General features: G+C 41.7%; 1 protein-coding gene and 1 long non-coding RNA gene across 4 annotated transcripts; one reads left to right on the top strand and one right to left on the bottom strand.

Moving 5' to 3' along the window:
- Positions 1-21623: 21623 nt before the first annotated feature.
- LOC110487375 (zinc finger protein 239) lies at positions 21624-69272 on the top strand. Of its 3 annotated transcripts, none has more exons than XM_036942369.1 (2): positions 21624-22107; positions 67991-69272. In XM_036942369.1, exons 1-2 carry the CDS (start codon positions 21801-21803, stop codon positions 68722-68724), a joined length of 1041 nt encoding a protein of 346 aa, XP_036798264.1. In that variant the 5' UTR covers positions 21624-21800; the 3' UTR covers positions 68725-69272. The 3 variants fall into 3 exon arrangements, with proteins under 3 accessions (XP_036798264.1, XP_036798262.1, XP_036798263.1); XM_036942367.1 differs by lacking the exon at positions 67991-69272 and adding an exon at positions 34517-36125 and having other exon boundaries at positions 21640-22107; XM_036942368.1 differs by lacking the exon at positions 21624-22107 and adding an exon at positions 61377-61861.
- On the bottom strand, positions 55497-59419 carry LOC110487413. The gene is made up of 2 exons (XR_005035727.1): positions 58890-59419; positions 55497-56335 (listed from the first exon to the last, which is right to left on the bottom strand). It is a non-coding gene; the product is annotated as an uncharacterized LOC110487413 (long non-coding RNA).
- Positions 69273-72089: the final 2817 nt, after the last annotated feature.

Raw genomic sequence — 72089 nt, 5'->3', positions numbered from 1 at the left:
CTAAGTCTTTAACCACACTGTATTGTTACACTGGTGAGTAAAAATTCATGCTTCCTACACTTTAACTTGTTATCTGAAGATAAAATATACATTTTACTCAACTGCGTTACCCACTCCAGTCAGCAGAGGGCGGTCTGGGAATTTAAGGTTATGCTGTTGGTGTGACGTATAATCTAGTGGACGGAACGCTTCTTTCAACAGCAGCAACAGTTAGTCAGACACCTCGGTAGCTTGCTTGACAAAATAGCCGAAACAATACATTACTTTAGACGCTTTAGTGTATATTAGCCACTGTGTTTTAAACCCACTTCTATAGTCTAGTTAGTTATCTGATTTAATTTCATATTTACGGTGTTGTTATTAGTCAGCTAGCGGTCTGGTTAAGTTAGCATTAGCCTAGCTAACATCCCCGACCATGCGGTCACTAAGCTATTCCCCAGTTTTAAACCCACTTCTGTCGTCTAGTTAGTTATCCGATTTAATTTCATATTTACGGTGTTGTTATTAGTCAGCTAGCGGTCTGGTTAATTAACATCCCCGACCGTGTGGTCACCAAGCTACTCTCCTTCTAACGAAGAGAAGGATATCACAGTAAAACAAGAAGTAGAGAGTGGGGCCGTTACTGTGAAAGAAGAGGAGGACGCGTTCAGAGTGAAAGAGGAGGATGATGTTAAAGGAGAGGAAGATGCAGTTTATGGCATGAAAGAGGAGGGGGAGGAGATGACTGTTACATCGAAAAAGGAGGAGAAACCTGGATATCTGGGCCCGGTTTCCCAAACGCATCTTAAGGCATCCAATGGTTCTAACGAAGAATTTAGCCATAAGATGGTTTTGAGAAACCGTTCCCTGATTAACACTAGTAAGTACTGTCTTAACAACAGAGGCACAAACTCTGCAGTTGAACTGATGTTTGGTGTTAAGGCGGAAATCTGCAATTGCTACATGTTGTACTCGTCAACATAACCCTGACCAGAGGGAGCTGCTCGTCAACATAACCCGACCAGAGGGAACCGCTCGTCAACACAACCTGACCAGAGGGAGCCGGCCGTCAACATAACCCGACCAGAGAGAGCCCCGTCTGCTGCTGGACTTTGTAAATTCTGCCGTTCTGCTCCTGAAATGTTCAGTAATAGACTACACCAGCAGTCGGTCCCATAAACATCACAATTGGTCCTTTTGTTCTATTAATTCCCTCCATATATATCAATTTTGTCCATTTATTTGGCGCGTTTGATCCAGACAAAAACAGCTTCCAAAATGCGCAACGTCACTACAAAATATTTCGAAATTTGCCTATGAACTTTGCCAAAATATTTCAAACTACTTTTGTAATACAACTCTAGGTATTTTTAAACGTTAATAATCGATCAAATTGAAGACGGGTCTCTGTGTTCAATACAGGAAAACAACAAACCAAGCTACTTTTCACATCTTGCCCAACTCTCAACAGTGTTACGTTGTTCCTAGATGGCCTACTTCTTCATTGCACAAATGAATAACCTCTTCCAAATTCCAAAGACTGGTGACATCCAGTGGAAGCGGTAGGAACTGAAAAAGAAATGTAATTTCCCCATGGGAACCCATTGAACAGACAGAGACCTAAAAATAACAATTTCTGAACGTTTAGTCCTCTGGGTTTTGCCTGCTACATAAGTTATGTTATACTCACAGACATGATTCAAACAGTCTTAGAAACTTCAGAGTGTTTTCTATCCACATCTACTAATAATATACATATCTTATATTCTTGGCATGAGTAGCAGGAAGTTGAAATTGGGCACGCTATTTCTCCAAAGTGAAAATGTTGCCCCCTATACCTTAATCTTGGTACTACCCATCCCGGATCCGGGAGCGTTGTCATCAACGGACACTAATTAGCATAACGCAACGGACATAAATATTACTAGAAAATATTCATATTCATGAAATCACAAGTGAAATATATTGAAACACTGCTTAGCCTTTTGTTAATCACCCTGTCATCTCAGATTTTGAAAATATGCTTTACAGCCAAACCAAGACCAGCATTTGTGTAAGTTTATCGATAGCCTAGCAAAGCATTATGCCTAGCTAGCAGCAGGCAACCTGGTCACGAAAATCAGAAAAGCAATCAAATTAAATCGTTCAACAGGTTTAGAAGTTAAAGGGGGTGACACTCTAGACCCAAACTGTTACAGACGTATATCTATCCTGCCCTGCTGTTCTAAAGTCTTCAAAAGTCAAGTTAACAAACAGATCACTTACCATTTTGAATCCCACCGTACCTTCTCCGCTGTGCAATCCGGTTTCCGAGCTGGTCACGGGTCACCTCAGCCACGCTCAAGGTACTAAACGATATAACAGCCATCGATAAAAGACAGTACTGTGCAGCCGTTTATGTCAACCTGGCCAAGGCTTTCGACTTTGTCAATCACCGTATTCTTATCGTCAGACTCAACAGCCTTCGTTTCTCAAATGACTGACTCGCCTGGTTCACCAACTACTTCTCAGACAAAGTTCAGTGTGTCAAATCGGAGGGTCTGTTGTCTGGACCTCTGGCAGTCTCTATGGAGGTACCACAGGGTTCAATTCTCGGACCGACTCTTTTCTCTGTATATACCAACAATGTTGCTCTTTCTGCGGGTGATTCCTTGATCCACCTCTATGCAGACGACACCATTCTGTATACATCTGGCCCTTCTTTGGATACTGTTAACATACCTCCAAACGCGCTTCAATGCCATTCAACACTCCATCCGTGGCCTCCAACTGTTCTTAAACGCTAGCAAAACTAAATGTATGCTCTTCAACCGATTGCCGCCCGCACCCCCCCGTCCAGCATCACTACTCTGGACGGTTCTAACTTAGAATATGTGGACAACTATAAATACCTAGGTGTCTGGCTAGACTGTAAACTCTCCTTCCAGACTAATATTAAGTATTTCCAATCCAAAATTAAATCTAGAATTGGCTTCCTATTTCGCATCAAAGCTACCTTCACTCACGCTGCCAAACATACCCTCGTAAAACTGACTATCCTACCGATCCTTGACTTTGGCGATGTCATTTTCAAAATAGCCTCCAACACTTTACTCAGGCTGCATCCAGTTTGCTATCACAGTGCCATCCGTTTTGTTACCTAAGCCCCATATACCACCCACCACTGTGACCTGTATGCTCTCGTTAGCTGGCCCTCGCTACGTGTTCGTAGCAAACCAACTGGCTCCAGGTCATCTATAAGTCTTTGCTAGGCCGCCTTCACTCAGCTCACTGGTCACCATAGCAACACCCAACCATAGCACGTGCTCCAGGAGGTATATCTCACTGGTCATCCCCAAGGCCAACACCTACTTTGGCCGCATTTCCTTCCACTTCTCTGCTGCCAATGACTGGAACAAATTGCAAAAATCACTGAAGTTGGAGACTTAAATCTCCCTCACTAACTTTAAGCATCAGCTATCAGAGCAGCTTACAGATCGCTGCAGCTGTACACAGCCCATCTGTAAATAGCCCATCCAACTGCCTACCTCATCCCATGTTTTTTACTTTTTGTACTCTTTTGTCACAACAGTATTTCTACTTGCACATCATCTATCTGCACATCTATCTCTCCAGTGTTAATTTGTTAAATTGTAATTACTTCGCTACTATGGCCTATTTATTGCCGTGCCTCCTTACTCCATTTGCACACTGTATATAGATTTTTCTATTGTGCTATTGACTGTACGTTTTTTTATCCCACGTGTAACTCGGTGGTGTTGTTTTTGTCGAACTGCTTTGCTTTATCTTGGCCAAGTCACAAATGTAAATGAGAACTTGTTCTCAACTGGCCTACCTGGTTAAATAAAGGTGAAAAATCGACACTGTCATTAACGCTGTTATTCAATAATTACACACAATTCTTAATACGGTAGCTGTTTAGTTACAGTCACATGTTCAACTATCATCAGCTGATCCAGGAAATCATTTTCTGAATGCCGGTCAAATGACAAACATCACGACATGCAACAACAACCAAAGTGCTTCTTCATCCTTTACTCTGGTAAAGAGAGTTATGCCGTGCTCCACGTTGGACCCAACATCCCGAACAAATGTATGTTTATAATGTTATTGTCTGCTTGATTTACAGTAGGGTCTCGTTAGTCTGTTTTCACACAGAGATACTTAGCTCATATTGTGTAGAGAACGGTTCCTTGATAGATAGACTGTTGAACAACACACACAGCTATTTTCCTATATTTGTTCTTAGGTGAAGTTATTGGTCCTACAGTAGGTCTATGTTGTTAGTTGAAGTTATGGGTCCTACAGTAGGCCTATGTTATTGTTATGAGTCCTAGAGTACACTATGTGTGTCATGCAACAACAACCAAAGTGCCTCTTCATTCATTACATTACCAAAATCTTTGCTCACCATTTTTGCTCCTCATTAGGGGGACGAGTTTCTACCACCAAATTGCATGTGCATCGCCCTCGTGCCGCAATTTTAGCAAACACAGAAAGGTGCCTATGTTGGAGACCAAAAGTCGTCTGGCACACTTCTAAGGATTTCAACAACTTTAATAACTTATTGCTAGCCTACAATCATCGATGTTACTACTAATGTGAAAACAAGACAATATGACTATTCTTGCTCATTTTAAGACAATTGTCAAATAATCATTACCTTTTAGCATCACCTTTTACAGTGGATTTCTGCTGTTGTGGGCCTTTAACCATCTGTCTGACTTTGTTGTTCACACAGCAGAGAGACGAGACTACCGTGGGTCCTCTGGGGAGCCTCAACAACCTCATGATGCTGACAAGGCAGAGAAGAGTCTCTCCACATTAAAACACCTCAAGAAACACCTGCAGAGAACTCACTGCTGCTCTGACTGTGAGGAGAGATTCTCCTCATCAGGTATTAAAATTCATCAGAGAACACACACAGGAGAGAAATCTTATAGCTGTACTCAATGTGGGAAGAGTTTTACTCAGCTAAGCAGCCTGATATCACACCAGAGAATACACACAGGAGAGAAACCTTATAGCTGTACTCAATGTCGGAAAGGTTTTAGTCATTCATCACGCCTGATATCACACCAGAGAACACATACTGGAGAGAAATCTTATAGATGTACTCAATGTGGGAAGAGGTTTACTCAACAATGCAACCTGATATCACACCAGAGAACACACACAGGAAAGAAATCGTATGTATGTGCTCAATGTGGGAAGAGTTTTGTTCGATCTGACCAGCTGACATTACACCAGAGAACACAAACAGGAGAGAAAACTTACAGCTGTGGTCAATGTGGGAAGAGTTTTGTTACATCTAGCTGTCTGACATTACACCAGAGAACACACACAGGAGATAAATCTTATAGCTGTGATCAATGTGGGAAGAGTTTAACTTCATCGAGCAATCTTACTCCTCACCAAAGAACACACACAGGAGAGAAACCCTATAGCTGTACTCAATGTGGGAAGAGTTTTACTCAGCTAAGCAGCCTGATATCACACCAGAGAATACACACAGGAGAGAAACCTTATAGCTGTACTCAATGTCGGAAAGGTTTTAGTCATTCATCACGCCTGATATCACACCAGAGAACACATACTGGAGAGAAATCTTATAGCTGTGATCAATGTGAGAAGAGTTTTACTCAGCAATTCAACCTGATATCACACCAGAGAACACATACAGGAGAGAAACCGTATAGTTGTGACTAAACATAATCTGATAATAGATCTCTGACTAAACATCAGAAAATACAGGAAGGAGTTGTTTCATCATATCAAGTAATAGTGTCACAATGTAGAATGCTTTAACGTTGTATTAGGAGTATTTTAATGATGTCACAATGTAAAATGTTAACACATTGTAGTTGGAGTATTTTAATAGTGTCACAATGTAGAATGTTTTAACATTGTAGTAGGAGTATTATAATGATTTCACAATGTAGAAGCCTAAACGTTTTCCCCCTTATGAATTGATTTCAACATGATATGGATATTAGCCCCAGGCGAAAAATCCATGCTCTGAAATGGAAGAGTACTATTTATGTGATTTAACAAAATTGACAAACAAAAAAATATTTAAAATCAAATGTATTTATATAGCCCTTCTTACATCAGCTGATATCTCAAATTGCTGTACAGAAACCCAGCCTAAAACCCCAAACAGCAAGCAATGCAGGTGTAGAAGCACGGTGGCTTGGAAAAACTCCCTAGAAAGGCCAAAACCTAGGAAGAAACCTAGAGAGGAACCAGGCTATGAGGGGTGGCCAGTCCTCTTCTGGCTGTGCCGGGTGGAGATTGTAACAGAACATTGCCAAGATGTTCAAAAATGACCAGCATTGTCAAATAATAACAATCACAGTAGTTGTCGAGGGTGCAACAGGTCAGCACATCAGGAGTAAATGTCAGTTGTCTTTACATTCCCGATCATTAAGAGTATCTCTACCGCTCCTGCTGTCTCTAGAGAGTTGAAAACAGCAGGTCTGGGACAGGTAGCACGTCAGGTAAACAGGTCAGGGTTCCATAGCCGCAGGCAGAACAGTTGAAACTGGAGCAGCAGCACGGCCAGGTGGACTGGGAACAGCAAGGAGTCATCATGCCAGGTAGTCCTGAGGCATGGTCCTAGGGCTCAGGTCCTCCGAGAGAGAAAGAAAGAGAGAATTAGAGAGAGCATACTTAAATGCACACAGGACACCGGATAAGACAAGATAAGTACTCCAGATATATCAAACTGACCCTAGCCCCCCGACACAATCTACTGCAGCATAAATACTGGAGGCTGAGACAGGAGGGGTCAGGAGACGCTGGCCCCATCTGATGATACCCCCGGACAGGGCCAAACATGAAGGATATAACCCCACCCACTTTGCCAAAGCACAGCCCCCACACCTGTAGAGGAATATTTTCAACCACCAGCTTACCATCCTGAGACAAGCCCCCAAAGATCTCCGCCAATGCACAACCCAAGGGGGGGTGCCAACCCAGACAGGAAGATCACGTCAGTGACTCAACCCACTCAAGTGACGCACCCCTCCTAATGATGGTATGAAAGAGCACCAGTTTGCCAGTGACTCAGCCCCTGTAATAGGGTTAGAGGCAGAGAATCCCAGTGGAGAGAGGGGAACCGGCCAGGCAGAGACAGCAAGGGCGGTTCGTTGCTCCAGAGCCTTTCCGTTCACCTTCACACTTCTGGGCCAGACTACACTCAATCATATGACCTACTGAAGAGATGAGTCTTCAGTAAAGACTTGAAGGTTGAGACCGAGTCTTCTTCTCTCACATGGTTAGGCAGACCATTCCATTAAAATGGAGATCTATAGGAGAAAGCCCTGCCTCCAGCTGTTTGCTTAGAAATTCTAGGGACAATTAGGAGTTGTGTTCCACTTACCACCTTGGTGTCCCACTTGAATCAAAATGCAACACTTCAAAATGTGGCTAGCTGTTTTCTACAAATTGTCCTCTAACCAGGGATGTACACATTACTTCCAGATTCCGTGTGGTTTATGAGCTGTTAGTTTTAACAGGACGTGCAACCTCATCTCTCTCCTCTCGCACAAATGATTTTTGCATGATATTGATGAGTGATGACAAATAAGTGTTGCATTCCCTTGTTTAGCGACCCCTAAATTTAAATGCATCACTCCCAAATGTAGCTGACTCTTCTGCAGGTTGTCCTCTAACCAGTGAGGTAAAATATATCGCCCATTTCCATGTGTTTTGTCCCCCCAAATCGATATCAGTGATTTATTACTACTTGTCAAAACAACAGCGTTTTTGGTGCCTATGCAGTTTATAAGGAGCTTGTTTTAAAAAATACAAGTAATGTGATTATTGTGTCAGATGTTTGTGTATATAGCACATGTTAGGTTTTCAATTTATCCCAAACTGTTTCTGCATATTGGTTATTGAGTTGGACATGTTAAAACTGTGTTTTGAAATTGGGCTATACCACCTAGCAAAATGTCATTGAAAAGACGTTAAGGGGGATGGTAGGGGACGCCATGTGCGACTGACGTGTTTTCCGTTTGCTCCCGTGGTATTCTTAAAGTTTATGTGAATTTTGCAGCAGAACCGTATTTATTTTCAAATATTAATTTGGTGATCCCTTTCCGTAAAAACCAAGACTACTTTGCTTCCGAATGTCAGCATGTCGACCAAACATAAGGCCAAAAGCATGACTTTGAGAAAACCCAGCCTACAAGACCCGCTCTCATCACCGCCCTCTCCTGAGTCTGAGGGCCCGGGGACGCACACTTTACCCGGGGGTGCGGCTTGGCCTGGCGGCGCTGAAATTAACATTCTCGAGGCCATCAAACTACTACGCTCTGAGATAGTTGAAATGAAAACACAGGTGGTTGCTATGATTGAGGCCAGAATACAGGAGGTTTCTGATACTTTAAAAGCAGATTTAACCATCCTGCGGAACGAGACTGTGCCAGAAATCACATTACTCAAAACAACAACTGTGTCACACACTACAACGATTGCAGCACTGGAGACCTCCGCTACTAATGTCTCCGATTTAACTACAGTGCCTTGCGAAAGTATTCGGCCCCCTTAAACTTTGCGACCTTTTGCCACATTTCAGGCTTCAAACATAAAGATATAAAACTGTATTTTTTTGTGAAGAATCAACAACAAGTGGGACACAATCATGAAGTGGAACGACATTTATTGGATATTTCAAACTTTTTTAACAAATCAAACACTGAAAAATTGGGCGTGCAAAATTATTCAGCCCCCTTAAGTTAATACTTTGTAGCGCCACCTTGTGCTGCGATTACAGCTGTAAGTCGCTTGGGGTATGTCTCTATCAGTTTTGCACATCGAGAGACTGAAATTTTTTCCCATTCCTCCTTGCAAAACAGCTCGAGCTCAGTGAGGTTGGATGGAGAGCATTTGCGAACAGCAGTTTTCAGTTCTTTCCACAGATTCTCGATTGGATTCAGGTCTGGACTTTGACTTGGCCATTCTAACACCTGGATATGTTTATTTTTGAACAATTCCATTGTAGATTTTGCTTTATGTTTTGGATCATTGTCTTGTTGGAAGACAAATCTCCGTCCCAGTCTCAGGTCTTTTGCAAACTCCATCAGGTTTTCTTCCAGAATGGTCCTGTATTTGGCTCCATCCATCTTCCCATCAATTTTAACCATCTTCCCTGTCCCTGCTGAAGAAAAGCAGGCCCAAACCATGATGCTGCCACCACCATGTTTGACAGTGGGTATGGTGTGTTCAGGGTGATGAGCTGTGTTGCTTTTACGCCAAACATAACGTTTTGCGTTGTTGCCAAAAAGTTCAATTTTGGTTTCATCTGACCAGAGCACCTTCTTCCACATGTTTGGTGTGTCTCCCAGGTGGCTTGTGGCAAACTTTAAACGACACTTTTTATGGATATCTTTAAGAAATGGCTTTTTTCTTGCCACTCTTCCATAAAGGCCAGATTTGTGCAATATACGACTGATTGTTGTCCTATGGACAGAGTCTCCCACCTCAGCTGTAGATCTCTGCAGTTCATCCAGAGTGATCATGGGCCTCTTGGCTTCATCTCTGATCAGTCTTCTCCTTGTATGAGCTGAAAGTTTAGCGGGACGGCCAGGTCTTGGTAGATTTGCAGTGGTCTGATACTCCTTCCATTTCAATATTATCGCTTGCACAGTGCTCCTTGGGATGTTTAAAGCTTGGGAAATCTTTTTGTATCCAAATCCGGCTTTAAACTTCTTCACAACAGTATCTCGGACCTGCCTGGTGTGTTCCTTGTTCTTCATGATGCTCTCTGCGCTTTTAACGTACCTCTGAGACTATCACAGTGCAGGTGCATTTATACGGAGACTTGATTACACACAGGTGGATTGTATTTATCATCATTAGTCATTTAGGTCAACATTGGATCATTTAGAGATCCTCACTGAACTTCTGGAGAGAGTTTGAGGCACTGAAAGTAAAGGGGCTGAGTAATTTTGCACGCCCAATGTTTCAGTTTTTGATTTGTTAAAAAAGTTTGAAATATCCAATAAATGTCGTTCCACTTCATGATTGTGTCCCACTTGTTGTTGATTCTTCACAAAAAAATACAGTTTTATATCTTTATGTTTGAAGCCTGAAATGTGGCAAAAGGTCTCAAAGTTCAAGGGGGCCGAATACTTTCGCAAGGCACTGTACATCCCTGGAGGCTGAAATTAAACACCTAGCTGCGGATTTGAAAAAGGTGAAGGAGAGCTGTGTGAGTTTAGAGCTATTCTCTCGCCGCGATAATCTGAGACTTGTATCGGTCCCAGAGTCAGCGGAAATGTATCGCGCCACGGATTTCGTTTCAGGGTGGTACAATTATGTTTAGATATAGCAGGCTAGTCTTATATAGTTGGCGAAACTATTCAGGCTTATTTGATGTGATCTAATGTTTTGATCATGCCTTACAAGCATTCAGTCATTTTAATTTAATTGTATTGAGGTTTTACTTAACTCCTGTGTCTCTAGGCTGTCTCGCTCACCTATTTAGTTTGTTTACACAATTGTCTCAGTGACTCAAAATATTTTTTGTTATTTGTTTACTGCATCCGTTTGCATTGACCCAGTAAACAGTAAATGTCTCCCGAGGCTACACGGTTTTTGGGGTTGTCATTTTGTCTTTTTAGTTTTTTTCCCTGTTTTTTTTCCTGTACTTTTTCCAAACATTTACCACCGTACATTATTACTCTGAGACAAGTTATTCTGGGGGTTTTGGGCACTCATTGCTTTTCCATTCTATGCTCTAATGACAGGGTTGAATAACGGGAATGCCCAGAGGGGCCGAAATAATGCGATCAAGTACATTTCATGGAACACCAAAGGGGTTAACAACCCGGTGAAGCGTAAGAGGGTGTTGACACACTTAAAGGGTTTGAATGCAAATATTGCATTTCTACAAGAGACTCACTTGAGGACTGGTGAGCATTTTAGGATGCGTAAGGACTGGGTTGGTCAAGTGTTCCACTCAAACTTTCATAGTAAATCAAGAGGTGCTGCTATTCTGGTTGATAAAGCTACTCCCTTTGTAGCTTTGAGGTTATTGCTGATCCTAAGGGACGATACGTCATAGTAACCGGTGAACTGTTTTCTACCCCTCTTGTTTTGGCTAGTGTTTATGCTCCCAACTGGGATGACACAAGTTTCATTTCGTCCTTTCTGTCTGCTATTCCCAATTTAGATTCTCATTTGTTGATTTTAGGGGGGGATTTCAACTGTAAAATGTCCCCTGTTCTTGACAAGTCCTCACAAACAAATACAGGCCCATCTAAATGTGCCCTACTTATTCAATCCTTTCTTCAGAAATATGCTATGTTTGAGGCCTGGCGTTTCCTACATCCTACAGATAGACAGTATTCCTTTTATTCTCAAGTTCATCAAACATACTCCCGGATTTATTACTTATTTTTGGACAAAAAACTTCTGCCTAACCTTCGGCAGTGTAACTACGAGAGTATTGTTATCTCTGACCATTCACCATTAGTGCTTGAACTAGAGTTTCCCCAGCGACCTCCTATGTGTTATCAATGGCGTCTCAACCCCATTTTACTCTCAGATAAGGAGTTTGTCAATTTCATTTCTTCTGAAATCACCTTATTCCTAGAAACTAATTCAACACCAGGTATGTCCTGCTCAAAGCATACCTACGTGACCAAATTATTTCTTATACAGCCAACCAAAACAGAGTTCGCTCCCAGCGACTTCGGGACCTGAGCGAGTCCATAGCCACATTGGATGAGAAGTATGCTACGGATCCTTCCACTGATCTGCATAAAGAGCGCCAACTACTCCAATCTGATTTTGATGAGCTTTCTACCAGGCAAGCTGAACAGTTACTCTTGCGAGCTCGATACAAAGTCTATGAACAAGGCGACAAGGCCAGTAAACTCCTTGCACATCAGATCCGTAAATCTGAGGCCTCACGTTTAATCCCACAAATAAGGACCCCGTCTGGTGCCACCACAGTTATACATAAAGAGATCAATGATCAATTTAAACCATTTTACTCTGCGCTATACACCTCTGAATCCCCTCAAGACCCTTTGCTGATTGACTCCTTCTTTAATGGCTTGAATATGCCTTCAATTGATACAGACTCCCATGACTGTCTAGAAGAAGAATTTACGCTTGAGGAGATTGCCACAGCAGTGTCCGCAATGAAAAGTGGTAAATCACCGGGTCCGGACGGTTTTCCAACCGAATTTTACAGGACGTTTTCTGGTCTGCTTTGCCCATTCTTGTCTCGACTATTTGCAGAGGGCCTTAATACTTCAAAGCTACCGCCTAGTCATTATCAGGCTTCATTTTCATTACTACTAAAGAAAAACAAAGACTCCCTGGAATGTGGATCCTATCGCCCAATCTCGCTTTTAAACTGTGATTACAAAATCCAAGCTAAGCTTTTAGCCATCCGTATGGAAGGCTTGCTGCACCAAGTAATACACTCTGTCCAGACTGGCTTTGTGAGAAATAGGCATTTATTTTTCAATATTAGGCGCCTTATGAATATACTGTACTCCCCAGCGTCGGAGGACCCAGAGGTGGTGGTCTCACTTGATGCCGAAAAAGCATTTGACCGCGTTGAGTGGGATTACCTAACAGCTGCCCTTTATAGATTTGGCTTTGGCCCCAAATTCATGGCATGGATAAAGATTCTTTATTTTTCCCCCATGGCTTCGGTACGGACTAATAACTTGTCCTCTGACTATTTTCCCTTGCACCGCGGATCCAGACAGGGTTGCCCACTCTCCCCCTTGTTGTTTGCTTTGGCAATCGAGCCTCTCGCCATTGCACTACGCTCTAATGATGCCATTCAAGGCATAATCAGGGCGGGCTGGGAGCAGAAAGTCTCGCCATATGCTGACGACCTCCTTTTGTTTATCTCCAACCCCGATACCTCATTGCCACGTGCCCTATCTGTTCTTAAAAAGTTTGGATCAATCTCAGGGTACAAGCTGAATCTAGGCAAGAGTGAGCTTTTTCCGGTAAACAAGGCTGCTTTAAAGTGCTCTTTTACAAGTTCTCAGCTTAGGATTGTCCGGGCTCAATTCACCTACTTGGGAGTAAAAGTGACAAGGAAATATTCAAAATTGTTTCAGGAAAACTTTGTTGCTCTAGCAGACAGATTGAAACAATCTTTACATTTTTGGAATTTGCTACCCCTTTCTCTTATCGGAAGGATTAATGTCATTAAAATTAATGTGTTGCCCAAATTTTTATATTTATTTCAATGTTTACCCATTTTTATTCCAAAATCTTTTTTTATTTCACTGGATCAAACATTCATGCATTTTATTTGGGATGGCAAGGTACCACAGATTGGTAGAAAACATTTACAGAAGCCTAGGTCATTGGGGGGTTTAGCTCTACCACATTTTCAGACATACTACTGGGCTGCAAATTTCAGAGCCGTTCTGTACTGGTTGCAGACTGATCCTACTGGCCCTAGACCACTCTGGGTCCAGATGGAGTCTGAATCGTGTAAACCTGCAGCACTTTCCTCTGTGCTGTGCTCGTCTCTCCCAGTGTCCCTAGGCAAAAGGTGTGTCAACCCAATTGTAAAGCAGTCTCTTAAAATTTGGAATCAGTTCCGTTTAGCCTTTAGCCTCCGAGGCTTTTCTCTATCAGGCCCAATCAATCAGACCATTTTATTTCCACCATCTTTGAATGATGGGGCTTTTGGCATTTGGCACTCACTAGGCCTCTCCTCGCTAGCCCAATTATTCTGTGATGATACATTTGCCTCTTTTTCTCAGCTGCAGGAAAAGTTCAATCTCCCCCAATCCCACTTTTTCCGCTATCTCCAGACTAGAAACTTTGTCAGAGCTAACACACCTGGATTTCCCAATAGGCCTGCGAATACAGCTATAGAGAGCATCTTGGAGCTGAACAAGCTTCCTAGGGGCGCAATTTCAGATGTATATGCAATCATTCATGACTTACAGGACCTTTCTTTGGTGCCTTTAAAGACTCGATGGGAAAAGGATTTGGGGGAGGAACTTGGGGAGGACGCCTGGGAATCTGTGCTGCACAGGGTACACTCGTCCTCTTTTAGCACTAGACACAGCCTCATTCAATTCAAGGTGGTTCACCGTATCCACTGGTCGGGGGCTAAACTTGGAAGAATATTCTCTGATTTTGATCCTACCTGTGTCAGATGTAAAGTGGAACCAGCCACACTGTTGCATATGTTTTGGGGCTGTCATAAACTGTCAGGTTTCTGGGAATTAATATTTAAATGTTTCTCTGATATATATGACACTGTTATAGATCCGTCTCCCCTTACAGACCTTTTTGGAGTACTGCCCATGGGTACCCCCCTATCAAGAATCCAGTCGGACACTGTTGCTTATACAACTCTTTTAGCTAGACGGCTAATACTACAGAACTGGAAGATGGCAGCTCCCCCATCTTATAAATATTGGGTGAGGGATGTGTTGTGCTCTCTGAAACTAGAAAAAATTAAATTCAACTCACGTGGGAACCCCAAACTGTTTAATGAGGCTTGGGCTCCATTCCGGTCTTACTTTAAACAGTCCATCCTCTGATGGCATTCCAATTAATACTAAAATAAGTCTGTGACTTAAGGGTTGGAGGAGCTTCTCTCTGTGTTTTTGCTGGGGGGGCATTAAGGTCCATGTGCTTATTGATTGTGATCCGCAGATGCCTTGTTCATCTTGCCCGGGCAGAGACTGAAGTGTGAGCTTGTTTTTCCCAGTTATTTTTACATTTTGTTCACGCCTACATGAATAATCATTCTATTTTTTTAATTTTTTTATTTTAAAGCATTGTAAACTTTATTTTTGGTCCAGTGGAGGGTCAGTCTGTGGCCATGACTCTCTGTGAGTGGTTGCATTTCTCCACCCTTATCCCTTGACTGTTTACAGGAACAATGGTGAGGTGTTTGCTCTGTCCCTGTACTATAGATTGCCCTTTAACCTCTGTAGCCTTCGGCCTGGCGTGTTTAACTTGTCTAAAGTATGGTATCATTAAAGCTATTTTTTTTATTTGTATTTTTTTTCTAGTTGAGTATATTATTTATATTGCTTTGTCTTGTCTGTGTGTGTGTAAAACGTAATAAAAAGAGTAAAAGAAAAAAGAAAAGACGTTAAAAACATGACTATGCAATCAAATATTTCATATTTACATTTCATGTAACATTTGGTAGTGATATTTATTCATGCAACCAACTGACAATTTTTTGGTACAATTATATTGACATTGTTGCCCTGTTTTTAGAATACCAGGGTTAATTCTCACATGTGCCAAACCAAATGTACTAGAGCATGATATTGGGGACTGGGCCCCGATCCAACAATATGCCTATCGTATCGAGTGAACCCTGAAAAGAGAGAGAAGCTCTGCAGTGAGGTGGAAAGTTACTACGGATATCGCAGGAGTTACCTCTTGAAATTAGACATGTCCGTGGTAAGGACAACTTGGTTGCTGATTATCTCTGGGGTGGGCAGTCAAAAAGATTTGTGTTTGCGTTTAGCCAGTGTGTTACCATGATCACAATTTATTTGTAGTTTTATCTCTTATTCTTTTCCGTATTGAAACTGCACTGTTGGTTAGAGACTCGTAAGGAAGCATTTCACTGTTGTATTCGGCGCATGTGACTAATACAATTTAATTTGAGTTTTGTTTGGGCTCGTTCCAAGGGGACGAGAGTTCTAGAAGCTAGTGAGTTTTAGGATTATATAGAAAGAAAAATGAGAAAAAAATAACACGATTGTTTATTATTATTTAGGAATAGGTGTTTTTTCTTGTTTTTAATTGTTGACAGTGTACACCATGTTTATGTTGGTGAAGGTGAAGCATTGTAGTTGATTATAATGTGAAATGGAAATAGTTTTCTGTTGGTGGTGAGAAAACTTGTCCAACAAAATCTAGGATATATTTGTTGTCTTAAGGGGGAAGGTGTTCCAGGCTTTGGTTTTTCCATTTATGTTTTGAGGTTGGACTTTAGCACGTGTAGCTCGTTAGCTGATTGGTGTCACCTCGTTAGTCAGTATGTGTTACACCTGTGCTGGCTTGTCCATCTCGTTAGTGGGAAGGTGTTTCAACTGAGCTGGTCCAGGTTCTATTTAAGAGTGTCTGGCCCAGTGCTCCAGTTGTCTTGATAGATGTGGAGAGTCAACACCTTTAGTTGATCCACCTTTTTGGTTTAAGATGTTTTCATTTCAGGTTGAAGCTTCTTTCTGAAGAGAGCTTTTTTTTAAAGAAGAAAAATGAATACAAACAAGCAAACCTGGTCGGTTCCAGGGATTGGTATAGCAAATACCGTAAGATTTTCATGGACTGAAAAGGAGATGGAACCTTGGGGCAGGGAAACTTTTGGAAGGACCATATTGATAGGATGCCTCAGGATAGAGGTGAAGGAAGTACTCTGCCTTCAAGGCAACCCAAATGAAAAGGGTTTTGATGTGACGTTTCACAAGCAAGAGAAACATGATGATGTATTGAAGATGGCAAAGGAAGCGGAAAGAAAAGGACCCCTGTGCCATTATGCGGTGACCAGCCTGGCAAAGAACAACTTCAGGGTGGTCACCGTAAACATGTACAATCCGCACGTGAAGGATGAAGAAGTGAGGGCCTTTCTGGGGAGATACATGGACAATGTCTCCTCAGCGAGGTACCTCAGGGACTCCGTGGGTTTCTGGAACGGGAGGAGAGGGTTCCAGGCGTTACTCAGGGAGTCCCCGAAGAGTGTGGATGGCTACCTCCATCCTCCGGCGATGTTCTCCCTGGGGGCTGACAGGGGAACACTCTACTATGCACGTCAGCCCCCGTTCTGCAGGCGTTGTATGGCCTACGACCATATCCTGGCCTCGTGCAGCGCCAAGAAATGTTGTTTTTGTGGGTCGGAAGAGCACGAGGCCAAGGAGTGTGACGAGCCCAAGGCAGATCTCACTAGAAGAGGTTGAGAGCGCTCTTAGGAGGATGGGAAAAGGGAAGGTGCCTGGGATGGATGGGCTGCCGGCTGAGTTTTACCTCAAGTTTTGGAGTATACTTGGACCAGTGGTTCTCAAAGTCTTGAAGGCCATCCTTGAGACGGGGGTCCCAGGGGGATCAATGGCTGTTGGTGTGCTGTCACTTCTTTATAAGAAGGGGGAAGCAACTGACCTTGGCAACTGGCGGCCATTGACCATGCTGTGCGTAGATTACAAGATTCTTGCAAAGGTTTTAGCAGACCGGTTGCGCACAGCCCTTCCCTACGTCGTCCACGAGGATCAGACGTGCGGGGTAGAGGGCCGCTCTATAAGATGGAACCTACAGTTGATCAGGGATTCCATCGCTTGGGTTGAAGATAGAGGGCTGCCTTTAATGGTAGCAGCGCTAGATCAGGCGAAAGCTTTTGATCGCGTGAATAGATCTTTTCTATTCAGGGTGTTAGGTAGATTAGGATTTGGGGAGAAGTTTATAGGATGGATCCGTACTTTATATGTCGGAGCGGGGTGTCGAGTTAGTGTAAATAGTCACTTAGGTGACGCTTTTGACCTCTCGTCTGGGGTCAGGCAGGGATGCCCACTCTCGGCTCTCCTCTTCGTTCTGTACATGGAGCCTCTGGGGGCTGCCATTAGGGCAGACACAGGGGTGGAAGGCTTGTTGATCCCTGGAAGCGGTGGGCTGCGTGTTAAGATGACGCAGTACGCCGACGACACTTCCTTGCTGTTGTGCAAGGACTTGTGCCTGACAAGGTCCCTTGCCATCTTTGGGGATTTCATCCGAGCGTCGGGAGCGGTTCTGAACCATGCAAAGTCTTCCGTCAAGTTTTTCGGAAGATGGCGCGGTAGAACGGATGTGACTGGGGGGTTATCTCTCTGTGAAGGGGCCCTGAGGATTCTCGGGGTTCATTTTGAGACCGGCTCAGCGACGCTAAACTGGAACATGCGTATCGCAGTGGTACAGAGGAAGCTAGCAATGTGGAAGGCTAGGTATTTGTCTCTTATGGGCAAAGTCCTGGTCCTAAAGGTGGATGTGTTGCCGTCTCTTTTGTACGTGGCATACATCTACCCATTGCCGGCTTGTCTGAGGAGGCCTCTAGTGAGGCTTGTGTTTCAGTTTATGTGGAGTGGCAGGTGCGAGTGGGTCGCCAGGGCACGCATGATCGGTTATACACCCGTCCGGTTACCTCCTGCGGGTGTTCTTCTCGTATAAGGCGAGAAGCGTAATGGTGTGGTCTAACGCGGGTCCTCGCGTGCGCACCCCGAGGTTGAAGTTGCCCGAGTAGGTTTAGACCACAGGCACCTGTACGAGGAGGTCAGGCAGGCAGGGAGCCCTGCGCCTGTAGCGGGCATCTCGTCAGTGGTCTGGGAGGGAGTGCAGGCGCGGGGCCTGGACAACAGGCTCAAGGACCTGAATTGGTTGGGCCTCCATAAGTGCTTGCCGGTACGTGCCATCTTGTACCGGTATAGTTTGGTGCAATCCCCCACCTGTCCAAGATCCTCTTGTGGCAGGGAGGAGACTGTGCGCCATGCCTTCTGGGACTGTGCCTTTGCCGGACTAGTCTGGGCTAGGGCAGGGGTAATGCTAGGTGTGGTTAGGAGTGATTTTGTTTTGACATGGGCTAGGCTAGAGAGAGGCGTAGGGAGAGCAAAGGGAACGGATAGGGACAGGTTTCTGCTCTGGCTTCTCATGAGTCTCTTTAAAAAGGGACTGTGGGAAGCCAGGCAGAATTTAGTCAAGACAGGGAGAGATTGGGGGGTGGAAGGGATAGTGAGAAGGGTGGAAGGTGATTTGAGGGGGAAGATGAAGAGGGAGGAGAGGAAGTGGGGGAAGCATGCGGCACGGGAGAGGTGGAAAGGGGGTTTAGGGCTGGGAGTGTTAGAGTGAGTTTGGTAAGGGGATAGATTAGGGAAGGGGAGCTAGGGAAAGGGTTAGGTATTGTTTAGGTATGACGGGGAGGGACGATGCTCCCCTGAGGTTTGTTTTTGTAAACATAATTAATTAAGAATGAATGAGTATTATGATTTTGTAATAGTATGAATGGTATTGATTGTAATACATTATTTTAACCACCTTTTTGGTTTACTTCCTGTTTTTACATTTTTCATTTGTTTCCCTCTTCTTGGACAGATTTAGTGGGTCTCATGGTGGGTGTCTTATGTCCCAGTTGTTGTTACTAGTCAACTTCCAGTGGACACCCCCATAGTGTCTTTCAGAGCCCCTCCTAAAAAACAAGCTCATATTTTGGGTTGGATATTGCATCCAATTAATATTTTAATCAATGGAATTTCCTTAATGATCATTAGTCTTTCAGTTGTTAATCTTCTGTTTGTTGTGTACTAAATATTTTTGTCTATTTTCATTTTTTTCCTGTGAAGCCATTGTGTTGCATCCATGTCTGAAATGTGCTGTATAAATAAAGCTTGATTTGATTTCAACAAATTAAACCAAAGACTGACCAATCAACAGACTCTTGGTCCCTCTTAGTATGAAAAACGGTATCAATCCCACTTTTCCAGCCTGCTGAAGGCGTGGTGGAGTGGTAAACACCACCCCCGGCTCTACCAAGGGCTTCAGGTGGTCTCCCACAGCTCTGCTTATGTCATGCTCAGTGTTCTTGCCATTACATTTCTTGACTGCCCCTGCAACACAGAAATAAACACATTCAGTCATATTATATAAAACATTAAAAGTAATGGATATGGATCGTCTATGGCCTCAGTTACACCTGGCACCTAAATGTGACTTCTGTCATCTGATCACTCCAAACTGCATTAGGTTCAGATCTACCAGGATGGGCCTTTGACAGTCTGGACGCAGTCAGGCCACTGAATATAAATAAGCAACGTAAAGAGGTGGGGTGAATGAGTGGGGAAAAGTACATTCTACACAAATGACCATAATAGTGCAGAACAAATGTGTCTGAGGGGAAATTAACTTTCATACAGCCAAAAGTGGTGAGAAGTTACACCAATATCAGTGGACAATTTGCACTAATGTAAATAAACATGGATGATGGGACATATTCCCTTTTGCTGATGTGATGAACCACTAAGGGGACATAAATATTTACCATCTAAATCATGTGTGACCTCTCACCTCTCTGGCTGTAGAAGTGTTCTTCCTAACCAGTCCCTCAACAGCTCTCTGACTGAGCTCCACCCTCACTGGGTCTTCAGAGGAGAGGAAGACCGAGGAGGGATGGAAGGATGGATGGATCAGTCAGTCAATAAAGTGTAGAGGTGCGGTCTGACAAAATCACTATTTTAGTCGTTTATTAATGTAAATAAGGCTTTATGACTGCTGAATACCAACTATCAATCACTTAGATCTTGTATTTTCAGGTAGCGATACATCCTTGGGACTTCCCTAGCCCATTGAAGTTGACATTTAAAATGGTTAAGTTAGGGTTTAGGGTAGGGATGTCCAAAGAATCCCAGATAGCAATGACCATCGTGCATTTGTAACCGATGTGAAATGGCTAGCTAGTTAGTGGGGTGTGCACTAACAGCGATGGTAACGATGTTAAGTGGGAGGCAGTTGTTGATGTGTGCAGAGTCCCTGGTTCGAGCCCAAGTAGGGGCGAGGAGAGGGACGGAAGTGTCGGTCTCTTTTACGTAGCAGGTTTAAAAGAAACAGACAAGACAAGTAGGCGCTCAGGTCATTACGGTCATTGTAGTTTTAAAAAATAGCATCTAATTATGTGTAACTGTATGAAGGTTTGTTAGAGAAGAATGTGATTGTCAGCCCTAACAATCCATTCTAGCACCTCATCAGGTTCTGAAAAAGGCTTCTTTGATGACGTGTTCCTTCTATTCCAGGGCACAGCAGAGGAACTTCATCATTCCACTCCTTCATCAATACAAGCAGGGAACATCGGAAATTCACCCTCACCTTTAATGCTCATGAAACAAGTTACCAGATGGTTGGACAATACTTTTCTCATCAATCATCTTAAATACCATACTTAAAAACTGGAAATCAACCAATCCTTACCTATGATGTTAACTACAACAGAAATAACTTAAAATGTATAACTTTAAATTAAACCAATCGTTTGCACTCATGACTTGAGTGATTAAAGTAAACCAACGTTTTGGAAATACATAATGCCATCTAACCAATCAAAGAATGTTAGCTATATGCAGTTATCTTAGCCAGCCAGCCATCCAGCCAGCTAACGTTAGTTATTTAGCCAACTAGATATTAGCCTAAACAGCGTAGCCAACCAGCACGGTTATGGTCAGCGAGACCAACTACCGGAGACCAGTTAGAACACAACTAACAGTAAGCCAAGGTGGAAAAAGTTACAAAACTCCCGTAGTCGAATTCACAGAAAACATGCTAAAAAGTAGTGATGGTGAAACAAAGCTTCCTGAAGCATTGGCTCTTTCCAGACAATTGTTTAAAATTTTTAAAAAAAAAGGTTCATTACTCAAGGTTTTGAGCGACACAGAATTTAGAACAGCCACATTTTTTAAAGATGACGTCCCACACCGTAGCAGCCTAGCAATGATGTATTCTACGAAACCACGGGCCTTGATCGAGAGCATCAAGTCCATGCTGCATTGTGGGTAAACGGTGACTGACTGCCTGACTGATTTATAAAAAATAATGAGTAGTTATTTATGGTACAAGGTGATTTGTAAATTAGTCAGCAGCCACCTGCACTGTCGGCTGCAATGTCAGACGAGCCCAATACCAAACCAATCAGGTGTTCGACGAAATTATTCTTCAGACGTCATTGATCACGTGCTGCTGATAAAGGGACACTGCTTTGAATTATACCGCTTAGGGACTTCAGTACATGCCTCATAGCTCCAGTCTCAAACTTAACCCCGTTCCTGCTGAAGAAGAGGGGGGTCTGCTGGATGGAGAAAGAAGCTCTCGTGAAAGAAGAGGAGGAGGAGGAGGAGGAAGAGGCTGTTACAATACAAAAACAAGTAGAGGTTGAGGCTGTTACCGGGAAAGCAGAAGAGAAAGACGTCTCAGTTAAAAAAGAGGAAGACTCGTTCAGAGTTAAAGAGGACGACGACGTTTCAGTGAAAGAAGAGGAGGGGGAAGTGACTGTCACATCGAAAAATGAAGAAGAGGAAACTGGATATCTGGGCCCGGTTTCCCAAGCGCATCTCAAGGCGTCGGATGGTTCTAACGATGAACGGGCACTGATTAATACTAGTAAGTACTGTCTTAAAAACAGAAGCACAAACTCTGCGGTTGTTGAACTGATGTGTGGTGTTAAAGGGGAAATTTGCAATTGCATCCATATTTTGATTTCTAAATGATTTATTTATAGCCATTGATTCTTGAAGAATATAACGCAATGTTCAACTGTTTACCCCATCAGAACCTCAAATAAGCTTTTTTTACTCCAATATTTAGAAACAATGTAAACCAACACTGTATAGCCTCAAAACATGGTTAAAACTATAATGTTGATATCATGGATGGTCAGTCCTTGCATCCATAGGTCTGTCTATGAATTTGAGTAGTTACATTTCTCCAGCCCCATCCATCTTATTACCAAAATAGTGGTGTAATTACAGCTTTGTTATTGGTTGAACTGCAGATTGGTTGATTGAAAAAGCCACACAACATTCAAAGGGGCAACCAAGTTTTTAAACAAACAAAATGGCTGCCCAGAGACCTGAGCTGTGTTAGAATACTCATACTAACCATACTATTTGTGATGTTAATTGAGTATATAGTTTGCTTATTATAGTATGATGTAGTTAGTATGTCAAAAGTTCCCGGATGTCGTACTAAATTCGCCAAAATATGACATATACACGCAGTACTTTAGGGCCCATAATGCAACTCTTCAGGAAATGGGCGTGACTTAACATCGATTTCAGATTTGAAGAAAATGGAGGAAAATATTCAGCCATAGTCCAACGAGAGCGGATACAAATGAACTGCTTTAAATAAGTATGACAAATGTTGAGCAATGTAATAATGTAATGACTTTTCAAATAAGTTACGTTACACGTTATGTTAGCTACACTATCCTTACAAAACGCATAGCATATCTTTCCAGCAGTATTTATCGGTATGTTAACTAGCTACCTATCGTTAGTTGGCTACTTATACATCATACTTGCCAGTATAGTAACTATATTCAAACTAACTACCCAATGTTTATTGACTTGATTAGAGAGCAGAATAACTGATGAATTTAATAACGTTCAACACCCGTTGAATATGGCCGGTGTCAGTAAACATCTGCAAAAATTCTCAAATTAATTTGTTGCCAGCAGCACAGTTAGTCCCCAACGCTCTGGATAACATGAAAACAGCCTAAACAGCTCTGCTAGGGCAAGTAAAGTGGTAAGAATGAGGTTTTCTCTGATTTGTGTCTAGCAAGCTATCCAACGTTAGCCAGTTAGCTTGGGTGCTTTACTGTCATTGTGAGGTCAGAATGCTTGGATCGACCCTACTCAGCCATATAGTATTAGTTTACAAACAGTGGCGTTATACGAGCTTATGTTTTGGTTTCTGGTGGGGTAATACGGCTGAAACATTTGAGGCATTTAAGTTATATTCGTCAAGAATCAGTGGTTATATAGTAAATGGGTCTTTCTATAACTGCCAGTGTAGATTTCCTGTTAGGGTCAAATTGATAGAGCTGTTAAAGTCATTAGCTGTGTTAGAATACTCATATTAACTGTACTATTTGTGATGTTAATTGAGTATATAGTATGCTTATTGGTCATAGTGTGAAATAGTTAATATGCCAAATGTTCCCGGATGTCATACTGGTTATATATGGTTATATAGTAAATGGGTCTTTCTATAATTGCCAGTGTAGATGTCCTGTTATGGTCAAATTGTTAGAGCTGTTATGTCATTGGATAATATTCTGGCAATTATTTTCATGCCATTACATTAAAGGCGAAATATTGTCTTTTCTTAGCAAGGTGTTGCTCAAATAATGTTAGCTGCTAATCGCTAGTTAGCGGGCTAGCTAGCTTGCTAAATGTATTAAGTCAGAGCAAACGCAGCTAGCTAATACTGCCGGGTACCAGTGCTGTTGTAGGCCTAGATAAGCATGTTTGTGCAGCGGTATCTTATCAGAGAGGAGTAAGAGAAGGATGAAGATGTTGGCTAGCTAGCAGGCTACATGAAGTAAGAAAACCACATGTAATGTAACATCTAATTAGGGTCAACTTGAAACAATGACCAACACTTTGGTCTTCTTTGTCTTCTTCTCTGAGGTTTGTCAGACTACACTCATCAGGTGTATTGCTCCCACCTTACTGTACGGGGTTGTAAAAAATAATCAAAACGCAAAAATAAATTAGATTAACAAATCATACTAATTAGGTAAAATAAAAAATAAACACTAACCAAATTCACTCCACTACCCTGAATTTCAAACAAAAATTGTACTATTCAGATCCCTACACAGGTTCAGGAACCTGGGGGGGACTTCTTCATTCAGTACTCCCTGTAACATTTTGTCTGAAGTCCTGGAGATCCAGAAATCTATTTGCCACCTTCACAATGATGTCTAGCTTCTTAGATGTTTTATTAGTTTATTATTGTTAGTGTTCAAATACTGGAGAGTTGAGACCAAATCACGAACGCTGGACAGAGTGGATTTCAGTTGTAACAAAAGACAGTTTTAATGAGTCAGAGATATCTTGTCCCGCAGTTTTACGTGCACGGACCTAGTTCACATAACTCGGCAAGGAGCCAGGTGAAAAAGAGGCCTATACAATGGTTACATTCATTTTTATACATAGAATAAAGTAGGTGAAGTCTTGTCGTTTCGGTCTTCTTGACTGGTCGGAGGGTTGGAGGCGGGCCTTGCTCTAGCCAGAGCAGAAGCCCCATTGGTGCACAGCAGAGCCTTATCCTGAGCATCCGACCAATAGAGGGGGTCAGTCTTGTGGCTGGGTGTATGTGTTCTTACAACGGAATGTCTTTGTTTATATGAGCTATGTGTATGAATACTTATATAACAAATCCCTCTCTTCACGTCTATTAGACGTGAAAACTATAGCAGAAAGGTGGCGGTTGCAATCGTGGGTATACATAAGGTGGTGCTCCTAACCTTGCCTGGTTTGCATGGTGGGTCTGTAGGTGTAGTGCTACGTTTGGGACGGGAGTGATTGGAGGGAGTGATATCAGGAAAGGAGTTAGGGACATGTGTAGGGGTTGGTATATGTGATGTGGCAGGGTGAAATAGTTGTTCAATTAACCATGTGAAAGTCCTAGGGTTACTCCAAATATCAGTAGGAATATCACAAATAAGGGACCAGATATCCCCAGCCTCACCCAGAGAGGGAGAAATTTCCCTCTAACTGGGCGAGGTTCCCTTCTCAGGGGAGGCGGAGTTTGATGCCGCATCACCTGAGGAAGGAGTGTCTTCATTTGGAATCGAATTTAGGCCGCTCAAATCAGCTCTGACTTCAGTCAGTGTTCTCGAAGGAATTGGGGCTGGGGTGCAATGTGTAAGGCGGTGCCAAGGTGTGCCTGATTTACCTTTGACCTGGACTGAGTGTGAAGTAACCTCCTTCACTTCGTACGGTCCAGTCCACCTGGGTTCCAGCCACTTTCTCTTGTGGACTGTAACCCTCACCCCGTCACCAACCTTTACCTTCAGTAGTGGCGTGTCCCCCGGCAGCTCCCCCTCCTGGACCTTGTGAACCTGGGTAGAGAGTGCTGCAGAGAGAACCGTCAGTTTTTTCACATAATTAGACATTACAATTTGTTGTACATCAAGGGCGGGCATATGACCTCCCTCCCTTGGTGGACCATGCATGACTCTACCAGTCATTATCCCATGAGGCACATACTTTAGCTATCTTAGCTTTTGCTTTTGGTTTGACGTTCCACCAGATTTTGGGATTGGGGCCTGTACACAGATCCAAATCTGTGGGTTATGCCAAATCTTTCTTCCACCTGTCTCAGGTGTTTGTTAAATGTAAGCCATTTGTCAAATTTGATTTGTCTTGGGATGCCATACCTGGGTATTAGTTTGGTTTGTAGCCACTCAAAGACTGACCTAGCATCCTCCCCTTTTGTTAGTATTGCCTCTACCCATTTGGAGAACCTATCTACTATGACTAGGAGATAGAGTTTGCCTTTAGATAAATTTTCGGGGCCCATGTCGGTGTAGTCTATACTAATATCCTGAAAACATGCATTAGGTATTACGTATGAGCCCATTGGTGTTTGACATGGTTTCTTTGGGTTGTGTCTGTCACAACCATTGCATTCGTCACAAAATAAATCATTGTCATAAAATAAGTCAGTCATATTTTTTATGTGAGGGTGCCACCAGATGTGCGAGGCCTTTTTGGAGGGTCTTTAGTTTGCCTTCGTGTGTGGGGCCATGTGTTTCTCATAAAAGTTCTGGGTCCATCAGTGTGGCCTGCTTCATGGGCATGGGCTGAGTCTGTATAGATATTCAGTCTTTCCTTTTCCTCTGAGGACCTGCGTCAATCCGATGATTTCAGCTAATTTGGCCGATGCTGGTTGAGGGATGATGGCTGATTGAAGGGTGACATGTGAACCGTCTGGGAGTTGCTGTTTCCTTCTTCTGCCGTGGGTGGTGGGCATTTTTATGGCCAGGGGATGGTGTTCCCAGTCATTCCCTGGAACTGCGGTTGGTTGTATGCGGGTTGCTGATGCATGGGTGTGGGTCCTGGTTGCTGATGTTCGTACTGTTGAGGTCTATTTCCACCCCTTTCCTTCCTATATGGACCTCTCGTAGAGTTCCACTGGCGTTGTTGTGGTGTGAGTGGGTATGGACACTCTCGTGAGTAGTGCCCTGGTGTTCTACAGTTGAAACAAACCCCTCCTCTTGGATGGCCTGGTATCCATTGCGGCTGGTATGCAAATTGTGGTTGCGGGGGATACCAAGGCCCCGGGTTGGCTGGTTGAGGACCGGCCTGCTGTTGAATCATCTGGGAGATAGTCTGGGCCACTATTTGAGAGATGTCTGTTTTGGTGCCTGTCTCCTTCGTTTCTTCCGCCACCATCTGTTTCTTAGGTTTTTCTCCTTGTTGTGCTTCCTTCAATTGGAGTTTCAGGAGTTGTACCTGGAGGGACTGCACCTGGCTCTCAGCACCCCCTCTTTCCTTGTTGTGCTGGGTCACATGGTGGTGCACATGAGTGTTGAATTGGGTCAGAGGAAGTGCAATCAACCCTACCGTTCCTCTGAGTTTGGTTTTAACATCTCCGGGACACCCGTTGACCACCATTTCCTTCCACATGCTGAGTGTGGTATCAGTGTGATCGAATGGTTCTTCGTGGACCGATCTCCATGTGGTCTTAGCCCTGTCCAGGTATGCTGCAGGTTGCTCACCTGGGTTGATTGTAAAGGAGGATAAGGTGGCATGGTTTCTTTCTGTAGGGTATGCTCTCCGTAGAACTTCCCATAATCTGGTACGGAAGTGGTCTATGGGCAGTGTTGGGGCCCGCCATCCAAGGTCAGCTGCTGTCATGAGGGCCTCCATGGTTCCGTGGTCGGTGGCTCTTGCTAGAAGTGCTTTCATGTCTCCTAGGCAGAGTTGCAGGCCTGACGTAAGTGTCTGCAGTTGAAGTAGCCACGCTGAAGCTCCTCCATGTAGGCTAGGCATCTGTCCCATCAGTGTTGTTAAATCAGTCATTTTCCAGGGCTGGTACTCCACAGTGTGTGCATCACCTGGTGTCGGTCGCAGGGGGTACTGTCCTGCCATCTCCTGCTCTCGCTCTCTTCTATCAGCAATTCTGGAGGACCGACGGAGTGTTTCGGACCCCATTGATTCGGTAACTTTGGTTACTGTTCCTCTCATTATGCCTTCCACACGGTAGGCTCCCTCTCTGTTGTCATCTTGGTTAGCTATTAGCTCCCTGAGTTCCTTAGCTCGAGCTATTGATGATTTCAGCAGCTCCTGCATCTTAGTCACGTTTGGAGCTCCCATCGGAGCTGGGGTGAGCACCATGTCAATTTCTTCTTTGTTTTCGATATCCATGTTCTGATGACAGTCCTCCCTATCCGTCTGATAGAAGTGGTTTGAATCTAATCTTGTTTGTAGGTGTCCTCTGGTTTCAGAGGTGAGAGAGTTCACAGAGGAGCATTGCGGCCTCCGTTCCTGGGGGAGGTCTCCTGCTCCTGGAATCCCAGTTTCGAACTGTTCACATACATACATATGGCCAGCCGTTATCCCCAGGGTAATTTCCCCTTTTAACTCCCCTTGGTCTATTCTCAGAACTGGAGCCTGTATTGTGGGAGGTGCCCTGGGCAGGAATGGGTTGTGTGACGGGCTCCGGTGATTTTGTCCCTTTGAGTATGGCTGGGGCTGAACTGCCTCCATTGTCAATTGTGGATATAGTGAGGGAGAAACGGCAACAGGGGGAGCCGTGGGCAAGTTCTCAGGCGGAGCTTTAACATCCCCCGACGCCACAATAGCCACGCACATCATGTCTGGTGTGTTTTTGGGTAGGACCCTCCTACTCTCCTGTATGGCCCATGTACCTATCTTGAGCTCCCCCTCCGCTCTCTCTCTCTCTCTTGTACCTACTTTTTTGAACCTGTGTATCTTGTTTCTCTCCGCCTCACTCGCTTTTGCATGCTCTACTGCGTCCTCTAATTCTGTCTGCATATCTTGGAGTTTCCCCCCTGTAGGTGGTCCTCCTCTAAAATAACCTGCTTGTGTCCATCTTATCCGTAATCCTTTCCACACTTTCTCCACTTTCCCATACTGTTCTTTACCTCCCGCTCTATCAATCATACTCTGATCTAAATATTCATTGAATTTTAGTTTGGGCGTGGTAGCTGCAGACATTTTATCTAATTAGTCTGATAATGTGTATAATGCGTTATTTAGGTATATTCAATCCTTACTATGTGGTGTTTATTTCTATCGTTGTATGCTTAGATATACTGCTGTACTGGCAATGGCTTATCTCTTCTACCCCCACCCTCGCATACAAAGGGGGTTATCAGTATGTGACGCCCGCCACGTGTCTGTTTCTCCGGTATTTTATTTGAATTTGTTCAGCGATTCGTTTAGGTATTTTCTAAAAATGATTCTGCGATTTCCTTTTAGAACAATATATCAGTGAATATATGCGGTTCTATAACAATTTTCAGAGTAATTCTAGCTCTTTAGGAAATATAGATAGAATTTCTAGACAACTAAGAGTTGTTCAGTGAATTATTTAAATACTTTCTAGAAACAATTCAGTAAGTTCCTTTATGAACTTATATCAGTAAATTCCAGCGATTTCTATAGCAATTGTCAGAATAATTTTAAACTTTAGGCAATATCAACAGGAATGAAAAAAACGAAAATCAGTATTCCAGCCCGGCTGCTGTCAATCAAAGTTGCACGGCCATTCGATACTAAGGTGGCTTTGTCTACCAGCACGTGTGCCTAATAGCCCAGTTACGTATCCCAACCTACTCCGCGACAAACGTTTCTTTCAATTTAATTTCCCCCATCTCCAAATCAAGGAATGTCAACTCTGGTTCATATTATGTTTATTGTTTGATGTGCAATAGCCACATCATTCCCGATCTCTGTCTTGTGGAAGGCCAAACTTACATATCCTATATCTATTCGACTACACCTCTAACATAACCAATTAAACAGTTTACAACTTATTCAATAGGATCTTTTACATGCAGATTCAGTCGATCTATTAATTAACTAAATCTCTAAACACAACCAATTAAACAGTTTAGAACTTATTCAATAGGAATTTTTACATGCATACTACACTTCTAAGCCACAACCAATTAAACAGTAAGCACTTATTTAATAGGATCTTTTACATGCATACTACACTTCTAATAATAGGCCAATTGATAAAAAATAAAAATACAAATAAAAAATAAAAACGAGCAAAACAAGATCTCCCCGATCAATGTCTTAGGTTCTTATGTAAAAATTTGGGCACCGATTCATACTCACGCCCAGTACTTTCTGATCAAAATTTGGTTTAGGCTATAATACAATATGCAGATTTCGATATAACGGGCTCTGCTCACCTGATATAGAGCGCTCCGATCAGATTTCCTGAGGCAAGATGAATGGCTGGGGAAGTCACTCTTCCGTCTGATTTTTTTAGCCGTGATCAGTCTCGTCCTCTCACACTAACTTATAATAGATCGAATTCAAGAATAACCAAACTCTGCTACCAATTTTGTGTGTTCAAATACTGGAGAGTTGAGACCAAATCACGGACGCTGGACAGAGTGGATTTCAGTTGTAACAAAAGACAGTTTTAATGAGTCAGATATCTTGTCCCGCAGTTTTACGTGCACGGACCTAGTTCACATAACTCGGTAAGGAGCCAGGTGAAAAAGAGGCCTATACAATGGTTACATTCATTTTTATACATAGAATAAAGTAGGTGGAGTCTTGTCGTTTCGGTCTTCTTTACTGGTCGGAGGGTTGGAGGCGGGCCTTGCTCTAGCCAGAGCAGAAGCCCCATTGGTGCACAGCAGAGCCTTATCCTGAGCATCCGACCAATAGAGGGGGTCAGTCTTGTGGCTGGGTGTATGTGTTCTTACAACGGAATGTCTTTGTTTATATGAGCTATGTGTATGAATACTTATATAACATTATTAATGCAATTTATCACTGCGGCAGTGAGGGCAATGCAAACACAATTTTGGAAACTGCTAGTTTTGGACAAAGGTTACTAATAATTTATTAATGCAATTTATCACTTGCTCTATAAACACAACAAAGTCCACCTCTTTCACTATTTGTCTGTTGGGATCCTTCTCCTGCATGGCTTCACTGCAGACTGTGGGACATGAACTACCTTCTCCTCTCTACTCCTTTGGCTATTTTCACTGCCTCCACATAGGACACCTGCTGGATGGGCCTGATCATCCTAGCTACTACAACCTCCTTCATCCGTACAGGGCACTGATTCCCATCACAATTACAACATGCTTCATCTGACTGACATATTTATTCCTTCGACAAGCACTTGCCACATGTCCAACCTTTTTTACAATTGTAACACTGCAGCGGCTTCTGTATATCTCACTTACCCAGATTTTACATAAGATGGGAGACCCACTTCACGTGCATCTACCTGAAATGTTTAACCTAAACCACACAAAGCTTTCTCCTTTTGCGCTGTTGCCACACAATCGGCATCATACCACTCCTGGTCACTCGAACCGATTCCACTTTACCCAATTCATCCTTCACCATCTTTGAGACCGTTAGCAGGTCACCCACAAAAACATCCTTGCTGATGATTCTCACTCTGACCCTAAACTGCTGTTCATTACTAACTTTAGCCCTTTTCACTCCACTGTTCTTCACCATCGTCCACTCAGTCTCACCAACTGTACTCACGCCAGGAGAATCCCTCAATGCTTCCTCCATTGCTCCTCCAGTCATCCCCTGGACTCCCTCACTCTGTGCTGTGAAAGATGTGAGTTTGTGTTCTCAAAGTAGCATCTATATTGTTCTCATTCCAGCACATATGTTGTTTCACCAACTTGTTAACCCTTTCGACTGCACTACTTGCTGTCATTTCCCTTCCCGATTTCCCTCTCTTGGATGTCTCCACCATGCTCCTACTCGGTCAGTAATTCCTCCCTGGTTTATTAATTGGTAGTCATGTCAAACAACAATATATTAAAGGTGCTGCACATTCTGTTCCAAATCTAGAATTAGAATCGTCTTTATGTTTCCATGATTTCAACAGTTCACCAGTTAACTAAGCCTATAATGTGGACACCAAGGATGTAGATACCAAGGAACTTGAAGCTCTCAACCTGCTCCACTACAACCCCTTCGATGAGAATGGGGGCGTGCTCAGTGTTTAGTTCCAGGGTCCTTCGGTTAGTGATGCGCTTTGAAGGACTATGGTGTTGGACGCTGAGCTGGTAATCCGTCTGGCCCTGCGGCCTTTTGAATGTTAACCTGTTTAAAGGTCTTACTCACATCGGCTGCGGAGAGGGTGATCACGAAGTCGTCCGAAACAGCTGATGCTCTCATGCATGTTTCAGTGTTACTTACCTCGCCGCGAGCGTAGAAGTTATTTAGCTCGTCTTGTAGGCTTGTGTCACTGGGCAGCTATCGGCTGTGCTTCCCTTTGTAGTCTGTGGCAAGCATGCCACAGCCGATGAGGGTTGGAGCCAATGTTCAAGGGGTATAGCAATCTCCCCAGGGTAGCAGTAATACTTTGAGATTTGTCCACAAAGGGATACCCCTCCCATAGGTGGCTCATTATTGGGATTCATTGCTGATTCCTACCTGTAGCTCACTATGAAGTGTCTAGTGATACAGGTAAAGGGCCCTGTTGGAGATTGCTGGTTGGTAGCTGAGTCGAGGGAACAAACAGAGTTGGACATGATCATGTTATTATCCCACACAGTCTCTGTGGTTCGTATGAACCCCGTTCCTGGGAATTAGATTTCATTAGAAATCGTCCCAGTCTGTTACCACAGAAGGGGTCTGTTTGTCCCATTTCCAGCTAGGTTAAGAGGCGCTTTGTTATTTCCAGAGTCAGTTTATTTTGGTATTGTCCATATGTAGCTTGTTTTTGGTCACAGAATGGCTGAATAAGTGCAACATTTTTCCTGGAGCCAACTATGCAGAGCATAGCGCATGTCGAATGACTCTAGCTTCCCTCCAGGCCTGAGGGCACATGCTCTCTAGTAGGCTTAAATTAAAGATACGGAAAATAGGAGTGGCAATATCGTCTGCTATTATCCTCAGTAAGTTTCCATCAAAATTGTCAGACCCCGGTGGCTTGTCATTGTTGAAAGACAACAATAATTTTTTCACCTCTTCCACACTGACTTTACTGAATTCTAAATTACAATGCTTGTCTTTCATAATTTGGTCAGATATACTTGGAAGTGTAGTGTCAGCGTTTGTTGCTGGTATGACATGCCTAAGTTTGCTAATCTTGCCAATGAAAAAATCATAAAAGTAGTGGGCTTTGAATGAGCCATCTGATTCAGTTAATTTTTTCCCAACATTGTATGTAAGGTTCTCAAAAGCTTTTTTACTATCATTCTTTGTCATTTATCTTTGTTTCATTGTCTTTGGCTTTTTATTCAGTTTGTCACATGATTTCTCAATTTGCAGGACGTTTGTCAATCGGTTGTACAGCCAGACTTATTTGCCATTCCTTTTGCCTCATCCTTCTCAACCATACAATTTTTCAATTCCTCATCATTCCACTGGGATTGAACAGCTTTTACAGTCATTTTCTTAATGGGTGCATGCTTATCAGTAACTGGAATAAGCAATTTCAGAAATGCGTGCAGCGTCTGGTTATTCCTCATTACACACCAGAGAGCAGCAAATATTCTTTACATCGTCAACATAGGAATCACATGTTTTATTAAATAATTGAGACACACAAATGACTTGAGGGAACCAGAGATCAAGATAGCCTAACCATAAGAAAAAAACTCTTCCTCCTCCCGCTGCTGATGGCCTTCGTAAATTCTGACATTATAATCCTGAAGTTTCCAGTAATAGGCTACAACGGCAGTCAGCAACGTTTTCCATTTGTAGTGCAAATTTATCTAACCATTTTTACTGATCTGGTGTCAGTTATGATTTTCATATTCAATTTTTACTGGAACAGTTTAATTTATAATCCTATCTCAAAATCATTGTCTGTGATTAATCTACATTCTATATAAATAGAAATGAAAATTATATATATCTAAATAATGTTTATTTCCATTGCCAACTATGTAAAAATAGCCTACATAAAGCCAACAAATAAAAACATCTAGAAAATATCCAGATAAAAATAAATCACATTGGCTGCGCATGGCCTGTCTACATAGTTGATACACTGTTTCAAGTTCTATCACCTAGGTCTGTCCGAAACGTGATAGCAACATTGTATAAAATATTCTGGGCTCTCAGTTTCCCGCACAAGTGAGTTTTGGACAGACACAGCTGTACCTATTTGTGAAAGGGATAAGAAGTAATCAGGTATTGTTTGACATTTCCACTGGATCAGAGCATTACATTTTTCCCTTTCATGTCGAGTGGTTATCAAGAGTGAGAGCTGGAAATATTTTACTCCAATCAATAGTTCCTCAAAGTATTTATAAGACTTTGTTTACTTGCTGTTTGAGTTGAAGAAAAAATGACTTTGAGAAGCTCGACAAATCATTAGTGGTGGTGCGTAAATGCTATCAGACATCCCCAAATAGCTGCATCACTCTCTGCCCTCTGTTCGCAAAAACACAATTTGGTTGCAGAAACTCCTCCATGCTAATGCAGAAACCGCTAGTTATACCAATACCATAGACCTACTGTAGGACCCATAACTTCACCTAACAACAACATAGACCTACAGAAAGGTGCCTATATTGGAGACCAAAAGTTGTCTGGCGCACTGCTTAGGATTTCAACAACTTTAAAATTGTATTTCTTGCGTAAAATCGTTGATTACTACTAATGGGTAAACAAGACAATGACTATTGTTGTTCACTTGACTGTCTTAAGACGAATGTAAAATAATTAACATTCTTTACAGACGTCATTGTTTGTACAACATAATGGCTACGCTGTTGGCATCACCTTTTTATAGTGTATTTTTGCTGTTGTCGGCCTTAAACCACCTGTCCGACTTTTTGCTCACACAGGAGAGAGACGTGACTATCGTGGATCCTCTGGGGGGCCTCAACAACCTCATGATGCTGACGAGGCAGAGAAGAGTCTCTCCACGTCACAACACCAGCAGAGACCCACAGGGAAGAAATCTCATTGCTGCTCTGACTGTGGGAAAGGTTGCAAATCTTCATCAGAACTTAAAATGCACCAGAGAATACACACAGGAGAGAAACCTTATAGCTGTGATCAATGTGGGAGGAGTTTTACTACATCTAGTGGTCTGACAATACACCAGAGGACACACACAGGAGAGAAACCTTATAGCTGTGGTCAATGTGGGAGGAGTTTTACTACATCTAGCGGTCTGACAATACACCAGAGAAAACACACAGGAGAGAAACCTTATATCTGTGATCAATGTGGGAAGAGTTTTGTTCAAGCTAGCCATCTGACTCAACATCAGAGAACACACACAGGAGAGAACCCTTATAGCTGTGAACAATGTGGGAAGACTTTTCCTACATCTAGCCAGCTGACTTCACACCAGAGAACACACACAGGAGAGAAATCTTATAGCTGTGATCAATGTGGGAGGAGTTTTGTTCAAGCTAGCCATCTGAGTCAACACCAGATAACACATACAGGAGAGAAGCCTTATATCTGTGATCAATGTGGGAAGAGTTTTGGTCAAGCTAGCCATCTGACTCAACACCAGAGAACACACACAGGAGAGAAGCCTTATATCTGTGATCAATGTGGGAAGAGTTTTGGTCAAGCTAGCCATCTGACTCAACACCAGAGAACACACACAGGAGAGAAACCTTATAGCTGTGATCAATGTGGGAAGACTTTTCCTACATCTAGCCAGCTGACTTCACACCAGAGAACACACACAGGAGAGAAGCCTTATATCTGTGATCAATGTGGGAAGAGTTTTGTTCAAGCTAGCCATCTGACTCAACACCAGAGAACACACACAGGAGAGAAGCCTTATAGCTGTGATCAATGTGGGAAGTGTTTTCTAACATCTAGCCAGATGACTTCACACCAGAGAACACACACAGGAGAGAAACCTCATAGCTGTGATCAATGTGACAAGAGATACTCTGATAAAAGATCTCTGATCAAACATCAGAAAATACATACATGAAGTTGTTTCATGATATCAATGGAATAATGTCACATTGTAGAATGTTTTAACATTGTAGTGGGAGTATTTTAACGAGGTCACAATGTAGAATGTTTTAACACTGTAATAGGAGTATTTTAATGATGTCACAATGTAGAATGTTTTAACATTGTAGTAGGAGTATTTTAATGATGTTCTACCTTATCGTTTGCCCTGTTCAATTGATTGCAGCATGATATGGATATTAGCCTCAGGGGAAAATCCAGGCTCTGAATTGAAATAGTATTATTTAACAAAAAGTGAGTAACAAGAAAAGAGCTGTGTTACACTTACTGCGTTGGTGACCCACTTTAATCAAAATGTAGCACTTCAAAATGTAGCTAGCTGTTTTCTACAAGTTGAAAAAGCTGCTTGTTTAAGAATGACATGTAAGATGATAATTGTTGCAGATGTTTGTGTATATACACACATGAAAGCAGTATAATAAATTGGTCTATAATCAATTTTATTAACAATCTGACATCACTCCAGTATTTCTTGACAAAATTCAAATGCTAATTGTCTTTATTCCACTACTGAAGAAGCATGACTCAAATCACCTACTCATATTTCAAACATTCAGCCTGACAAAATATACATGTTTTATTATTCCATGCCTCATCATTAAGTGAAGTATTACCAATACATATTAACTTGTTGGGGCTAGGGGGCAGCATTTTCACTTTAGGATGAAAGGCGTGTCCAGAGTAAACTTCCTCCTACTCTTTCCCAGATGGGAATATATGCATATTATTATTACTGGTGGATATAAAACACTGAAGTTTCTAAAAGTGTTTGAATTATGTCTGTGAGTATAACAGAACTCATATGGCAGACAAAAACCTGAGAAGAAATCCAAACAGGAAGTGAGAACTCAATTTTGAAAACTGCCATTTGATGTCCATCTTAGATATGGATGAGCATGCACTTCCTAGGGCTCCGCAAGATGTCCCCGTCTTTAGATTCTGGTTGTATGATTCTACTTTGAGTGGGTGGTCTGGCAGAAAGCCTTGGTCTCCTTGCGCGCGGTCACGAGAGAGTGTTCTTCCGTTCCAATGCGTTTCTTCAGACAATGAAATTCTCCGGTTGGAACCTTATTGCTGATTAATGTTTAAAACATCCTAAATATGGATTGCATACATCATTTGACTTGTTTCTACGACCTGTAACGGAACCTTTTGAGTTTTTGTCTAGAGGAATTGCTTGTGCTTTTTGAGGATTGAATGCTGGGCTGAACAAGCTAACAACAAGTGGCTAAATAATGGGCTTTATGGAACAAATCAGTCATTCATTGTCGAACTGGGACTCCTGGAATTGCCTTCGGATGAAGATATTCAAAGGTAAGTGAATATTTATAGTGTTTTTTTGTAGCTTCTGTTGACGCCAAAATGGCTGCTATTTCTTTGGCTAATTTGGGTTCTGAGCGCAGTTCTCAGATTATTATTTTTCCGTAACAGCGGTTGCATAGAGGATACGTTTATCTTTAATTCTGTAAGTAACATTTGCATCTTTTATCAATGTTTATTTTGAGTATTTCTGCAAAATCACCGGATGTTTTGGAATCAAAACATTACTGCACATAACATGCCAATGTAAACTGAGTTTTTTATATATATATATATATTTACACATTATCGAACAAAACACACAAATGTATAACATGATGTCCTATGAGTGTCATCTGATGGAGATAATCAAAGGTTAGTGATTCATTTGATCTATTATTCTGCTTTTGTGACTGAAAAATGGCTTGCCACCTTTTCAGCTGAATGGGGGGGGGGGGGTTCCCCGATGGGAACGCTAGCCATAACTTAACAAAGTGGTGTACATTTGGTTTTGATTTTCATATTTACAATTTATGTAACATTTAGTAATCATAGTTATTTATGCAACCAGCTGACCATATTTGGGTACAATTATATTGACAATGTTGCCCTGCTTTTAGAATATCAGGATTCATTCTCAGATGTGCTAACCCAAATGCATGACATTGGGGACTGGGGACTGGGCCCGATCCAACAACATGCCTATCGAGTGAACCCTGAAAAGAGAGCGAGAAGTAAGGTGGAAAGTTACTACGGATATTGCAGGAGTTGGTTGCTGATTGCCTCAAGGGTGGGCAGTCAATAAGTTTTGCGTTTAGCCAGTGTGTTGCCATGGATCACAATTTATTTTGACTGCACGTTTTTCCGTATTAGAGATGAGTTTTGTTTGGGCTCGTTCCAAGGGGACGAGAGTTCTAGAAGCTAGTGGGTTTTAGGATTCTATTGAAAGAAAATTATTTTTTTAAATTATACTAATGTATATTATTATTTAGAAATGTGTTTTTTTTCTTGTTTTTAATTGTTGACAGCCAGTAGACACCTATTGTTTCTTTAAGAATTCACTTATAAATTCCTCATGAGCTTAGTTCAACTGTCGTACCCCATCAGAACCCAAAATAGTCAAATATTCCATGTAAATGTGAATCGATCTTCAATCGATTGTGATTTCTAGAAACAAACTGCTGTACTAACATAATACTTTGATATCACAACAAAATAATTTCACACAATACTTTCATATCACATCAAAATAGGTAACCAGTTGCGACGCCCCAAACGGTAAACCAAATTGGTTTCTCGTAATTTCTCCTTCCTTCGGGCTTCTTTTTCTTCTTTGGACTTTAAATGGCGGTTGGCAACCAACTTTAAGGTACATTACCACCATCAACTGGACTGGAGTGTGGACCTGAGTTCATCTTTCAATCACCAACGTGGGTATATACCAAGACAGTCATGAAGAGGGCACAACAAAACCTTTTCCCCCTCAGGAGACTGAAAAGATTTGGCATGGGTCCCCAGATCCTCAAAAGGTAATACACCTGCACCACCGAGAGCATCCTGACCAGTTGCATCACCGCCTGGTATGGCATCTGCTCGGGATCTGACAGTGAAGGCGCTACAGAGGGTAGTGCGAATGGCCCAGTACATCACTGTGGCCAAGCTTCCTGCCATCCAGGATCTATATAATAGGCGGTGTCAGAAGAAAGCCCACAAAATTGTCAGAGACTCCAGTCACCCAAGTCATAGACTGTTTTCGCTGCTATCGCACGGAAAGCCTGAGCACCAAGTCTAGGACCAAAAGCCTCCTCAACAGCTTCTACCCCCAAGCCCTAAAACTGCTGAACAATTCATAAAATCGCCACCGGACAATTTACATTGACCCCCCCCATCCCCCTCCCTTTGGTGCACTGCTGCTACTCGCTGGTTGTTTGTTACCTGTGCATAGTCACTACGCCCCCACCTTCATGTACAGATTACCTCAACTAGCCTGTACCCCCGCACACTGACTCGGTACCAGTGCCCCCTGTATATAGCCTCGTTATTCTCATTGTGTTATTTTTTTATTATTACTTTTTATTTTAGCCTACTTGGTAAACGTTTTCTTCTTCTTGAACTGCACTGTTATTTAAGGGCTTGTATGTAAAGCATTTCACGGTAAAGACTAAGTTGGTGTCTTGACGAATTTGTAAAAAAACGGTTTGTCATAAAACACTAAATATATATTTTAATATATATTTTAATGTTTCTGACACCCCCTCCCCAGAGGTGTCTCATTATTGGGATTCATTGCTGATTCCTACCTGTAGCTCACTATGAAGTGTCTAGTGATACAGGTTAAGGGCCCTGTTTGAGAGGGAAGGAGCAGGGTTGGACACGGCCATGTTATTATCCCACATACAGTCTCTGTGGTTCATATGAACCCCATTCCTGGGAATTAGATTTAATTTCAAATCGCCCCTGTCTGTTACCACAGAAGTGTTACATCTGTCCCATTCCCAGCTAGGTTACGAGGTGCTTTGTCGCCAGTACCTGTGACTGGTTGATAGGGGAAATGCTTAATATAGAAAAAGTAATTAGGGGAAAACTATTTAGTAAACTGAAATAAAATAATAAACCTGTTTGAAAAATGAAAACTATTCCAAAACTAGTAAGACGTGTTTGTTGTTGTAAATTATTTATTAAATTAAATGATTATACTATTTTTTAATACCTGCCAGTCTGCACAGCGCGATATCAACCCTGAGCATATCGGACTGTTTTTCTCCACTACATCCCCTTATTCCTGCCATTACACTGGATAATCGCAGCTAGCTAGCTTCTACCGAGTGGCCCAGCCCCGAAGCTAGCCTTGAGCCAGGCCCATCTTCCGGCCTGCTCAGTGGACCCTATGAACACTCACCTACACAGCTGATGCCTCCCAGACTCTTCACAAAGATTTCTAGAAGCCACGACATCACCGGATTCCTGCCATAAGCTCTGGATCTTTGCACTGGATTGGCTATAGTAGCTAACGCCCTTGTCCTGAAGCTAGCACCAGTTAGCCTCGAGCCAGCCGCATCTCCTGGCTAGCATAGTATCGACTACCTAACAGCTTCCCTGTTTCATATATTGCTGTTCACCGGACCCTATGATCACTTGGCTACATAGCTGATGCCTGTTGGACTGTTCATTAAACTCGATACTCTATTTTGTTTATCTGTCGGCCCTGTGTGTAGTTAACTGCCCCTCTCTGCCATTCATCGCCATTTTACCTGTTGTTGTCGTCTTAGCTGATTAAAATGACTTTTAAAGAACAACCAGGAATCCTCTACTGATGGGATGAGGTCAATATCCTTCCAGGATACCCGGGCCAGGTCGATTAGAAAGGCCTGCTCGCAGAAGTGTTTTAGGGAGCGTTTGACAGTGATGAGGGGTGGTCGTTTGACCGAGGACCCATAACGGATACAGGCAATGAGGCAGTGATTGCTGAGATCCTGATTGAAGACAGCGGAGGTGTATTTGGAGGGCCAGTTGGTCAGGATAATATCTATGAGCTTGGTGCCTATGTTTACGGATCTAGTGTTGTACCTGGTGGGTTCCTTGATAATTTGTGTGAGATTGAGGGCATTCAGCTTGGATTGTAGGACGGCAGGGGTGTTAAGCATATCCCAGTTTGGTAACCTAACAGAACAAACTCTGAAGATAGATGGGGGGGCAATCAATCCACATATGGTGTCCAGGGCACAGCTGGGAGCCGAGGGGGGTCTATAACAAGCGGCAACAGTGAAGGACTTTTTTCTGGAGAGATTCATTTTTAAAATTAGAAGCTCGAATTGTTTGGGCATGGACCTGGAAAGTATGATAGAACTTTGCAGGCCATCTCTGCAGTAGATTGCAACTCCTCCCCCTTTGGCAGTTCTATCTTGACGGATAATGTTGTAGTTGGGGATAGAAATGGGTTGGCGGAGTGTGCTAAAGCAGCGAGTAAAAAACAAATTTAGGGAGCACGCTTCTGATGTTAACATGCAAGAAACCAAGGCTTTTATGGTTACAGAAGTCAACAAATGAGAGAGCCTGGGGACACACGGGGCCTGGGTTAACCTCTACATCACATGAGGAACAGAGGAGTAGGATGAGGGTATGGCTAAAGGCTATCAGAACTTGTCGTCTAGTGCGTTGGGAACAGAGAATAAAAGGAGCAGATTTCTGGGCGTGGTAGGATAGATTCAAGGCATAATGTACAGACGGGTAGGGTGCGGGTACAGTGGACGTAAACCTAAGCATTGAGTGAAGATAAGAGAGGTTGCATCTCTGGAGGCATTAGTTATGCTAGGTGAGGTCAACGCATGTGTGGGAGTTGGGACAAAATAGTTTTCTGAGGCATGTTGAGTGGGACTAGGGGCTCCGCAGTAAAATAAAACAATGATAACTACCCTAAACAACAGTATACAAGGCATATTGACATTAGAGAGACATAAAGCGTGGCATAAAGCAACAGGACAAACTCTGAAGATAGATTTAGGGTTATGTCATTATGACATCATAGATAGATTTAGGGTTATGTCATTATGACATCATAATAGACACTTAATACTGTAGCTGTTTAGTTACAGTCACATGTTCAACTATCAGCTGATCCAGGAAATAATTTTCTGAATGCCAATCAAATGACAAACATCACAACATAGGTATATTTGTTGTTAGGTGAAGTTATGGGCAATTTGGCAAACAGTGTACAACCCCACATGATGGAAAAACTAGCCAAAAAAGCATTTTACTGGTTTTTTTTTAATACAAAGCGGTTGATTTGCGATGATGACACAAACATTATATTAAGCAGGACATTCAAACGAGCCTTACAATTATAATCCAAAGTAGTGTGAAATGCACTCATAAGCAACCTGTAAATTGAGGTTACTCTCCTGAGTTTTCCCCCGTTCACATTCAAAATATATTTTAAAAAACTAAAATCTTTGCTCACCATTTTTGCTCCAGGCAGATATAGTACATCCATAACTATCGGTTTCCTCATTAGCAGGGAGGAGTTTCTGCAATCAAATTGTGTGGGCATCACCCTCGTGCCGCAATTTTATTAACCACAGAAAGGGACCTATATTGGAGACCAAAGTCATCTGGCACACTGCTTAGAGTTTCAACAACACAAATAACTTATTTCTAGCCTACAATCATCGATGTTACTACTAATGTGAAAACAAGATAAAATATGACTATTCTTGCTCATTTTAGGTCAATTGTCAAATAATTGTAACATTCATTACAGACGTCGATTGTTGTACAACATCATGGCTACGTTGTTGGCACCACCTTTTACAGTGTTTTTTTGCTGTTGTGGGCCTTTAACCATCTGTGTGACTTTGTTGTTCACACAGGAGAGAGACGGGACTATCTTGTGTTCTCTGGGGAGCCTCAACAACCTCATGATGTTGAAGAGGCAGAGAAGAGTCTCTCCAGATCAGAACACCTCAAGAAACACCCGCAGAGACCCACAGGGAAGAGAATTCACTGCTGCTCTGACTGTGGGAAGAGTTACTCCAGATCAGATTCACTAAAACCACACCAGAGAATTCAGGTCATAAATCTCACTGCTGCTCTGATTGTGGGAAATGTTGCAAATCTTCATCAGCACTTAAAATACACCAAATAACACACAAGTTTTACTCAGCTAAGCAACCTGATATCACACCAGAGAACACACACAGGAGAGAAACCTTATAGCTCTGATCAATGTGAGAAGTTTTACTACATCTGGCAATCTGATTGTTCACCAAAGAACACACACAGGAGAGCATCCTTATAGCTGTGATCAATGTGGGAAGAGTTTCACTCATTCAACCAACCTGATATCACACCAGAGAACACACACCGGAGAGAAACCTTATGGCTGTAATCAATGTGGGAAGAGTTTTGTTCAATCTAGCAGTCTGAGAGTACCCCAGAGAACACACAGGAGATAAATGTTATAGCTGTAACCAGAGATAATCTGATAAAAGATCTCATATCAAATATTAGAAAATACATGGAGTTGTTTCATAACATCAATGAATTAATGTTACAATGTAGAATGTTTTAACATTGTAGTAGGAGTATTTTCATGATGTCACAATGTAGGACCCTAAATGTTTGTCCCCTGATCTATTGATTTCAGCATGATATGGATATTAGCCTCAGGGGGGAAATCCAAGCTCTGAATTGAAAGAGTACTATTTCTGAGATTTAACTAAAAGTGATTAACAAAAAAATAGTTGTTACACTTACCACGTTGTTGACCCACGTGAATCAAAATGCAACACTTCAAAATGTAGCTAGCTGTTTTCTCCAAGTTGTCCTCTAACCAGGGATGTACACATTATTCCCATATTCTGTGTGGTTTTTGAGTTGTTAGTTTTAACAGGACGTGCAACCTCATCTCCCTTCTCTCGCACAAATGATTTTGAAATGACATTTCCATGTGTTTTTTTTGTTGTTGTTAGTTTCAACAGCACGTACAGCCTGATTTTCCCCCTAATCAATATCAGTGATTTATTGCTGCTTTTCAAAACAACAGCATTTTCGGTGCTTGTGCATTTTAAAGGTGCTCGTTTAAAAAAAATACAAGTAATATGACTATTGTTGCAGATGTTAGTGTCTGTAGCACATTTTATGTTTAGGTTTTCAATTTATCCCAAACTGTTTCTGCATATTGGTTATTGATTTGGACACATTAAAACTGAAAGTTACAGATATTGCAGGAGTCCTTTTGAAATCAGACATGTCTGTGGTAAGGACAACTTGCTTGCTGATTTTCTCAAGGGTGGGCAGTCAAAAAGTTTTGTGTTTTGCGTTGCCATGGATCACAATTTATTTTGAATGCACATTTTTTTGTATTGAGATTAGTTTTGTTTTGGCTCGTTCCAAAGGGAGAGAGTTCTAGAATCTAGTGAGTTTTAGGAAGATGAGAGTTCTAGAAGCTAAATAATAGTTTTTAAAATTGTAGACACCGTGTTTATATTGGTGAAATGGAAATTGTTTTTTGTTGGTGGTGAGCAAACTTGTCCAACAAAAATATACAATATATTTTTTGTCTTAATTAAGAGTTCCTAGGAAACTATGCAGTTTTTAGTTTTTTTACGTTTTATTTCTTACATTGGTACCCCAGGTCATCTTAGGTTTCATTACATACAGTCGAGAAGAACTACTGAATATAAGAGCAGCGTCAACTCACCATCAGTACAACCAGGAATATGACTTTCGCGAAGCGGAAAGTGTGTTCTGCCTTTCACCCAGGACAATGGAATGGATCCCAGCCGGCGACCCAAAACAACGACTTCGTAAAAGAGGGAAACGAAGCGGTCTTCTGGTCAGATTCCGGAGACGGGCACATCGCGCACCACTCCCTAGCATACTTCTCGCCAATGTCCAGTCTCTTGACAACAAGGTTGATGAAATCCGAGCAAGGGTAGCATTCCAGAGGGACATCAGAGACTGTAACGTTCTTTGCTTCACGGAAACATGGCTCACTCGAGAGACGCTATCGGAGTCGGTGCAGCCAGCTGGTTTCTCCACGCATCGCGCCGACAGAAACAAACATCTTTCTGGTAAGAAGAGGGGCAGGGGCGTATGCTTTATGGTTAACGAGACATGGTGTGGTCACAACAACATACAGGAACTCAAGTCCTTCTGTTCACCTGATTTAGAATTCCTCACAATCAAATGTTGACCGCATTATCTACCAAGGGAATTCTCTTCGATTATAATCACAGCCGTATATATTCCCCCCCAAGCAGACACATCGATGGCTCTGAACAAACTTTATTTGACTCTTTGCAAACTGGAATCCACATATCCTGAGGCTGCATTCATTGTAGCTGGGGATTTTAACCAGGCTAATCTGAAAACAAGACTCCCTAAATTGTATCAGCATATCGATTGCGCAACCAGGGCTGGTAAAACCTTGGATCATTGCTATTCTAACTTCCGCGAGGCATATAAGGCCCTCCCCCGCCCTCCTTTCGGAAAAGCTGACCAAGACTCCATTTTGTTGCTCCCTTCCTACAGAAGCTAAAACAAGAAGCTCCCGCGCTGAGGTCTGTTCAACGCTGGTCCGACCAATCTGATTCCACGCTCCAAGACTGCTTCCATCACGTGGACTGGGATATGTTTCATATTGCGTCAAACAACAACATTGACGAATACGCTGATTCGGTGAGCGAGTTCATTAGAACGTGCGTTGAAGATGTCGTTCCCATAGCAACGATTAAAACATTCCCAAACCAGAAACCGTGGATTAATGGCATCATTCGGGTGAAACTGAAAGCGCGAACCACTGCTTTTAACCAGGGCAAGGTGACCGGAAACATGACCGAATACAAACAGTGTAGCTATTCCCTCCGCAAGGCAATCAAACAAGCTAAGCGTCAGTATAGAGACAAAGTAGAATCGCAATTCAACGGCTCAGACACAAGAGGTATGTGGCAGGGTCTACAGTCAATCATGGATTACAAAAAGAAATCCAGCCCCATCACTGACCAGGATGTCTTGCTCCCAGGCAGAATAAATAACTTTTTTGCCCGCTTTGAGGACAATACAGTGCTACTGACACGGCCGAGGTGAGTAAAACATTTAAACGTGTTAACACTCGCAAGGCTTCAGGCCCAGACGGCATCCCCAGCCGCGCCCTTTAGAGCATGCACAGACCAGCTGGCTGGTGTGTTTACGGACATATTCAATCAATCCTTATCCCAGTCTGCTGTTCCCACATGCTTCAAGAGGGCCACCATTGTTCCTGTTCCCAAGAAAGCTAAGGTAACTGAGCTAAACGACTACCGCCCCGTAGCACTCACTTCTATCATCATGAAGTGCTTTGAGAGACTAGTCAAGGACCATATCACCTCCACCCTACCTGACACCCTAGACCCACTCCAATTTGCTTACCGCCCAAATAGGTCCACAGACGATACAATCTCAACCACACTGCACACTGCCCTAACCCATCTGGACAAGAGGAATACCTATGTGAGATTGCTGTTCATCGACGACAGCTCAGCATTTAACACCATAGTACCCTCCAAACTCGTCATCAAGCTCGAGACCCTGGGTCTCGACCCCGCCCTGTGCAACTGAGTACTGGACTTCCTGACGGGCCGCCCCCAGGTGGTGAGGTTAGGTAACAACATCTCCACCCCACTGATCCTCAACACTAGGGCCCCACAAGGGTGCGTTCTGAGCCCTCTCCTGTACTCCCTGTTCACCCACGACTGCGTGGCCACGCACGCCTCCAACTCAATCATCAAGTTTGCGGACGACACTACAGTGGTAGGCTTGATTACCAACAACGACGAGACGGCCTACATGGAGGAGGTGAGGGCCATCGGAGTGTGGTGTCAGGAAAATAACCACACACTTAACGTCAACCAAACTAAGGAGATGATTGTGGACTTCAGGAAACAGCAGAGGGAACACCCCCCTATCCACATCAATGGGACAGTAGTGGAGAGGGTAGTACATTTTAAGTTCCTCGGTGTACACATCACAGACAAACTGAATTGGTCCACCCACACAGACAGCATCGTGAAGAAGGAGCAGCAGTGCCTCTTCAACCTCAGGAGGCTGAAGAAATTTGGCTTGTCACCAAAAGCACTCACAAACTTCTACAGATGCGCAATCGAGAGCATCGATCGGGCTGTATCACCGCCTGGTACGGCAACTGCTCCGCCCACAACCGTAAGGCTCTCCAGAGGGTAGTGAGGTCTGCACAACGCATCACCGGGGGCAAACTACCTGCCCTCCAGGACACCTACACCACCCGATGTCACAGGAAGGCCATAAAGATCATCAAGGACAACAACCACCCGAGCCACTGCCTGTTCACCCCGCTATCATCCAGAAGGCGAGGTCAGTACAGGTGCATCAAAGGTGGGACCTAGAGACTGAAAAACAGCTTCTATCTCAAGGCCATCAGACTGTTAAACAGCCACCACTAACATTGAGTGGCTGCTGCCAACACACTGACTCAACTCCAGCCACTTTAATAATGGGAATTGATGGGAAATGATGTAAAATATATCACTAGCCACTTTAAACAATGCTACCTAATATAATGTTTACATACCCTACATTATTCATCTCATATGTATACGTATATACTGTACTCTATATCATCTACTGCATCTTTATGTAATACATGTATCACAAGCCACTTTAACTATGCCACTTTGTTTACATACTCATCTCACATGTATATACTGTACTCAATACCATCTACTGTATCTTGCCTATGCCGCTCTGTACCATCACTCATTCATATCTTTATGTACATATTCTTTATCCCCTTACACTTGTGTCTATAAGGTAGTAGTTTTGGAATTGTTAGCTAGATTACTTGTTGGTTATTACTGCATTGTCGGAACTAGAAGCACAAGCATTTCACTACACTCGCATTAACATCTGCTAACCATGTGTATGTGACAAATAAAATTTGATTTGATTTGTTACGATTCAACTTTCAGTGGACACTGAGAGCAAAACTTCAACATTATGTTATAATACTTTTATTGCATCAAATGGTTGTTTTATTCAACAGAATAGAGGGTTCTTAGAACTATTGTGTCTGTGTGTTCCATGGACTTCTGGCAGATAACACTAACAGGAGATTTACAAAGTATTTTGGGTGATAAAACCTAAAGAGACAGCATTCCAGAGCATGAGTTAATGTTTCTGTTCTATATGGTACCAGGGAGAGATTACCTCAGGGCCAGACCCTGGTCTCTGCACAAAGAGTTTAACTGTTTTTACAGCAGATACTGTCTGCTGAGAATTATAAGTATCTTTCATACAAATCTTAACCTTGTGACCCGTTCTATTCATCTGTTGTTGGTCATGTAGGTTGAAAGGGGTGTGTCTTGGCTGTAAAAGACCTTAGTACTATTGTATCATGGCTCTCAATGAATCATCTGGGGGTGATGTGTCGACCAGCCATCATTATCGTAGAGCACTCAATTAATTCACTTTATATTTGTGCTTTGTATTGACCTGCTCCCATTTTAATAAGTGAATAAATATTTAAATGTAACTCTGACTTGTGTGATAAGTTTGTCTCATTTGATATTAAAGAAATTAACCACATTTGGCGATGGGGATGTTAATCTTCACTTGGTGACCGCTCCTGACGACCCAGGTTAATCGTGCATGAGGGATCCCTCAAACATGATCTCGGGGAGAACGCACTTTGCGAACGGAGCAGATGGTCCCACCTTTGATCTGAGAGGCAGCAAGCCGAGTGGATACCACATCTCAAACTCAGTTTTCTTTTGAAAGAAAGACGAGCGAAACATGTACAGTGGAGTTTTTAGAAATGCCTCGTAGGCTCTGAGTGTGTATTCCTGTGTGAGGGGGGCACCTTGGAGGTGTAAACAGGTCTGAGGCAGCTATCTGTGTGAACTGGATGAAAACTAGAATCTAAGACCATTTATGATATAGTATAAGATAGTAAGGTGCACCTGTAATTTTTAAAAAACCTGGACCCCATTTTAGAAGTATTGAAAGATGTGAATGTATCAGTTGCATTATCCTAGGAACTAACCATGAGATAGAAATGTGAAAATATTCCTGCAGGTAAAATATTGTTGAAAAACAACTAATTGATTAGGTATGTTTGGGAATAGCATTGTGTGACTTATATGAGAGTTGTGTGAATGTGGAAATGAGTGTTAATCTGACGTTGTCACGTTCTGACCTTTATTTTCTTTGTTTTGTATTTATTTAGTATGGTCAGGGCGTGAGTTGGGGTGGGCAGTCTGTTTGTTTTTCTATGTTTTGGGGTATTTCTATGTTTCGGCCTAGTATGGTTCTCAATCAGAGGCAGGTGTCATTAGTTGTCTCTGATTGAGAATCATACTTAGGTAGCCTGGGTTTCACTGTGTGTTTGTGGGTGATTGTTCCTGTCTCTGTGTTTTGCACCAGACAGGGCTGTTTTTTAGGTTTTCGCACGTTTGTTGTTTTATTTGTTTTTTCATGTACAGTTTCGTTATTAAAGTACAATGAATAACAACCACGCTGCTTTTTGGTCCGCCTCTACTTCACAACAAGAGAACCGTTACAGACGTTTGGATAGTAACATATAGAAATATGCTTACTCAGATGATTGAAATTTGGATAATAAGCGGGATGATATTTTAGAAAGCAGCGGAAGGTCTATAGTTCCTGGGAGGCTTGATTTTCCCGTGGTGTTTGGGAGGTTAGAGATCCGTTGATGATCCCATGGTCATTGTCTGGGAAACAAAAGTTTATTTTTTTTATTCTGCTGGGAGTATGTTTGGAGAGCTACTTCTTCGCTATGGAGAGTTCTTGAAAAAGCAAATTGAATGGTTTTTGTGAGTACCTAAGATTTTCTTATGTTTTATATGGATTCTGTGAATATATGAAAATTTGATTAATTGTATGTGTGTATAATGATTCCTAGAGATTTGATAAAGTAAAACTGGGAATATTAGATATAATTTAAGCAACTCGTATGTAGACAAACGTAGGTTTTAAGTTTATCTTTAATGGATAATTTGATAAAGATGAGGTTTAAGCATTATTAAACAGTCTACAAAGTCTGGGCCGTTGTCTCAAACTGATGGGAGTGTGTCCACTTTAGGATAAGTTACCCTAAGGATGAAACTATAAAAGGCTTATTGGATTTTCTCCGTACGGGTACTACATTTGAAAAAAAACTGCCCTTAAGGCCTGTGGGGGTCTTTCCAGTATGAGAGGAGTTGCTAGATTTATTGACTAAACCTTTTTTCCATCAAGTTAGAGTGAACCAAAGTGTCTGACTAACTGTTGATGTTGAAGGAGCGTCCCGTCCACTACATCACAGTGGCAGAATCACCTGAAAGACGCACATCTTCTGACTGGAGTTGGTATCGCAGTTGAGAAAATACTTTCAGACAAAAAGCTAAAAAAGTTATTTGAAGAACATATTTGAAAAACGCCTTATGGTTCCTCAAATAACCTTTTGGGGTTCATTTTTTAAACTCCCTGTCCACCCATAAAAACATATTATAATAATATTGACAATATTGACTTAAATAATTAATTGTTTATTTAGTGGCACCACACATGTGAATTAATATTTACAAAACAATTTACCAAAAATAATGATGTACAATAAAAACAACATACATTCAAAAAAGAATCATAGGTAAACTAACAACATTGTAGACTTGATGCTAAATACAGATTTTTCAGCTTTAGTGTGTATCATATTCACTTAGTTATGTTAGTAAGTTTGCCATCTTTATGACCGGCCCTGGTAACTTCACCCCAACTTCTCTTCTCCCCAGAACACAGTAACTTAATAACATAAGTGATTTTTGGGAAATTTAAGGGAAAATAAAAAAATACAGCCCTAGCAGAGCCCCAAGTTCCGCTGATGTGCAGTAAAGGAGTGAAGAGCGGTGAAATCTGTGTCAACATTAGTAAGAAAAGATTAATACACATACAATTAACAAAGAACATAACAAATGTTCAGCTGTAGTTTTATATAAGCATGCACACTTATGTTTATGAAGAAATAGATGATTGGTGCATAGGCATACGTTGTCACGGAAACAAAGGCCACTCGGGTCCTCTTTGAAGAGGTAGGGCAAGAGCAGAATCGCTGCTGTGGTCTCCAGTCCAAGTAAAGCATTGATCTTACTACACTTGCTAATTTTATTACAAAATACTTTAGAGAAAGGGAAGGAATAAGAGCAAATACCTCTTCTGTATTGTCCTTCAGGGACTGTCAAAATACCAGGATGATGTCCTCACCCCTACCTCTCTACCTCTGCTAGTCCTTGAAATCTCGTTTTGTCTGTATCCATTCCATGGACTTCCATGGATTAATTTCTGAGAAGATCTGAAAAGATATTTCAGATAATTAACGCGGACATGTAACGTTTCCAAAATGGGATAGTATTGTACATGTGACGTTATGCCCCCTTGTGAGTTAATAGTATTACATGCTGTAGCAGGCTATATAAAGAGGAAGACCTCCATTGACGATTCAGTTCGTTGTAACGTCTCGTCTGGACAGGTCACCGTCCTTATTTAGTTAGTTAGTTAACATTTGCTAGTTCATTATCACAAAACTGAGAAATTACGTTAATGAGTGTAAAGCCATGTTGGCTTTATGGAAACGATATGCAATATATGGGAACGGATATCGTTGAGGGAAATAATCCAAACCTAGTTGTGCCTAGTTAGGACATAACGTTCTCTAGCTAGATAACGGTACTGTACTGTAGCTCATACAACACCGACGGTCAAACCCGGCTTTCAAATATTTACGGTAATTAACTATAGTAACATTACGGAAGATATTCACAGAAAAACAGAATTGTCTTCGTTATTCATTATTAGTATGTTATATTATTATTATTATTTCGAGACATATTCAGAGCCAAACATCAACCCAACTTAACCTTTTTAACTTGTTGTCGCATCCAAACTGGTCACCATCGTTTTCAGTTGTAATTGCGAAGTTCCCGGAAGAAGTCCTGCAACAGCTGAGGTTCCTCGATGAACCCACCTTCTAACAAGTTCTTTGCAGAACCTTTTGGGGCTGTTTTCCATTTACCAAGAACCCTACGGTTCTTAGGGGATCTGAGAACAACTCCAGTTGAACCCTTCATTTTTAGAGTTGACGTCGGCTCTATTTACTCTCAGATTCAAAACATGATGATTAGTATCAACGATCAAGTCAGCTGCTGCTTCTCCAATACAGTATGAGACTGTGAACGGATGTTGAATCATAATGATTAAGTTAATTTAAATTAATTAGTGAAACTGTTAAAAAAGAGTATATGGCATATTAAATATTACTCTATTGTTATCATATATAAACAACATGGAATATTGTACATCATATTAGCATCAACATATATTATTGTTTCATTCAATTTCACATAATAAGGATATTTCATATTTTCAAGTTCAGAAATCAGAACCCATCACCTGCTATGTAAAAGAGACAGCATTGACCATTGTGCATTCTTCTATCTGGGATCCTTGGGACACCCCTACCCAAACCATTTTAAATGTCAACTTCAACAGGCTAGTGACGTCCCAAGAATCTATCTCTACCTGAAAATACATGATCTAAGTGATTAATAGTTGGTATTCAGCAGTCAGAAAGCCTTAATTCCTTTAATTTACGACTAAAATAGTTACAGTGCCTTGCGAAAGTATTCGGCCCCCTTGAACTTTGTGACCTTTTGCCACATTTCAGGCTTCAAACATAAAGATATAAAACTGTATTTTTTTTGTGAAGAATCAACAACAAGTGGGACACAATCATGAAGTGGAACGACATTTATTGGATATTTCAAACTTTTTTAACAAATCAAACTGAAAAATTGGGCGTGCAAAATGATTCAGCCCCCTTAAGTTAATAATTTGTAGCGCCACCTTTTGCTGCGATTACAGCTGTAAGTCGCATGGGGTATGTCTCTATCAGTTTTGCACATCGAGAGACTGACATTTTTTCCCATTCCTCCTTGCAAAACAGCTCGAGCTCAGTGAGGTTGGATGGAGAGCATTTGTGAACAGCAGTTTTCAGTTCTTTCCACAGATTCTCGATTGGATTCAGGTCTGGACTTTGACTTGGCCATTCTAACACCTGGATATGTTTATTTTTGAACCATTCCATTGTAGATTTTGCTTTATGTTTTGGATCATTGTCTTGTTGGAAGACAAATCTCCGTCCCAGTCTCAGGTCTTTTGCAGACTCCATCAGGTTTTCTTCCAGAATGGTCCTGTATTTGGCTCCATCCATCTTCCCATCAATTTTAACCATCTTCCCTGTCCCTGCTGAAGAAAAGCAGGCCCAAACCATGATGCTGCCACCACCATGTTTGACAGTGGGGATGGTGTGTTCAGCTGTGTTGCTTTTACGCCAAACAAAGTTATGCATTGTTGCCAAAAAGTTCAATTTTGGTTTCATCTGACCAGAGCACCTTCTTCCACATGTTTGGTGTGTCTCCCAGGTGGCTTGTGGCAAACTTTAAACAACACTTTTTATGGATATCTTTAAGAAATGGCTTTCTTCTTGCCACTCTTCCATAAAGGCCAGATTTGTGCAATATACGACTGATTGTTGTCCTATGGACAGAATCTCCCACCTCAGCTGTAGATCTCTGCAGTTCATCCAGAGTGATAATGGGCCTCTTGGCTGCATCTCTGATCAGTCTTCTCCTTGTATGAGCTGAAAGTTTAGAGGGACGGCCAGGTCTTGGTAGATTTGCAGTGGTCTGATACTCCTTCCATTTCAATATTATCGCTTGCACAGTGCTCCTTGGGATGTTTAAAGCTTGGGAAATCTTTTTGTATCCAAATCCGGCTTTAAACTTCTTCACAACAGTATCTCGGACCTGCCTGGTGTGTTCCTTGTTCTTCATGATGCTCTCTGCGCTTTTGACGGACCTCTGAGACTATCACAGTGCAGGGGCATTTATACGGAGACTTGATTACACACAGGTGGATTGTATTTATCATCATTAGTAATTTAGGTCAACATTGGATCATTCAGAGATCCTCTCTGAACTTCTGGAGAGAGTTTGCTGCACTGAAAGTAAAGGGGCTGAATAATTTTGCACGCCCAATGTTTCAGTTTTTGATTTGTTAAAAAAGTTTGAAATATCCAATAAATGTCGTTCCACTTCATGATTGTGTCCCACTTGTTGTTGATTCTTCACAAAAAAATACAGTTTTATATCTTTATGTTTGAAGCCTGAATTGTGGCAAAAGGTCGCAAAGTTCAAGGGGGCCGAATACTTTCGCAAGGCACTGTATGTCAGACAGCATAGACAGCAGCTCTAAACTTTATTGACCCTCCTCGGTCTTCCTCTCCTCTGAAGACCCAGTGAGGTTGGAGCTCAGTCAGAGAGCTGTTGAGGGACTGGTTAGGAAGAACACTTCTACAGCCAGAGAGGTGAGAGGTCACATGGTTTAGATGGTAAATATTTATGTCCCCTTAGTGGTTCATCACGTAAGCAAAAGGTAATATGTTCCATCATCTATGTTTATTTACATTAGTACAAATTGTCCACTGATATTGGTGTAATTTCTCACCCCTTTTGGCTGTATGAAAGTTAATTTCCCCTCAGACACAAACATTTGTTCTTTGATATTATGAAGGTAATTTGTGTAGAATTTACTTTTCCCCACATTTCTCTACATTGCTTATGCATATTTGGTGGCCTGACTGCGTCGAAGGCCCATCCTGTTAGATCTGAACCTAATGGAGCGATCGGATGACAGAAATCACATTTAGGTGCCAGGTGTAACTGAGGCCATAAATGCTCCATATCCATTACTTTGAGAGTTTTATATAATATTACTAAATATATTTATTTCTGTGTTGCGGGGGCAGTCAATAAATGGAACGGCAAGGCCACAGAACATGACATAAGCAGAGCTGTGGGAGATCACCTCAAGCCCCTGGTAGAGCCGGGGGTGGTGTTTACCACTCCACCACGCCTTCAGCAGGCTGGAAAAGTGGGATTGATCTGTTTGATCCATTTGTCTTTTTCAGTTTTCAGTAGTTTGATCCTTTGATGTATTGTTCATTTCAACATTTTTCATTTTCAACAAATGCACTGGGTTGGTTGAAAAGTGATACTAAACTTACATACCATGCACTGAATTGATACTGTTTTTCATACTAAGATGGACCATGCGCTATAATGACAAGGTAGAAGATAGCATGAAAAACAATATAAATTCAGTCTAAGATGGACCTTTGCACATATTGGTTCATTGGTTTAGCAAGAGTTGATTGGTTGGTCACTGGGTTAATCTGTTTTGCAATATGATCAGATCAAGCTTTATTTATATAGTACATTTCAGACATGGATGCAACACAATGACTTCACAGAAAAAAAACCTGAAATATTTAGTACACAACAAACAAACTTAACCGAAAGACTGAGCATTTTAAGGAAATGTCATTGATTCAAATATTAACAATTGGATGCAACATCCAATACAAATTATAAACTTGTTTTACTCCATTGTTTGTTATGTTCTCCATCAAGAAACCCAAAAAACTAAATGTTACATGAATTGGAAAAAATATCAAAAGCTAATGTGATTGGTGAGGCATGGAAAAATAAAACATATCTTTGTCAGGCTGAATGTTTGAAATATGAGGTGATTTGAGTCATGCTTCTTCAGTAGTGGAATAAAGACAATCAGCGCTTGAATGTTGTCAATAAATACTGGAGTGATGTAGGATTGTTAATAATATTGATTATAGGTGTATAAGCTGCAAGTACGTTGAAATTAAGTTACGAAAAAAGACCTGAAAATATATATTTTATAAACAATACAAAACATAAACATTAACATCACACCTGATCTTTTTGTTAAATCACATAAATAGAACTAATTCAATTCAGAGCCTGGATTCTTCCCCAGAGGCTAATATCAATTTATCAAATTGAACAGGGGGCAAACGTTTAGGGTGCTACATTGTGAAATTCATTCAAATACTCCTTCTACAATGTTACAACATTCTACATTGTGACAATATTTAATTGATATCATGAAACAACTCCATGTATTTTCTGATGTTTGGTTAGATATATTTTATCAGAGTATCTCGTCACATTGATCATAGCCATAAGGTTTCTCTCATGTGTGTGTCCACTGGTGTGATTTCAGGCTGCTTGACTGAGTAAAACTCTTCCCACATTGATTACAGCTATAAGATTTTTCTCCTGTGTGTATTCTCTGGTGTATCTTCAGATAGCCAGATGTAGCAAAACTCTTCCCACATTGAGTACAGCTATATGGTTTCTCTACTGTGTGTGTTATCTGGTGTGATATCAGGCCGCTTGACTGAGTAAAACTCTTCCCACATTGATCACAGCCATAAGGTTTCTCTCCCGTGTGTATTTTCTGGTGTGATTTCAAGTTGCTTAGCTTAGTAAAACTCTTCCCACATTGATTACAGCCAAAAGGTTTCTCTACAGTGTGAATTCTCTGATGTATTTTAAGGTCTACTGAAGAGGTGAATCTCTTCCCACAGTCAGAGCAGAAGTGAAGATTCTCTCCAGTGTGTATTCTCAGGTGTAGTTTAAGTGAATTTGATTTTAAGTAACTCTTCCCACAGTCAAAACAGTGGTGAGGTTTCTCTCCTGTGTGTACTCGCTGGTGTATTCTCTTATGTAGTTTAAGTGAATCTGATCTTGAGTAACTCTTCCCACAGTCAGAGCAGTGGTGAGATTTCTTCCCTGTGGGTCTCGGTAGGTGTTTCTTGAGGTGTTCTGATCTGGAGAGACTCTTCTCTGCCTTGTCAGCATCATGATGTTGTTGAGGATCACCAGAGGATCCACGATAGACCCGTCTCTCTCCTGTGTGAACAACAAAGTCAGACAGATGGTTAAAGGCTCAAAACAGCAGAAATCCACTGTTTATTTGAGTTAAAATGTGATGCCCAGAGCATACCCATGAAGTTGTACAACAATTGACGTCTGTTAAATTATTTGACAAATGTCTTAAAACAGTCAAGTGAGCAACAATTTTGTATTGTTTTCACATTAGTAGTAACATCGATGATTGGAGGCTAGAAACAAGTTATTAAAGTTGCTGAAACTCTAAGCAATGTGCCAGACGACTTTTAGTCTCCAATTTTGGCCCCTTTCTGTGTTTAATAAAATTGCAGAACAAGGGCGGCACACACACAATTTGGTTGCAGAAACTCCTCCCTGCTAATGAGGAAACCGCTAGTTATGGATGTAGTATATCTGGTAATGAGGAAACCGCTAGTTATGGATGTAGTATATCTGGTAATGAGGAAACCGCTAGTTATGGATGTAGTATATCTGGTAATGAGGAAACCGCTAGTTATGGATGTAGTATATCTGGTAATGAGGAAACCGCTAGTTATGGATGTAGTATATCTGGTAATGAGGAAACCGCTAGTTATGGATGTAGTATATCTGGTAATGAGGAAACTGCTAGTTATGGATGTAGTATATCTGGTAATGAGGAAACCGCTAGTTACGGATGTAGTATATCTGGTAATGAGGAAACCGATAGTTATGGATGTAGTATATCTGCCTGGAGCAAAAATGGTGAGCCAAGATTTTAGTTTTTCACAATGTATTCTGAATATTACAGCGCAAGATCAGGAGTGCTACTCCAGGAAACTCACATTACCTCTGTGTCTATTCACTAATTCACCACCGTGGGGGAAAACTCAGGGGAGTTCTCATAGGCTGACAGCAAAAATTGCCTCCATTTACAGGTTGAATATGAGTGCATTTCCCAATACTTTTGGATTATAATTGTAAGGCTCGCTTGAATCTCCTGCTTAGTGTAATGTTTGTGTTTGTCTCAAATCAACTGCTTCATACTTAAACACTTCAACCAGTAAAATGCTCTTTAGCTAGCTTTTCCATCAGCCTGACAATGAGGGTTTGTAAACAAAGTGTTTGCCAAATTGGCCCATAACTTCACCTAACAACAACATAGACCTACTGTAGGACCCATAACTTCACCTAACAACAACATAGACCTACTGTAGGACCCATGACTTCACCTAACACCATAGACCGAGGACTATAAATCATTTAATATTTCAGGTGAAACATGGAAACTAAAATGTCTTTGTCATGACATTTCATAACCTGATCACCAGATAATTTTGTGAATAATCCCACTAGTCTACTCTGTAATGTGTTGTCATTCTAAATATCCTGAATAAAGGAAAATAGCTGTGTGTTGTTCAATAGGGTAGCCTAGTGGTTAGACTAGTAACCGGAAGGTTGTAAGTTCAAATCCCCGAGCTGACGAGGTACAAATCTGTCGTTCTGCCCCTGAACAGGCAGTTAACCCACGGTTCCTAGGCCGTCATTGAAAATTTGAATTTGTTCTTAACTGACTTGCCTAGTTAAATAATTGCCTATCCATCAAGGAACCGTTCTCTACACAGCTAAGTATCTCTGTGCCTAAACAGACTAAGGAGACGCTACTGTAAATCAAGCAGACACATCATAAACATCAATTTGTTAGGGATGTTGGATCCAATGTGGAGCACGGCATAACTGTCATTACCAGAGTAATGAATGAAGAAGCACTTTGGTTGTTGTTGCATGTTGTGATGTTTGTCATGTGACTGTCATTCAGAAAATGATTTTCTGGATCAGCTGATGATAGTTGAACATGTGACTGTAACTAAACAGCTACAGAATTAAATATGTGTAATTATTGAAGAACTGCATTAATGACAGTATCCATTTGGGTGTTGTCAATAAAGTTAAGGTGACTCTCGGTTAGAACCATTGGATTTTGCAAACTCTGAAATGATTTAGGATTTCTGTGCCCCTGATAACTGTTTACCCAGCGTAATATAAGGAGACACTAAATGTTACGTAGTTAGAGAGCATTTCAGAGATCTGAATACAAAAAAACTGTCCTAACAGGAAAATAACTTAAACTACAAGGCCAAATCTACACTGGAGGAGCTTACCAAGATGACATTGAATGTTCCCAAGTGGCCTAGTTACAGTTTGGACTTAAATCGTCTTGAAAGTCTATGGCAAAACTTGAAAATGGCTTTCTAGCAATGATCAACATCCAACTTGACAGAACAGGAAGGATTTAAAAAAGAATAATGAATATTCACATGAAGATCCATCACCTATTGGATGACATCACAACTTCCCATCAAGCCAACTCCTTGAAGGACTTACTATGACATCACTCACTCCAAGTTTGCAGTTGTCTAAAAAACACTATTTTTCTTACTGTATTTATATATCACTTTCAACAGGAAGTTGAAAGTTTTTTTTTTTTTAATCACTGGAGGACGTTATGAACAATGTAGAATGCCCCTTTAAAAAAATCACACATTACTTCAACAACTGCAGAGTTTGTGTCCCTGTTTCATAAGATAGTACTCACTGTATTTACTGGTGTTAATCAGATCTCCAGTCTTCTCTTCTTCGTCCTACTCTAATGTGACAGTAATCTCCCCTTCTTCATTCTTCATTCCAAAAACGTCTTCATCCTCCACTCTGAAGGCGTCTTTCTCTTCTTCTTTCACGGTAACTGCCTCACCCTCTACTTGTTTTTGTATTGTAAAAGCCTCCTCTTTCACGTGAGCTTCTTTCTCCGTCCAGCAGACCCCCTCTTCTTAAACAGGAGGAGAGTAGCTTAGTGAACTCATGTTCGGGAAAAATAGCTAGTTAGTTTTAGCGACTAGACTAGTGCTAATTTAACCAGCCAGCAAGTTGACTTACAACGTAAATATTAAATTACATGGGGTAGCTAGTTGTTTCCACATAAGTATGTTTAAATCATAGTGGCAAATAAACCACGAAATTATCTAAAGAACTTGAATGACTTTGTTGTCTAGCGAGCTACCGAGGTGGCTGCAGTTGCGGAAGAAGCTTTCCGTCCACTAGATTATACGTCACAGTAGAAACATCGCCTGAAAGACACATATCATCATCATCTGCTGTCTGGAGGGAGGAAACGCAGTTGAGGAGGGAAAACTATTTTTCTTTTCTTCATTGAATTATAATATTATAAAGCAGTTTAGGGAATCGTTTTTTTCCACTCCATTAAATATGAATATTATATCAACACGTACAAAGAGCAACAACTGTTGTTTGATTAGTTCCGATTTTTTTTATGAGAATTTAAAACAAACTCTCCATCTACTCCACATCTGTATTTCTGATTCAGTCAAATAACTAGATATCAAAATAAGCACCTAGTTATTGATACCCTTGATAAAGATGAGCAAAAGTGTATGTATAAAATAAATAAACTTTACCCACTACCAGGATATTTTAGCCCAAAATCTGGTTACCTCTCTGCTAGGAGGCTGACACTTGGCCATAAGTGGATCTTCTAGCAAGACTTATCAACATCCACGAAGGAATGGTTAATTGGGCACAAAATCAACATTTACACATGGTGTAACAAAACATCATGTAGATGTATATAATGAACACACTAGGTCTATACTGCTCCTACATGGTGTAACAATACATCATGTAGATGGATATAATGAACAGACTAGGTCTATACTGCTCCTACATGGTGTAACAATACATCATGTAGATGTAAATAATGAACAGACTAGGTCTATACTGCTCCTACATGGTGTAACAATACATCATGTAGATGTAAATAATGAACAGACTAGGTCTATACTGCTCCTACATGGTGTAACAATACATCAGTGTGCCAGGTGGACATTAGGTTTGATTCAGACCCTGCCAGTGTGCCAGGTGGACATTAGGTTTGATTCAGACCCTGCCAGTGTGCCAGGTGGACATTGGGTTTGATTCAGACCCTGTCAGTGTGCCAGGTGGACATTGGGTTTGATTCAGACCCTGCCAGTGTGCCAGGTGGACATTAGGTTTGATTCAGACCGTGCCAGTGTGCCAGGTGGACATTGGGTTTGATTCAGACCCAGTCAGTGTGCCAGGTGGACATTAGGTTTGATTCAGACCCTGCCAGTGTGCCAGGTGGACATTGGGTTTGATTCAGACCCTGTCAGTGTGCCAGGTGGGCATTGGGTTTGATTCAGACCCTGCCAGCATGGCCAGAAATGTATTCCAAGGTCAGTAACTTATAACCACAGAACCACCACAGAACTTTCATGCGTAACTAAAAACACCTAAGTATTAGATTTACTGCCATGGTCTAGTATGTCACCGCCTCAGATACCATTCACAATGCTGGCTGAGGTACGAGTAAAACATTACATATTATTTGCTAACCATTCACAATGCTGGCTGAGGTACGAGTAAAACATGAAATATTATTTCATATTTGTAAAAATGGCAAGGCTTTAGCTCAGTGGGCTTTTCCATTGTTGAGGAAAGCAGGGGAAGTGTTGTGAGTAACAGAACTGCCTGAGATGTGGGGGAAGGGAAGCTGCTCACTGATTGGTTGTAGTGACAATGGTCCCTCCAGAAATCTATCATTATTCCAACTGACATGTCAAATTCACAAATTCTACAGCATAACGACTGTTATGTCTTAAGTGTAAAACTAACAATGACTCAATAATCCATGCCTTCTGGGAATGTGATGATGTCATAAAGTTTTGGGAGGAGTTAGAAAGTTGGCTGTCAGAAGTACAGTATTATAATGTAAAATTACTTTAAATATGTCTGTCTGCATATTTCAAGACATGGCATATGAAGATGCATTGAGATACCCGATGGTTGGATGATACTTTTCTAATCAGTCAGCATTGACTCTTTCCAGCCAATTGTGTCAAAAATAGGTTCATGACTCAAGGCTTTGAGCGACACAGAATTTAGAACAGCCACATTATTATAGATGATGATAATAATAATGAGTAGTTATTTATGATGCAAGGTGATTTGTAAATTAGTCAGTCAGCAGTCAGCAGCCACCTGCACTGTCGGCTGCAATGTCGAACGAGCCCAAATTAATCAATGCCAATCAGGTGTTCGACGAAATGATTCTTCAGACGTCATTGATCACGTGCTGCTGATAAAGTGACACTGCTTTGAATTATACTGTTTAGCGATTTCAGTACATGCCTCATTACTCCAGTCTCAAACTTAACCCCGTTCCTGCTGAAGAAGAGGTGGTCTGCTGGATGGAGAAAGAAGCTCTCGTGAAAGAGGAGGAGGAGGAGGAGGCTGTTACAATACAACAACAACAACAAGTAGAGGTTGAGGCTGTTACAGTGAAAGAAGAAGAAAAAGACGTCTCGGTTAAAGAAGAGGAAGACTCGTTAAGAGTGAAAGAAGAAGAAGAGGAGGGGGAGGTGACTGTCTCATCGAACAATGAAGAAGAGGAAACTGGATATCTTGGCCCGGTTTCCCAAACGCATCTTAAGGCGTCCGATGGTTCTAACGATGAACGGGCCCTGATTAACACTAGTAAGTACTGTCTTAAGAAGTACAAACTCTGCGGTTGTTGAACTGAGGGGAAATGTGCAATTGCTACATCCTTATTTTGACTTTTAAATTATTTATTTATAGGCATTGATTCTTGAAGAATATTACAATCCCTAATCAGCTTAGTTCAACTGTTTACCCCATCAGAACCCCAAATAAGCATGTTTAACTCCAATGTTTAGAAACAATGTAAACCAACACTGTATAGCCTCAAAACATGGTTAAAACTATGTTGATATCATGGATGGCCAGTCCTTTCATCCATAGGTCTGTTTATGAATTTGAGAGTAATTACATTTCTCCAGCCCCTCCATCGTATTACCAAAACAGTGGTGTAATTACAGCTTTGTTATTGGTTGAACTGCAGATTGGTTGATTGTGTGGCTTTTTTAAAGGGGCAACCTGTTTAAAAAAATTAAAAAAAAAGGTTTTTTAAATGGCTGCCCAGAGACCTGCGCTGTGTTAGAATACTCATACAAATGTTAATTGAGTATATAGTTAGCTTATTATAGTATGATGAAGTTAGTATGCCAAAAGTTCCCGGATGTCGTACTAAATTCGCCAAAATATGACATATACACGCAGTACTTTACGGACCCATAATGCAATTCTTCAGGAAATGGGTATGACTTAACATCGATTTCAGATTTGAAGAAAATGGAGGGAAATATTCAGCCATAGTCCAACGAGAGCGGATACAAATTAACTGCTTTAAATAATTGACAAGTGTTGAGCAATGTAATAAAGTAATGACTTTTCAAATAAATTACGTTACACGTTATGTTAGCTACACTATCCTTATAAAACGCATAGCATATCTGTCCAGCGGTATGTATCAGTATGTTAACTAGCTACCTAACGTTAGTTGGCTACTTATACATCAAACTTGCCAGTTAGACTATAGTTACTATACTAACTACCCAATGTTTGACTTGATTAGAGAGCAGAATAACTGATGAATTTAATAACGCTCAACACCCGTTGAATATGGCCGGTGTCAGTAAATATCTGCAAAAAAGATCATGGTTGCCAGCAGCACAGTTGGTCACCAACGCGTTGGATAACAGCCTAACCAGCTCTGCTAGGGCAAGTAAAATGGTAAGAGTGGGGTTTTCTCTGATTTGTGTCTAGCAAGCTATCCAACGTTAGCCAGGTAGCTTGGGTTCTTTACTGTCATTGTGAGGTCAGAACGCTTGGCTCGACCCTACTCCTCAGCCTTATAGTATTAGTTTACAAACAGTGGCGTTATAAGAGCTTATGTTTTGGTTTCTGGTGGGGTAATAGGCTGAAACATGAGGCATTTATAAGTTATATTCTAGAAGAATCAGTGGAATCAATGGTTATATAGTAAATGGGTCTTTCTATAACTGCCAGTGTAGATTGCCTGTTGGGGTCGAATTGTTAGAGCTGTTGATAAGTCATTGTATAATATTCTGGCAATTATTTTCATGCATTACATTAAAGGCGAAAGATTGTATTTTCTTAGCAAGGTGTTGCTCAAATAAAGTTAGCTGCTAATCGCTAGTTAGCGGTTAGCTAGCTTGCTAAATGTAGTAAGAGTCAGAGCAAACGTAGCTAGCTAATACTGCCTGGTTCAAGTGCTGTTGTCGGTCTAGATAAGCATGTTTGTGCAGCGGTATCTTATCAGAGAGGAGTAAGAGAAGGATGAAGATGTTGGTTAGCTAGCAGGCTACATGAAGTAAGAAAACAACATGTAATCTAACATCTAATTAGGGTCAACTGGAAACAATTACCAACACTTTGGTTCTTACCATGTCTTCTTCTCTGAGGTTTATAGTCAGACTACACTCATCAGGTGTTTTGCTGCCTCCTACTGTACGGTGTTTTAAAAAATAACCAAAACGCCCCCAAAAAATGGGATAAACAAATTATACTAATTATGTAAAATATAAAAATAAACACGAACCAAATTCACTCCACTACCCTGAATTTCAAACAAAAATGGTACTATTCAGATCCCTACACAGGTTCAGGAACCTGGGAGGGGGGAACTTCTTCACTCAGTACTCCCTGTAACATTTTGTCTGAAGTCCTGGAGATCCAGAAATCTGTTTGCCGCCTTCACAATGATGTCTAGCTTCTTAAATGTTTTGTTAGTTTATTATTAATGCAATTTATCACTGCGGCAGTGAGGGCAATGCAAACGCAATTTTGGAAACTGCTAGTTTTGGATGAAGGTTACTAATTTATTAATGCAGTTTATCACTTGCTCTATAAACACAACGAAGTCCACCTCTTTCACTATTTGTCTGTTGGGATCCTTCTCCTGCATGGCTTCACTGCAGACTGTGGGACATGAACTACCTTCTCCTCTCTACTCCTTTGGCTATTTTCACTGCCTCCACATAGGACACTTGCTGGATGGGCCTGATCATCCTAGCTACTACGACCTCCTTCATCCGTACAGTGCACTCCGGGAACCCGGGAACATGATTCCCATCACAATTACAACATGTTATCTGACTATGACATATTTATTCCTTCGACAAGCACTTGCCACATGTCCAACCTTTTTTTTTTTACAATTGTAACACTGCAGCGGCTTCTGTAACTCACTTACCCAGGTTTTACATAAAATGGGAGAGCCACTTCACCAAACCACAGTAAAACCTTCCGTCTATCATTCATTTTAATCCACATGCGTCTACCTGAAATGTTTAACCTAAACCACACAAAGCTTTCTCCTTTTGCGCTGTTGACACACAATCGGCATCATACCACTCCTGGTCACTCGAACCGATTCCACTTTACCCAATTCATCCTTCACCATCTTTGAGACCGTTAACAGGTCACCCACAAAAACACCCTTGCTGATGATTCCCACTCTGACCCTAAACTGCTGTTCATTACCAACTTTAGCCCTTTTCACTCTACTGTTCTTCACCATCGTCCACTCAGTCTCACCAACTGTACTCACGCCAAGATAATCCCTCAATGCTTCCTCCATTGCTCCTCCAGTCATCCCCCAGACTCCCTCGCTCTGTGCTGTGAAAGATGTTTGCGTTCTCAAAGTAGCACCTATATTGTTTTCATTCCAGAACATCTGTTGTTTTACCAACTTGTTAACCCTTTCGTCTGCACTACTTGCTGTCATTTCCCTACAACCCCTTCGATGAGAATGGGGGAGTGTTTAGTTCCAGGGTCCTTCGCTTAGTGATGCGCTTTGAAGGACTATGGTGTTGGACGCTGAGCTGTAGTCGATGAACAGCATTCTCACATAGGTGTTCCTTTTGTCTAGGTGGGAAATGGCAGTGTGGAGTGCAGTAGATTGCATCATCTGTGGATCTGTTGGGGCGGTATGCAAATTGGAGTGGGTCTAGGGTTTCTGGGATAATGGTGTTGATGTGAGCCATGACCAGCCTTTCAAAGCACTTCATGGCTACAGTCGTGCGTGCTATGAGTCGGGAGTCATTTAGGCAGGTTGCCTTAGTCCCTGTGCCCAAGAACACTATGGTGGTCTGAAACATGTTGCTATTACAGACTCAGACGGGATGAAAATGTCAGTGAAGACCCTTGTCAGTTGGTCAGCACATGCTTGGAGTACACGTCCTGGTAATCTGTCTGGCCCTGCGGCCTTGTGAATGTTAACCTGTTTAAAGGTCTTACTCACATCGGCTGCGGAGAGCGTGATTACAAAGTCGTCCGAAACAGCTGATGCTCTCATGCATGTTTCAGTGTTACTTACCTCGACGCGAGCATAGAAGTTATTTAGCTTGTCTTGTAGGCTTGTGTCACTGGGCAGCTATTGGCTGTGCTTCCCTTTGTAGTCTGACGTGGCATGCCTGCCATATCCGACGAGGATTGGAGCCGATGTTCAAGGGGTATAGCAACCTCCCCAGGGTAGCAGTAATACTTTGAGATTTGTCCACAAAGGGATACCCCTCCCATAGGTGGCTCATTATTGGGATTCATTGCTGATTCCTACCTGTAGCTAACTATGAAGTGTCTATTGATACAGGTGAAGGCCCTGTTGGAGATTTCTGGTTGGTAGCTGAGTCGAGGGAACAAGCTACACGGCCATGTTATTATCCCACACAGTCTCTGTGGTTCGTATGAACCCCGTTCCTGGGAATTAGATTTGATTAGAAATCGTCCCAGTCTGTTACCACAGAAAGGGTCCGTTTGTCCCATTTCCAGCTAGGTTACGAGGCGCTTTGTTATTTCCAGAGTCAGTTTATTTTGGTACTGTCCATATGTAGCTTGTTTTTGGTCACAGAATGGCTGAATAAGTGCAACATTTTACCTGGAGCTAACAGCGCATGTCGAATGACTTTAGCTTCCCTCCAGGCCTGAGGACAAACGCTCTCTAGTAGGCTTAAATTAAAGATACAGAAAATAGGAGTGGCAATATCGTCCGCTATTATCCTCAGTAAGTAAGTTTCCATCTAGATTGTCAGACCCCGGTGGCTTGTCATTATTGATGAACAACAATAATTATTTTCACCTCTTCCACACTGACTTTACGGAATTCTAAATTACAATGCTTGTCTTTCATAATTTGGACAGATATACTTGGAAGTGTAGTGTCAGCGTTTGTTGCTGGTATGACATGCCTACGTTTGCTAATCTTGCCAATTAAAAAATTATAAAAGTAGTGGGCTTTGTGATGAATGAGCCATCTGATTCAGTGAATTTTTTCCCAACATTGTATGTAAGGTTCTCTAAAGCTTTTTTACTATCATTCTTTGTCATTTATCTTTGTTTCATTTTCTTTATTTTTATTCAGTTTGTCATATGATTTCTCAATTTGCAGGACGTTTGCCAATCGGTTGTACAGCCAGACTTATTTGCCATTCCTTTTGCCTCATCCCTTAACCATACCATTTTTTACATTCCTAATCATTCCACTGGGATTTAACAGCTTGTACAGTAATTTTTTTTAATGGGTGCATGCTTATTAGTAACAAGCAATTTCATAAATGCGTGCAGTGTCTGGTTGCTCCTCATTACACACCACAGAGCAGCAAATATTATTTACATCGTCAACATAGGAATCACGTGTTTTATTAAATAATTGAGACACACGAATGACTCGGGAACCAGAGATCAACCTTTTGCATTTGTAGTGCAAATGTATCTAACCATTTCTACTGATCTTGTGCCAGTTATGGTTTTCATATTCACATTTTACTGGAACAGTTTAATTTATAATCGTATCTCAAAATCATTGTCTGTGATTAATCTACATTCTATAGAATTGAAAATGATATAAATCTAAATAATGTTTATTGCCATTGCCAACTATGTAAAAGTAGCCTACATAAAGCCAACAAATAAAAACATCTCAAATATCCAGATAAAAATAAATCACATTGGCTGCCTGTCTACATAGTTGATACACTGTTTAAAGTTCTATCACCTAGGTATGTCCGAAACGTGATAGCAACATTGTATAAAATAGTTTGGGACAGACACAGCTGTAAGCTATTTGTGAAAGGGATAAGACGTAATCACATTTTTCCCTTTCATGTCGAGTGGTTATCAAGAGTGAGAGCTGGAAATATTTTACTCTAATCAATAGTTCCTCAAAGTATTTTGTAAGACTTTGTTTACTTGCTGTTTGAGGTGAAGAAAAAAATGACTTTGAGAAGCTCCACAAATCCTTAGTGGTGGTGCGTAAATACTATCAGACATCCCCAAATAGGTGCATCGCTCTCTGCATCGCTCTCTGCCCTCTGTTTGCTAAAACGCAATTTGGTTGCAGAAACTCCTCCATGCTAATGCTGAAACCGCTAGTTATACCAATACCATAGACCTACTGTAGGACCCATAACTTCACCTAACAACAACATAGACCTACAGAAAGGTGCCTATATTGGAGACCAAAAGTTGTCTGGCACACTGCTTAGGATTTCAACAACTTTAAAATCGTATTTCTTGCATAAAATCGTCGATGTTACTACTAATGGGAAAACTAGACAAAATATGACTATTGTTGTTCACTTGACTGTCTTAAGACAAATGTCAAATAATTAACATTCATTAGACATTGTTTGTACAACATTATGGCTACGCTGTTGGCATCACCTTTTTACAGTATTTTTGCTGTGGTGGGCCTTAAACCACCTGTCTGACTTTTTGTTCACACAGGAGAGAGACGTGACTATTGTGGATCCTCTGGGGGGCCTCAACAACCTTATGATGCTGACGAGGCAGAGAAGAGTCTCTCCACGTCACAACACCTCCAGAAACACCAGCAGAGACCCACAGGGAAGAAATCTCATTGCTGCTCTGACTGTGGGAAAAGTTGCAGATCTTCATCAGAACTTAAAATACACCACAGAACACACACAGGAGAGAAACCTTATAGCTGTGATCAATGTGGGAGGAGTTTTACTACATCTAGCAGTCTGACAATACACCAGAGAACACACACAGGAGAGAAACCTTATAGCTGTGGTCAATGTGGGAGGAGTTTTACTACATCTAGCGGTCTGATATTACACCAGAGAAAACACACAGGAGAGAAACCTTATAGCTGTGATCAATGTGGGAGGAGTTTTGTTCAATCTAGCCATCTGACTCAACACCAGAGAGAACACACAGGAGAGAAACCTTATAGCTGTGATCAATGTGGGAGGTGTTTTACTACATCTAGCAGTCTGACATTACACCAGAGAACACACACAGGAGAGAAACCTTATAGCTGTGATCAATGTGGGATGAGTTTTACTGGATCAAGCAATCTGATTCGACACCAGAGAACACACACTGGAGAGAAACCTTATAGCTGTGATCAATGTGGGATGAGTTTTACCGGATCAAGCAATCTGATTCGACACCAGAGAACACACACAGGAGAGAACTCTCATAGCTGTGATTAATGTGACAAGAGATACTCTGATAAAATATCTCTGATCAAACATCAGAAAACACATACATGACGAAGTTGTTTCATGATCTCAATGAAATGTCACAATGTAGAATGTTTTAACATTGTAGTAGGAGTATTTTAACGAGGTCACAATGTAGAATGTTTTAACACTGTAATAGGAGTATTTTAATGATGTCACAATGTAGAATGTTTTAACATTGTAGTAGGAGTATTTTAATGATGTTCTACCTTATCGTTTGCCCTGTTCAATTGATTGCAGCATGATATGGATATTAGCCTCAGGGGAAAATCCAGGCTCTGAATTGAAATAGTATTATTTAACAAAAAGTGATTAACAAAAAAAGAGCTGTGTTACACTTACTGCATTGGTGACCCACTTTAATCAAAATGTAGCACTTCAAAATGTAGCTAGCTGTTTTCTACAAGTTGAAAAAGCTGCTTGTTTAAGAATGACATGTAATATGATAATTGTTGCAGCCGTTTGTGTATATACACACATGAAAGCAGTATAATAAATTGTTAACAAAATTGATTATAGACCAATCTGACATCACTCCAGTATTTCTTGACAACATTCAAATGCTAATTGTCTTTATTCCACTACTCAAGAAGCATGACTCAAATCACCTGCTCGTATTTCAAACATTCAGCCTGACAAAATATACATGTTTTATTATTCCATGCCTCACCATTAAGTGAAGTATTGCCAATACATATTAACAAAGTGCTGTACATTTGGTTTTGATTTTCATATTTACAATTTATGTAACATTTAGTAATTATAATTATTTATGCAACCAGCTGACCATATTTGGGTACACTTATATTGATAATGTTGCCCTGCTTTTAGAATATCAGGATTCATTCTAAGATGTGCTAACCCAAATGCATGATATTGGGGATTGGGCCCGATCCAACAACATGCCTGTCGAGTGAACCCTGAAAAGAGAGCGAGAAGTAAGGTGGAAAGTTACCACGGATATTGCAGGGGTTGGTTGCTGATTGTCTCAAGGGTTGGCAGTCAACAAGTTTTGAGTTTAGCCAGTGCGTTGCCATGGATCACAATTTATTTTGACTGCACGTTTTTCCTTATTGGAGATGAGTTTTGTTTGGTCTCGTTCCAAGGGGACAAGAGTTCTAGAAGCTAGTGGGTTTTAGGATTCTATTGAAAGAAAAATTATTAAGAATACTTAAAAAAAAAATGTATTTCACCTTTATTTAACCCGGTAGGCTAGTTGAGAACAAGTTCTCATTTGCAACTGCGACCTGGCCAAGATAAAGCATAGCAGTGTGAACAGACGACACAGAGTTACACATGGAGTAAACAATTAACAAGTCAATAACACAGTAGAAAAAAAGGGGGGAGTCTATATACATTGTGTGCAAAAGGCATGAGGAGGTAGGCGAATAATTATAATTTTGCAGATTAACACTGGAGTGATAAATGATCAGATGGTCATGTACAGGTAGAGATATTGGTGTGTAAATAAAAACAGTATGGGGATGAGGTAGGTGAAAATGGTTGGGCTATTTACCAATAGACTATGTACAGCTGCAGCGATCGGTTAGCTGCTCAGATAGCTGATGTTTGAAGTTGGTGAGGGAGATAAAAGTCTGCAACTTCAGCAATTTTTGCAATTTGTTCCAGTCACAGGCAGCAGAGTACTGGAACGAAAGGCGGCCAAATTAGGTGTTGGCTTTAGGGATGGTCAGTGAGATACACCTGCTGGAGCGGTGCTACGGATGGGTGTTGCCATCGTGACCAGTGAACTGAGATAAGGCGGAGCTTTACCTAGCATGGACTTGTATATGACCTGGAGCCAGTGGGTCTGGCGACGAATATGTAGCGAGGGCCAGCCGACTAGAGCATACAAGTCGCAGTGGTGGGTGGTATAAGGTGCTTTAGTGACAAAACGGATGGCACTGTGATAGACTGCATCCAGTTTGCTGATTAGAGTGTTGGAAGCCATTTTGTAAATGACATCGCCGAAGTCGAGGATCGGTAGGATAGTCAGTTTTACTAGGTTAAGCTTGGCGGCGTGAGTGAAGGAGGCTTTGTTGCGGAATAGAAAGCCGACTCTTGATTTGATTTTCGATTGGAGATGTTTGATATGAGTCTGGAAGGAGAGTTTGCAGTCTAGCCAGACACCTAGGTACTTATAGATGTCCACATATTCAAGGTCGGAACCATCCAGGGTGGTGATGCTAGTCGGGCATGCGGGTGCAGGCAGCGATTGGTTGAAAAGCATGCATTTGGTTTTACTAGCGTTTAAGAGCAGTTGGAGGCCACGGAAGGAGTGTTGTATGGCATTGAAGCTCGTCTGGAGGTTAGATAGCACAGTGTCCAATGACGGGCCGAAAGTATATAGAATGGTGTCGTCTGCGTAGAGGTGGATCAGGGAATCGCCCGCAGCAAGAGAAACATCATTGATATATACAGAGAAAAGAGTCGGCCCGAGAATTGAACCCTGTGGCACCCCCATAGAGATTGCCAGAGGACCGGACAGCATGCCCTCTGATTTGACACACTGAACTCTGTCTGCAAAGTAATTGGTGAACCAGGCAAGGCAGTCATCCGAAAAACTGAGGCTACTGAGTCTGCCGATAAGAATATGGTGATTGACAGAGTCGAAAGCCTTGGCAAGGTCGATGAAGACGGCTGCACAGTACTGTCTTTTATCGATGGCGGTTATGATATCGTTTAGTACCTTGAGTGTGGCTGAGGTGCACCCGTGACCGGCTCGGAAACCAGATTGCACAGCGGAGAAGGTACGGTGGGATTCGAGATGGTCAGTGACCTGTTTGTTGACTTGGCTTTCGAAGACCTTAGATAGGCAGGGCAGGATGGATATAGGTCTGTAACAGTTTGGGTCCAGGGTGTCTCCCCCTTTGAAGAGGGGGATGACTGCGGCAGCTTTCCAATCCTTGCGGACCTCAGACGATATGAAAGAGAGGTTGAACAGGCTGGTAATAGGGGTTGCGACAATGGCGGCGGATAGTTTCAGAAATAGAGGGTCCAGATTGTCAAGCCCAGCTGATTTGTACGGGTCCAGGTTTTGCAGCTCTTTCAGAACATCTGCTATCTGGATTTGGGTAAAGGAGAACCTGGAGAGGCTTGGGCGAGGAGCTGCGGGGAGGGCGGAGCTGTTGGCCGAGGTTGGAGTAGCCAGGCGGAAGGCATGGCCAGCCGTTGAGAAATGCTTATTGAAGTTTTTGATAATCATGGATTTATCGGTGGTGACCGTGTTACCTAGCCTTAGTGCAGTGGGCAGCTGGGAGGAGGTGCTCTTGTTCTCCATGGACTTCACAGTGTCCCAGAACTTTTTGGAGTTGGAGCTACAGGATGCAAACTTC

This window comes from Oncorhynchus mykiss, chromosome 13, assembly GCF_013265735.2.
Source record: "Oncorhynchus mykiss isolate Arlee chromosome 13, USDA_OmykA_1.1, whole genome shotgun sequence".
NCBI classification, from domain to species: domain Eukaryota; kingdom Metazoa; phylum Chordata; class Actinopteri; order Salmoniformes; family Salmonidae; genus Oncorhynchus; species Oncorhynchus mykiss.
The sequence above is the reverse complement of the archived record's forward strand: the minus strand, read 5'-3'. Positions and strand labels throughout refer to the sequence as shown.

Excerpts from the sequence above, each read along its gene's own strand:
- LOC110487375 (XM_036942367.1), top strand. The coding sequence starts at position 21,801 with ATGGAGAAAGAAGCTCTCGTGAAAGAAGAGGAGGAGGAGGAGGAGGAA. Across the intron at positions 22,108-34,516 it reads ACGGGCACTGATTAATACTA|GAGAGAGACGTGACTATCGT; the intron begins GTAAGTACTGTC and ends TTGCTCACACAG.